The following is a 72,089-nucleotide window of genomic DNA, read 5'->3' on the forward strand; positions in this document are numbered from 1 at the left end:
TCAATAAACCATTGTTACTACTAATATACTGTCAAAATTAGGAATTAATTTCAACTGAAAGGAAAATGAGTAAGACATTATTTTCCAGAACCTAGTTACTATTTTGGAACACATTTATTTATAAAATCTCAATTTTCAAAAGCATTCTTGAAATTTCAATTCTATTCTGAACAGAAGAATTTTATTTTAAAGAAATTACCTCATTTAAAGTTATAAATGAATTAAGTAGTCCACTTGAATTAAAAATAATTATAATCTCTTAAGAAAAAGACACATAATGCTAACTTCATAAAATCTTAAATCAGAATCCAATAGTCTTTTATTATGTTATCTTAAATTTTTTTTTCATTTTTCTTCTGTGTTTTCTTTGTATATGGCTAGGTAATGAACTAAAAAGTGTGAAGTTAGGTACTTCTTCCGAATTCTCTAGTTGGAAAAAAATTTAAATGAAGTGTACCTAAGGAAATACACAATCTATTGATATCTAACTGAATAAACCTGCATGAAGTTTTACTGCTTTTCTAACATTTCTGTGAAATTCAACCTTTCCAGTCCCTTTTGCTTCTCTACCCACATTATTACTAATGGATCAGAGTTTCTTTTTTCATTTTCAAAACACATAAATATTAGTGCTAGTATTTTTTAAGTTATTGTGACCTGATAGTCTCTTTTTCCTTTGGTTTTCTCACATATATATATGAATTTTAATATTGAAAATTGATCCTGTTCATTATTATTGAAAGTAATTAATGTATTCAATTCATATTTCCCTGGAAAATAACAAAAATAACTATGAAAATAGTAAAAAGAGAATTTAGTAAAAATAAGTTTAGTCACTCAGCGAGTCCTCATTAGGAGTTGGCTAAATCCAAACGAACAAAATTCCTCAAAAGAATCCTTGTGGCATGATCTAGACCCTGCAGTAAGAATACCTACATAAGAATTTTTTTGTTTATTTACTTAACTATTTAAGTTTTGTGCATATTTTTGATCACATTCTTTTCCTCCCCCAATCATCCTAGATCCTCTCTATATCCCTATTCATTCAACTTAATATAAGAGAGTATTTTTTTATACAGTTTGAAATTTGAAACTGAGCTGGATATTACTGACACCCTTCCCTATATTTTATTCACCAAAATTATAAACAACTGTTCAAATTTTGGATGTGTAGAGAATGAAGACAATGTGATCAATCAAATATGTTTGGAGATGTCCCCTGTAATTTTTCTAATGACTTCTATTTAATGAGGTTCAATTGAGGAAATAAAATTAATAAATGTAGGGAAAGCTGAGAAAAAAATGTCCTTCCAAAGTTAGTGAATCTTGGAGAAAAATGATCATCCATGGCATCATGAAATATTACTAGCAATATTCAAATACACAAATAAAAGAAAATTACAATTAGTCAGTCATCCTAATGTGTCTCTCAAAAGAGCATCCTTTAAGCTTTCAACTTTACTATATCCTTCAATACAGTTTTCTCCCCAAAAGTATTATGTAAATTGCTCATAAATTACCTAGTTTATTTAACAGGTCATTGTTGTCATTTATATCATTTTAAAGACTTGGGAAGGCCGGGCGGTGGTGGTGCACGCCTTTAATCCCAGCACTCAGGAGGCAGAGGCAGGCGGGTCTCTGTGAGTTCGAGACCAGCATGGTCTACAAGAGCTAGTTCCAGGACAGGCTCTAAAGCTGCAGAGAAACCCTGTCTCGAAAAACCAAAAAAAAAAAAAAAAAAGACTTGGGAAGGTCACAATTTGAGGATATGCTCAAAATGAAACCCCTAGGATGAATTATAACCATGATACTGTACAAATACTATCATTGTTAATTTTTATTTTGAATTGTTCAAGGAATTCACCTCAGATTCTTTAGAAGGTGAGTAAGAAGTGAATTGAATGAAATGGGTAGAAGAAAATTAGATGTTAACCCTGGACTAAAGAGAAGACTCGGAAGTTTAGAGCACTTGCTTCTTCCAGAGCCCGTGAATTCAATTCCCAGCAATCAAATCGCAATTCACAACCATATATAATGGGATCTAATACCCTATCTGACATGCAGGCATACATGCAAACAGAACACTCAAGTACATGCATGCATAATTCAAACATACATGCACACATACATACATCTTTTAAAATTAAATAAATAATTTAACCCATTTAACATTTTGAATTTAAAGTGATGAAATAAATGTTTGGAAATAATCTTTATTCTCAAGTAAAATACATCATTAAAACATTTTAATGATCTAAGAATCTACAAATTTTTAAAATTTGTATCACACCCCTTTACTGAAAAATGTATACAAACCACAGATTTTTCATAATTTTTTTACATAGAAATATATTAAGCGGTCATAGAGCTGGATATTTGATCACCTACTTAAAACAAGTCATGTTGTGGTTTCTTAAGCCTAGTTTTCAGGCCTTTGAAGACTGGTACAGAAATGTTGATGGGGAAGAAGATTGGCATTTAGAGACATCTACTAAGACATTTATTTACAGTCCTTCCCATACTCCTTCACAGCTCTAACCCATAAAGGGAAAGTGAATAATTACATTCTTACCCATAAAATGATAAAAATCAAAATACATATAAGAAGAAAAGTAGATACATCTTTAAAAGAGAATAAAATACAATACATTGATGGATTTTTCATTTCCAAAATACTATTAATCTAATAATGTATATTTATTATTTTTAATCCTAAAAGTATATTTATTCATCAACAATGACACATTTCAGTATTATGGCATACAGTGGTAAGAGTGTTTTCCATAGTGTTTTCAAATGTCAGCATGTTACTCTTATAGTTTTAAAAACAATTAATCAATAAATAAATCAGAAATTTCAGTATTATGATTATTTTAAATATACTTCTAACACTCTTCACACTCTGTGATTTAAATAATTAAAATTTATGTGTGAAGACTAAAACACATTGTTTAGTAGGACTCACAAAGAGCTCCAGAATACGGCCAGTCAAACAATAAAAACCGTTATATAAAAATCAGCTTTTCCAGGGGAATAAGAGGCCTCATAAACTCACATGTGGACAGTGTCCAAGTAAGAATTTATTTCATATTTAAAATATGATATACCACAAGAGTTCATTCAAAAGAATTACATGAAGTATGCTGTATATATGGAGTCACTTATAATTATTTTATCTTTAGTGTCATTTTAAATAAAGTCCTAAGTACATGGCTGCAGGAATTTCAGCTAAAGATTACAATCAGATCTTGACTATTTGATGATATAAGCTACAGGTTTAATAAATGAAATATCATTTTAATAAAAATTAGACTCAGAGCCAGTAAAATAATGCTACTGAAATAAGTCAAATTTCAGAGTTTATTTAAATATATGTGTGTATTATAGATTCCCTTATATGTATTTCATTGAAAAATTTTTCAACACAGAGAATTTAGAACTTGTGCTTACACATATCTCATAAAGTAAATGATTGAGAAAACTCACCTTATGATGCAAAGATAAAAACCTTAGTAATACACAGGCTGCACAGTAGAGCATCAAGAAGAGAATGATGTCAACAAGTCAGTATTAACCGGGTAAACCCTTCCTTTTAGCTAAAATTTCAGTAAGCACAAAACATATTAAAATGGTTTTGATAATAAAACCCTGTCCTTTTGTAAATGTACCAAGTAATGTGGGAGTTGATGGGAAATGGTAGCACAGTCTCAGTGGAAGTATGTTCATTGATACAAAGAAATAAAAGGATGTGTGTATGTGAACAGAAAACATTGCTTCCAAAGCCATAGAAATAAAAAAATTAGTGAAAAAAAAGGTGACTTGGGTGTCATTGCAATATGCTACACATTGTCACAATCATTAAGGTGTATATAATTTTCAAATGTTTCACATATATCAACACTTTTAACTTAAAGTTGTTTATTGAAGAAAGTGCATATTTATAAAAAGATGAAATGGAGCAATAAGGGTTAACTGTTTTTCAGACTAGTAAGTGGTTCAGATTCAATACTAGGTATCCTTAACCTTTCCTGGATGGATATTAGCTGTAAGATCATCCCACTTTCTACAAATGGTAAAAACCTCTTTCTGATATCATTGATTGGACATATACCTTTGAACAAGGACATCGGGTTACATCGGGTTACATATCAAATCTAGAGGTCTTACTCGGTGAACCTCCATTCTGTTCTCACACTGATTGTACTAAGACAGCATCGCTACTAAAAGGTTTTAGAGTACTTTTCTATCTACATCCTCAACAGAGTATTTTTCATAATTTCCGTCCTCACTGAGATGACAGTTTATTGCATCACAGTTTGATACAAAACTGCTTTTCAAACTACCTTGAAGTGGAGTTGTTCTCTGATAAAGAAAAGTAATTAAAGAATCATTAGTACTGAATGGTTTTAAATAACTTGTTTTGTTTTTGTTTTTTGTTTTTCAAGACAAGGTTTTTCTGTAACTTTGGAGCCTTTCCTGAAACTAGCTCTTTTAGACCTGGCTGGCTTCGAACTCATGAAGATCTGCCTGCCTCCAGCTCCCGAGTGCTTGGGATTAAAGGCATGCACCACCACCACCCGGATCTTAAATTGCTCTTAAAAGTGGAAACAGCATACGAATTCAACAATAAGAAAGCCCCTAGTCTTGATGTTTACTAATTCTCAATTCTTAATTATTTATTCTGCTTTTGCCTTTATATTTGGTAGAAGAAAAAGAAGTAACTGCAGAATGAGAAACCATACGGAAACCACAGAGTTTATTCTTCTGGGGTTATCAGATGACCCTAAGATCCAGGTTGTGATCTTCATCTTTCTCTTCATCACCTACACACTTAGCATCACAGGGAACTTGACCATCATCACGCTCACCCTGGTGGATTCCCAGCTACAGACCCCCATGTATTTCTTCCTCAGGAATTTCTCTATATTGGAAGTGTCCTTCACAACTGTCACTATACCCAAGTTCTTGGGCACCATAATCTCAGGGGATAAAACCATTTCCTTCAACAACTGCATGGCCCAGTTATTTTTTTTCATACTTTTGGGAGTCACCGAATTTTACCTTCTGGCTGCCATGTCCTATGATCGTTACGTTGCCATCTGCAAGCCCCTGCATTACCTGACCATCATGAGTCAGAAAGTCTGCACAATGCTGGTCTTTGTCTGCTGGCTGGTCTCTTTCCTAATCATCTTCCCTTTACTCCTGTTTGTCATACAACTTGATTACTGTGGATCCAATATCATTGATCACTATACCTGTGATTATTTCCCTCTGCTACAAATTTCCTGTTCAGATACAAAATTCCTGGAGAAGATGGGGTTTTCCTGTGCTGTCTTTACCCTAATGTTCACTTTGACGTTAATATTTCTGTCCTACACATATATCATCAGAACCATTGTGAAGATTCCTTCTGCTAGTCAGAGGACCAAAGCCTTTTCCACATGCTCTTCCCACATGATTGTCATCTCCATCTCTTATGGAAGCTGCATTTTTATGTACATTAAGCCCTCGGCATCAGATAGAGCATCTTTGACCAAGGGAGTTGCCGTGTTAAATACCTCAGTAGCCCCCATGCTAAACCCCTTCATTTATAGCCTGAGGAATCAGCAAGTCAAGCAAGCCTTTATGAACATGGCAAAGAGGATGGTGTTTTTCACAAATACGTGAAATGATGTGGCCTGTGAGTGAGGGGCACATTGAAGGCCAATTCAAATAATAAAATAAAAGATGTCAGTGGCCTACTTATATCAATATGACCCTCAAAGAGAGGGAAGAGAGAGAGAAAGAGAAGAAAAGAAAGAAGGAACGAAAAATAAAAGAAAGAGAAAGAAGGGAGAGAGGGAGGGTGGGGATTTTTCTCTCTATGCTGTGATTAATAAAGAAACTACTTTGGACCTACAGCAAAGCAGAACTTAGCTTGGCGGGGAAAACTAAACTGAATTCTGGGAGAAAGAAGGCAGAGTCAGAGAGAAACCATAAAGCTACCAGAGACAGAACTTTACTCAGTAAGCCACAGCCACATAGAGATACATAGACTAATAGAAATGGGTTAGTTTAGGATATGAGTTGGCCAGAAATACACTTAAGCAATTTGCCAAACAATATTGCAAATAATATGGTTTCTGTACGATTATTTCGGGAGTCTGGTCAGCTGAGAAATGAACAAGTGGCGTTTCTTAAAACAGGAGGAAGAGGGAGGAAAGGATGGAGATGAATCTTGCTGCTGGTGGCTCAAGGACAGCACTGCCTGTGGTAAAGTAGGCCCTCATAAACCCCTTAGTAATCAAGAAAATGCACCATCGAAATACCCACAGGCTAATGTGATACAACAATTTCTCGGTTGAGATTCCTTCTTCCCAATATGTTGAGGTTTATATTGAGTTGATAAAAACTAACCAGTACAGGGTATTTATTAGGTTGCTTTGATTTGGTTTTTGGCTTTTGATACAGGGTCTCTCTACCTAACCCTGGTTGTCCTGGAACTTGCTATATAAACCAGGCTGGTCTCAAACTCACTACCTCTGCCTCCCAAGTACTGGGATTAAAGGCCTGAACCATAATACCTGGCTGCTTTTGAGACAAGTTCTCATTTAACTTAAATTTACCTGGAACTTGCTACATATCTGAGATTATGGGTATATGCCATGATGTCAAACAATGTATTTAAGGACTTCATTTTTTCCAACATATTTCCATTGATTATTTGGGCATTTCACATAACGCACCTGGATTACACAGGTCCATCTAGGTCTTTCTTGCCTGAAGTCTATGTTGATATCCCTGGCTTATGTCCATGGTCTATGCTACCACCAAGACCATGCTGTGGTCCATGGCTCATGCTGATGCTAGAGGCCATGTGGATCTCTCTGGTCTGTACTGTTGCCAGAAACCATGTGGAAGTCCATGATGTGTATTTAAGGATTTCAAAAGAAGTTTTATAAATATGGAAAATACCTTTTAAAATATTTTCATAAATTTTGACTGTAAGAATTCTGATAGTGCCCACATAGGAGCACCAGACTGAGATCCCAAGGTCCTGATGAGGAGCAAAAGGAGGGAGATTATGAGCAAGGAAGTCAGGACCGTGAAGAGTGCGTTTACCCATTGAGACGGTGGGACAGATCTAACGGGAGACCACCAAGTCCAGTTGGAATGGGACTGATGGAACAGGGGACCAAACCGGACTCTCTGAATGTGGCTGACGGCGGAGGAGGACTGAGAAACCAAGGACAACGGCAATGAACATGACCTCTATAGCATGGACGGGCTCACTGTGAGCCTTGTCAGTTTGGTTGCTCACCTTCCTGGACTTAGGGGGAGCTGGGAGGACGTTGGACTTAACATAGTGAAGGGAACCCTGATGGCTCTTTGTCTTGGAGAGGGGTGGAGTGGTGGGGGTATGGGTGGAAGGGAGGGGAGGGAAGGGGGAGGAGATGGAAATCTTTAATTAAAAAAAAAGAAAAAAAAGAATTCTGATAGTGCCTTTGTAAGTATTGAGGAAAAAATTCACTCATAATATTTTTATATTTTTAACTATTTTCTATAAAATAGCTAATAATCATCATGGACTATGGTGGCTATTATAGGCTGTAAGAAACATACAAATTAGTACATACAATGCTGAAAAATTTCTCTGATCTAGTGAAAATTATAGAATGAATCAGGAGGAAAGAAACAGCCTATATGGATGCCAGATTTTCACTGAGGATTCCTTTAGTTTTCCACAGCTTCAAAGGAACTTAAGAACCACATATTCCAGAACTAGCATCTGACTTATCAAGATCCCCGTTAGAAGACAAGAGGACAGAAAAATATCACAAGTGAAGCCAAAGATACAAATAAAAATCTCTTCCTAAGGCATTAATGAAATTTAGAAACTCATGAATGTATGATCATAACACTATGAAATTTTCAAAAAATAAAATGTTTTATAACATAAACACTTATCCACAGCTTGCAGGAATGCAAAACTATACAGACAATATGGAAATCAATGTGAGAGTTCCTCAGAAAGCTGGGAATTGTAGTGTGAAGCAGCGGGGCTGTGTCCCGCCACCCGGCCGCCGGCTAGCTTTACACCCGAAATAATTACACGGAAACTGTATTCTTTTAAACACTGCCTGGCCCATAGTTTCAGCCTCTTATTGGTTAATTCTCACATCTTCCTTTAACCCATATTTAGTAATCTGGGTAGCACCACGAGGTGTGGCTTACCAGGAGAGATCTTAACCTGCATCCATCTCGGAGAGGAGAAGCATGGAGACTCCCTATGGCGACTGCCTGGAGCATCTCCCCCACTCTACTTCCTTGTTCCCACAATTCTGTTCTGTCTACTCCACCTACCTAATTTTCTGTCTCTTAAAGGGCCAAGGCAGTTTTCTTTATTAATTAACCAATGAAAGAAACATAGACAGATAACTCTCCTCCATCAGGGAATCAATCTACCTAAGACCCAGGTATATTTATACTTACAGTTTTGAATATATACTTTAAGGTAACTTCATTCTATCACAAGGACACTTGCTCAACCATGTTCATTGCTGCTCTATTTACAATAGCCAGAAATTGAAAACAACCTAGATGTCCCTCTAAGAATATCTTAAGAATAGATAAATAATGTGGTACATTCATTCAATAGACTATACATTATACTTGGGTTTTCTTTATTTTTTAAAGATACCATGAAACCAGATCCAGAAAGATAAATATGGTATGTGCTCACTTATATGTGGATATTAGCCATTAAATAAATGATAATCAAACTATAATCTGTAGTCCCTGAAAGGCTAGGTAGAGAAGAAGGGACTAAGGAGGACACCCGAGAGGGGAAAATAGAACAGATTTTATGGATTGACTAAGATCAGGGGGACAGGAACAGCAGGATCAGATGGGAAGGGGAAAGGAGATGGGGTTGAGGGAGGGAACACAGAAAGAGACATCTATAATTGAAGAGCATTTCAGGGTAGGTGTGGAAACCTAGTGCAATGGACAGTTCCTAAAATACATCAAGGGGATCCTAATGAAGTCATCAAATAATAAGAGAGAAGGAACCCAGCTGGCCCTTTCTTGTCACCAAACCAAGTTTCAAGTACCAGGACTGGGTTCAGCCAAATGAGCTATGGCCAAAAGGGACTCATGAAGTTCCAAAAGAACCTAGGGTATTCCCAAAGCAATAGGTAGCTCTCCAAAAACTGATAGCAAGGCCTCATTCCTAAAGACAACACTGTCACAACTCATTGCATGCAAGGTTGAACTGATGCCCACACAAACCCTTCCTTCACTCCTACATTCTATGTGTTTGCTTCAGGAAGGTACTCCGAGACATGAGAAAAGTAAGTACCAACCCAGCCACAAAATCTTTGATCTACAATTTGTTGTGCCTACAGCATATATATGCTAGGGAATGGTGGGACAAATTGTGGGAGTAACCAACAAATGTCTGACTTGACTTAATGCCCCCTCCACTCCATGAGATGAAACCATACCTAATACTTCTTGGCTAACGAAAACCCAGAGACTACAGAGCCCAAAGACCCGGGGTAAAACCAAATGCTACTGGTGTAAAAAAAGGTAACAATAAAATGACACCTAATGATATGCTACTATACTCATAAATCAGTGTTGTATTCAGCCATTATCAGAGACGTTTCACCATACAACAGATGAAAACACAGAGACCCACAGCCAGACATTATGAAAGAGAGAGAGAGAGAGAGAGAGACTCTAGAATGTCTCTAAATGGAATGTCTCTACTAAATCTCCCCCCCTCAGAGTTAGGAAGTCCATGGAAGAGGAGACAGAAAAGTGCATGGATCAGAGGGATGGAGGACACCAGGAGAACAAGGCCCTACAAATCAACAGAGTAATGTCGTGAACTCACAGAAACTGGAACTGATAGCACAGGACCAATAGAGATCTGCACCACATCCTCTGCATACTTACTATATATAAATAAAGCTTTATTTATTATAGGCTTTTAGCTTGGTATCTTATGGAATTCCTGAATGTGTGAAGAGTGGGTCTCTGATTCTTGTGACTTCTCTTTGGGGTTCTATTCCTTCTGTTGATTGGCTTGTCCAAGTTCAATGTGATGATTCTTTGATTATCTTACTATATTTCTTGTTAAAAATAAAGTAAATTTTATTTTTTAAAAAAAATGCACCAAAGAAAATATTGAAGAAAGTCACAATGTAAACAGCAGAAGCCGGAAAGAAATAAAAAAAAAAAGGGAAGCTAAAAGGTGAAACTGAAAACCTCTTAAAATCAATTCAGACCTATGCTGCGTATAGACAATCACATCAAAGTGTCCAAAATTAATAATGAGAATGTCATTTTTCCTCTGCTAGACTTAAGGAAAGTTCTAGGACAGCCAGTTCTTTGTATTACTCTTTTTTATTAAAAGAGGTTTCTTTAATTATAGGAGGCTGCTGCAGCCAGCACTGCCTGGATAGCCAAGACTGGCAGGGGTGCTGGGAATGACACACGGAGCCTTCTTTTCATGTGGAAGAACAGCAACCTTTATTTTGCCCAGCAACCTTTTATACCTCTACTCCTTCTGTGGAGACCCACCAGCTAGAAAGAACACAAACATCCTTGTCAATTACAGACCACAAGGAAGTTCTGCTGTCAGTCAGGGAAGTGAGGGCACCTGGATCACAACAACTCCCCCCCCCCATTTTATTTTATAATACCTTGCCTGTCATGGGGAATAGCCCTCTAATATTCCCTGTCTTAGGTAGCATCCTGCCCCCAAAGTATTGCCTGTCCGTGGCTACCCAGACACATAACCCTAAACCAAGTATCCCCAGGACTGACAGTGCCAAATGAGCCAGACCAGCACTGCAACCACCTAACATGCACTAACTGAGTAGTAAAATTAACAAAAGCAGTATTCCAAACCACTCTCATATGACAGTTGAGTTCCATAACAGTAGCAGAAGCATGCAATACAGTGCCATGAGTAATACACATAACATGATTAACTGTTGAAAAGTCCAAAGACAATCCACTTGTTCCTGAACCAGAGCCACTTGTTGGTTCAAGGTCAATATTGGCAGCAGTAGCTGTGGTAGCACAGCTCTGCTCTAGCTGCCTTCTGGCTCCAGCCACACTCACTCTGGACCCAAATTGCTGCCTGGAGTGGAGCAGAACTCAGGGAAGCAGGCTCGCTGCTCTGGAACCACTTTAACAATCTTTTAGGGAGTTTGGGCGTCGTCAACCTGTCTGGCTACTTCCTGCTGAGCGGGGGTGCTGCATTCTTGGGAGTATTTTACATCAACATTTCAGGAGGTCTCTGTGATTCAAACGACATAAATTTGCAGTGAATCCACAGGTTCTCATCCTCTGTGGAAACAAAAGCAGAACCTCTTTTCCAAAGCATCAAATTCTTAGGCCCATATTTTAAAGTCAAAATACCTTTCTTAGCAGTTCCCAGAATCAAATGTCTTTCTCCAGTCCAGAACACAAAAGACAACACAATCAATACAATAACATAGATCTCTACACATTCTATCTTTTGAGGCCCTCAATTCACCCTCCTGCCTCCTCTTTATTGCTTCCCCACTGGCCAGTCTGCCAGAGGGAGCCCCTCAGAGCATCTCTGGGGATGAAAAAACACATACTCTTTTAATCTGACTTGGCTTACTCCCAGTCTGGAACATTTAAACCCCCTCCTGTAAAAAATCTTTGGCTGTCTTCCCTGTAACTTCCAAACCTTGTTGCTTTAAGAGTTTCAGTTACTTTTTGAGGCCTTTCAATTCATTCTCCCGCCTCTTTATACTTGCTGATCTTTTGGAAGATGTGCCTTAGAGTTATCTCTGGGAATAAAAAAAAAAACAAATTTACCTTCCCCAATACGCTCTTCTATTTAGCTGGCAGCTGGAGCGACCCTGTTCACTTATCCCCACTTTCCAGGTCTTGGTGGAACCTCTACTTGCTGCAGCCAGCACAGCCTGGATAGCTAAGACTGGCAGGGGGTTCTGGGTTCATGGAGGCTTCTTTTCAGGTGGAAGAACAGCAACCTTTATTTTGCCCAGCAACCTTTTATACTCTACTCCTTCTGTGGAGACCCACCGGCCAGAAAGAACACAAACATCCTTGTCAATTACAGACCACAAGGAAGTTCTGCTGTCAGTCAGGGGGAGAGAGGGCAGCTGGATCATAACAGAGGCAGAGTGTATTGGTCAGGATTCTTTAGAGAATAAAATAATGGCAGATACAGATTTGGACCAGACACTAGATATGTAATTTAAAATGAGGAAGATTCATTTTCATCAAGAGACACTGGCCATATAAGCTGCAGGGCTAAGAAAAATCAATGGCATGCCTCTAATTCATGCACACTCCCACAGACCTAATGTAAACCCAGTGTTCAAAGAATTAGTAAGAGTCTGCCTTTGTGAAAATTGTTAAAGTATAGGATGGGATAGATGTCTCCATATGAGATCTGTAGAGTCAAAATTTACTCATTTTTTCTATTAATACATGCCAGAAAAGGCTATGCTTACTCACAATGAGAAAGGTCATCTTTTAAAACCAGTGACCAGGTTACAATATCAGATATGAATTCCCTGTTTTGGAACATCTTAAAATTTAATCAGAAAGTGACTGGTTACATGATATCAATGCCACTTCTGTACTAGGGGCAAAATTTGCCTGTCGGTCATGTTGTTTAGATTTGGAATTCATAGCTGCATGAGACTGCTGCTTGATTCTGCCTTTTCTACCTCAGCAATTTGCACAGCAGCTTCCTCCAACAAGAAGTGTGCCTCCAGGGAGCAATCTTCTACTTTAGTTACATCTTGATTTCTGCATGCCCGAAAACCTTAGTTTAAGAAGTTTTCATCAATAGAGTCTTACCAATACCTATTAGTGGGAAGCTAAGAGCACTGGCAATATCTTGTTTTGTTTTACGGGTTTAAGGAGACTTTATTTTCATCATCCCTTTCGAGCTTTCTGATATGTACAGGAAATGTCTGCATTTTAAACACCTAAATCTAAACATTGAAGCTAAGAACCACCAATAAGAGAATACATGTGATGTTTGACTTTCTGAGTACAAGTAATCTCTTTTAGTATAGCATCTTCCAAATGCACTTATTTCTACACAAGTTTAAAAATTTTTATATATTTTTTTTTAAACAGCATTTCTCTGTAGCTTTGGAGCCTGTCTTGGAACTAGCTCTTGTAGACCAGGCTGGCTTCGCAGTCACAGAGATCTACCTGTCTCTGCCTCCTGAGGGCTGGGATTAAAGGTGTGTACCACCACCACCCAGCCAAAATTTTTATATTTCTTTATATATAAGATCCAATTGTGAATGTATATCAAATTTTCTTTGTCCACCCATCAGGTACTAAACATCTAGGATGATCCCATTTCCACCTTTTAAATAATTTAACAATTAATATGAATGTGCAATTACCTCTGGGGAATATACAAAGGAATGGCTTAGTTGGGTCATATAGTGTTTTTACTTTTAGCTTTCTAGAAATCCCACACACTTTGTTGAGAGTTTCTGCACCAGCGCTACCCAGATGCCAAGACTGGCTGGGGGTTCCGGGATTGAGACACAGAGGCTTCTTTTCAGGTGGAAGAACAGCAACCTTTATTCCCCCTCCCCCCCAGAGCTAAAGCCTTTTGTACCTTTATGCAGGTGGCCTGAGTCTAGCTGAGCAGCAAGAGGTCAAGATCAGGGCATCATGTACTGGGAATGCTTCTGCAGGAAACCACCAGCCAGAAAGAACACAAGCATCCTCGTCAATTACAGAGCACAAAGAAGTTCCACTGTTGGTCAGTGGGAATGAGGCAGCCAGATCACAACAGAGAGATTTTGTTTAATTTAATCTGCATAAAGGTTTCGGCAATGCCACACCCACCATCACCTCCCACATCCTTGCCATCAACTGTCATCATTTCTATTTTTGATAACAGTCCCTCTAGCTGAGTAAAAATGCAATATCAAAGTGACCTTAATTTGTTAGTCATGGATATTAAACACTTTTTAATTGCCATATGAAGTTCTTCTTTTTGGGAACACCCTTCTCGTTTACTTTTTGCTAGACAGAGCCTTTTCACTTCATAAGATCCAATAGGTAATCTTTTGGTCGTATTTGTAAGCAATCAGAGTCCTCTTCAGAGGACTACTATGCCAGGGTCTTGCACTGTTTTTCCTACATTTTCCACTTGCTATATCTGAGGTTTGGAGTTTGTGTCATTTACTCAAAGTGGTGATTTCATTTTCCTTTCCCATCTTTATCGATCTCTAAAGAAATTGTTACAGCAGCACAAAATACATTTCTATGTATAAAAATACAAAAAAAAATCATAAAATCTGGAGAGGTTGCAGCGGGAAGGAACCTAATATATTCTTAGCAGAGATGTAAATTAGGATGTTCACTATGGAAATCAGCATAAAAGCTCTTCAAAATAATTATAAATAGAATAAGTATATTTACTAGATATGCCACTCCTGAGAATACACCCAAGGGAGTCAGTAATGATACATTAGAGACATGTGATAAAACCATTCTATTTAGGGCTGAGTGCTCCAAAGTCTCTCACTGTCTACACATTGCATGCCTCTGTATTGTTACCACCTACTGCAAGAAGAAGCTTCTCTGATGAGAGTTGAGCAATTCACTGATGTATGGGTACAACAGTATGTCACTAGGGGTCATTTAGTTGCTGTGTTCAGTTAGCAGAATAATTGTAGTGGGGATTCCCCTGGGACCCATTGTTGTTCTTCTTATTCTTAAAGACGTAGTAACTGGATAGCTGTGCGTAGCTGCGCGGAGTCCTGAGGAACACGTGTGACCAGGGCGGCGGGTGAACAGGCGGTGCAGCGGCGGGTTAATGGCACAGACACAAAAATAGACATAAAGCTTTATTGAGAGAGAGAGAGAGAGAGAGAGAGAGAGAGAGAGAGAGAGAGAGGGAGCAAGAGAGAGAGAGGGAGAGAGAGAGAGAGAGAGGGAGAGGGAGAGGGAGAGAGAGAGAGGGCGCGTGTGCACACGCAAAAGGGGGCAGTGAGAAGAGAGAGAGGGAAGAGATTGAGGATGACTCCAAGAGACCAGAGGTCGCTGGGAGTGGGTGTGGAAAGGGGCGGGGACCAAAAGAATAACATTCCCGGGTATTTCTTACAATAAAAAGCAAAAATTAGACATCACAGTTTGAAGGAATTGGGGCGGCGAATTCTCAAGACTGCTTCCGGCTGATTGTGGGCGTCGTCTTTGGGGGGGGGGGGAACCCGAGAGAAGGCTGGGTGCCGGTCACATCCTGGCATAGCTGGTCTCTTTGCTTCTGACTGGTGTCTGTGGCATGGAAATGTCTGGTGTCTCTAAGGTATTGGCAGAACAAAGAACAAAGTTAAATGAAGGAAAAAAATTTTTTGGACCAGGGAATTGAGTGGGTATCTGACCTGTTTACGATGGATTCCTTAATTTGGCTCTCTGGAACTCACAAGAACTCCTTGAATTTGTGAAAACATAAGTTTTAAGAGATAAATTTGTTTTGAAATTTGTTTGGTGAGGTGACCTGGTAAAACCTCAACCTGGTAAAACCTCTCAGCTGTCAAACTGTCAGAGATCTTTGAGAAGGATAAGATTTTACTTGAGTTACCGATTAAAAATGAAAGAGAACTTACTTGGTTGGCACCCAGAGCTACTCTTTTTAGGTCCTCCATGGTCGCTGAAGGTTGTGCTTGACCTTTTTTATTTAGCGCAGTCCTGCCAGGTTCCAGAAGACTCTGTGGGCTAAGAAATCTGTAGGAAGACAGGCCTACCTTGACCTGAGCAGCTAGGCTGTCAATTCCAGTGATTCTGTCCACGTCTGGAGGTCTTTGGATGAAAGGCAGTTTTGCCTAATGGTCAGCGCTCGGCAGTTGAAGCAAACTGCAGGACGTTGTTTTATGCGCCGCATCTGTCTTCTTTGGAGGGAGCAGAGAGCTGCTGCTAGGAGCCAACCTGTCTCTTTTTGCTATTAAAAGTTTTTAATAATTAAATATTTAAATATCACATTTCCCAGATCTCTGAACAGTTGAGGGCTGGATTAAATATATAGCTGCAGTATACTGGCTCTTAACAGGTAAGATCCAGACTTGTAAAAAGGCAGAAAGAAACTGTTGGCAATGGAAGGTTAATGTCAGAATTGACAATGGTAGAGAACAGCTTAAGGCATTTTTGTAAGAGACTTAAAAGTACATACCAGTTTAAAATATGAGATTTAGGATTTTGTAATCTGAAATAAGATGTAATGAACAATTATTATACATAGAGTGACCAGGAATTGAGCAACGTGGATGACTCTGATGGGCCCTATCAGAGACATACCATTTGCACAAAGCACATGTAGCAGAGTTAACAGGAGAATTTTAGTGAAGACCTGGTGAAGAGGCAGGGTGAAATTGGGAGAGCTTGGTCACCTGACCTGGCTCTCAGCCAAGATGGCGACGAGTCACCTGATCCACCTGGCCCTCAGCCAAGATGGCGGCAGCCACGTGTTGCGGGGAAAAAGTTACAATTTTTGAGCTGTAAGGACTTTAAGTTTAGTGCTTGGCTCCCATAGCTAGACCGTGAACACGCCCGCAAAAAAAAAACCGTAGCACTTCAAACCTGAAGGACCGTTCCTGGCAGGTGAAATGCATGCAGATGGAACGAACATTTAGGCGCGTGACCCAGCGTCCTGGTGCCACGCGCGGAATGTTACGCTTGGCTGGCTGAACCCCAAGTGTACGAGGACCGTTCCTCCGACAGGAGAGGTGCAGCAAGACCAAGCCTCCGTCCTGGACGGGAGATCACACCGTAGTGATCACGTGGAGAGTCAGAAGCAGGGAAGGAAGAAAAGAAAAGAAAAGAGAGCCGGAGCCCCGGGCCCCGGGTGCGAGCGGAGTGAGAGGCTTTCTTGCCGTCTCAATCACGGTCAGAGCTGGGAACGCAAGCCGGATTGAAGGCCGGAGAAGGGGTTCAGAGAAGTCCCCCCCCGACCCTAGGAATAGCCCACGGGCCGCCGAGCGCTCAATGGAGACCAGTGGGTAGACCAGGGTCGTTTGACCAGCTGGAAGGGAACTAACTCACGGTTGAAGCCGGTGTTGGATGAAGAGCCGCGCACAGGCAGGTGTTGAGATGTGAAGCAGGTGGCTTAGTCCATAGGGCCTCCGGTCCTCAGGTCTCCGGTTCTTCAGCCGGTCCGGCACGGTCCGGGGGAACCAGGCTGGCGCCAAGCCCGGAGCCCCAGTCCCGAAATCCGGGGGACACAGCCGTCGGGTTCGGCACCAATGTTGTTCTTCTTATTCTTAAAGACTTAGTAGCTGGATAGCTGCGCGTAGCTGCGCGGAGTCCTGAGGAACACGTGTGACCAGGGCGGCGGGTGAACAGGCGGTGCAGCGGCGGGTTAATGGCACAGACACAAAAATAGACATAAAGCTTTATTGAGAGAGAGAGAGAGAGAGAGAGAGAGAGAGAGAGAGAGAGAGAGAGAGAGGGGGGGAGCAAGAGAGAGAGAGGGAGAGAGAGAGAGAGAGAGGGAGAGGGAGAGGGAGAGAGAGAGAGAGAGGGCGCGTGTGCACACGCAAAAGGGGGCAGTGAGAAGAGAGAGAGGGAAGAGATTGAGGATGACTCCAAGAGACCAGAGGTCGCTGGGAGTGGGTGTGGAAAGGGGCGGGGACCAAAAGAATAACACCCATGACCTATCACATCTCAGGTTGGCCTCATTGACAATGTCAAGTGTGTGTTCCATCTCATAGAGTCAGCCTGAAATGCAAAAGGGCTGGTTTGATATTCCCACAATATGTCTGACACTGCTTCACCAGTGTATCTTGCAGGGAGGCTGCTGCTTTATCACGGGGTTTGTATCTGGAACATAAATGAGATTACTTTTCTTCTCTAATAGTGTTCATAATCACTTTTCAGTGCTATGAACTCTTGTCAGTAACGACGCAGTTTCTATGTGAACACTAGTTCAATTCCTCCATGCTTGGTGAAGTAAGTAATATCTTCAGCAATAAGGACTTACTGTCAGGTTGTAAAGGGTAACCAATAGCCTTGGCAATAGCCTTAAATGTTTGATAGTTCTACAGAATCATTTTGGCCAATGACTCATCAAGTTTTAAGCCATTCCCAGTAAATACCACGGATCTTCCTTGGTGGAACAAGATGTCTAGATGGGCATTCCCTTCCCCTTTGTGTAGAGACGCCATTAAAATGTCTTTCATACATACACACACACACACACACACACACACACACACATACACACACATATAAAATGAAGTTTCCAGAGAAGTGGGTTTTCTTATTTTTTTAAGTATTTTATTTTTTAAAGAAAACAAACTATTTTTTTCATTATACATACCAATCCAAGTTCCCACGACCTAGCCTCTTCCCACTCCCTCCATATATCCTCCCACCCTAAGCCCCATCCAATCCTCAGAGAGGGTAAGGCACATTGCTTTGGGGAAGGTCCAAGGCCCTCCCTCCTATATATAGGCTGAGTAAGGTATCATCTAAAGAGAATAGGTTCCCTAAAAGCCAGTACATGCAGTAGGGATAAATTCTGGTATTTCAGTAGGTTTACCCCTCATGGACTTGACCCCTTTGCTCATAGTCTCGCTCCTTCCACATTTCAACTGGACTTTGGGAGTTCAGTCCAGTGCTCCAATGCAAGTCTCTGCCTCTGTTTCCATCCGTTGCTGGATAAAGGTTCTATGGGTGATATTTAAGATATTCATCGGTCTGACAATAGGGCAAGTCAGATCTGGACATCCCTCCTCTATTGTTTAGGGTCTTATCTGGGGTCATCCTTGTGGATTCCTAGGAATTTCTCTAGAGCCAGGTTTCTTGCTAACCCTATAATGGCTCCCTCAATCAAGATATCTCTTCCCTTGCTCTCATCTCTGTCCTTCCTCCTTCTCAACTATTCCATTCCCTCAAGTTCTCCTCATCCTCTCGCTTATTACCATCTCTTCACCTTCAACCTTCCCTTCTCCCCACCCACATACTCCCAGTTTTGTCAGGTAGTCTTGTCTGTTTCCAATTTCCAGGTGGATCTATGTTTTCTTAGGGTTTACCTTATTACTTAGCCTCTCTAGGATCAGGAACTATAGGCTCAATATCCTTTGTTTATAACTAGTATCAACTTATGAGTGAGTACATACCATATTCATTCTTTTGGGTCAAGATTACCTCACTCAGAATAATGTTTTCTTATTCCATCCATTTGCATGCAAACTTTAAGATGCCATTGTCTTTTACTGCTGAGTAGTACTCTAATGTGTAAATGTACCACATTTTAATTATTTCTTCTTTGGATGAGGGGCACCTAGATTATTTCCAGGTTCTGGCTATTACAAATAATGCTGCTATGAACATAGTTGAACAAATTCCTTTGTAGTATAATTGAGCATCTTTTGGGTATATGCTCAAGAGTGGTATTGCTTGATCATGAGGTAGGTTGTATCCTAATTTTGTGAGAAACTGCCACACTGATTTCCAAAGGGGTTGTGTTTGGTCCCTTGAGGACAGGCCTTTGTACCTCCACTTGATCTGTTTTGTACTCTTGTGGTTGGTTGTTTTGAAAACAGGAACAAAAACAGGAACAATCTGTTTTTCTCAGCAATGTTTTTAAGGCTGCTTACCCCTAAGCCATGTGAGTTGCAGTGATGAGCTTCCTGCTTTTGCTAGATTGGCCACCCCTGCTGAGGGCTGTATATACTGTGTGAGAAAGTGGAATAAAGGCTTGCCTGCAGAACCTGAAGTTGTACTGTGTGTTAATCCTGACATCCCTCACTCAGAGAACTACAGTTGCCATGCTGGCGTAGCAACTTGAGGTCTCACCAAGATCTGAGAAAGAAGGGGTAATGGACAGGGTCATCCTAGGCCAGTAAGGATGGATTCGGGTAAAATGGGATACACAAGCAATAAGAGAGACCTGATATATTAGATACCTAAATTGTTAGAGCATCAAGGAACCATGGTCAAACAGAGAACTATAGGGGATTTTCTTAAGACTATAGTCGCAGTAAACCCATGATTTTTGACAGGTGGAGGTTTGGACATCCCCGACTGGGAACAAGTGAAAAGAGATTTGCAGAAACAACTGCCAGAGGAGGGTGCCAATAGCTTCCCTATATCTACCTTTTTGCTATGGTGCCTGGTCTACCGTGCTCTGCTTACTAAAGTGAAAGTGAGACCAGAGATCGCCACAGCTAAAGATACACTTGAAGAAATACCAGAGGAGGAGACTCGCTGGTCCATAGGATCAGCAGATTCCCATACATTTATCATACTCTCGTCATTTTAATTAACTCCATTGATGTCTCTCACGTCTCCTGTTGTTTCACTTCTTTTTGTAGTAAAACCTTTCAATTTCCACTGTTCTCAAACATCAGTATTTAGGTACCCACCATTAGTATGGTTTAGTTTGGAAATCTGTTTAAAATACACAAATTTGTTTTAAAAATCAATTAAAATTATGAAGTATGCTTCACTGTTGAAGTGTATGTGCCAACATAGCTTAGTGGTCAAGATACTTGTTGCTCTTGCAGAAGACCTGAGTTCAATTCCCAGCACCCACATAGTAGCTCACAACCATCTGTTCCCACTCCAGTTCCAGAGAAACCAACACCTTCTTCTGACTTCCCTAAGCACATGGTACATATATATAATGCAGGTAGAACATTCATACATATAAAATAAAAGAAATTAATCTTTTAAAAATTTAAAAAAATATTCAAGATATACTAAATAATACTAACTATTCTATAAAGGACTTATAAAATTTTAGAATATATATATTCATAACTACATGAAAAATCAGCATTACTATCTATTCTTTATGAGTAACCAATGCTCAATGACCAGAGGTAGATAATATGATAACACAATTTTAAAAGCAAGAAAACAAGAGAGAGAGAGAAAGATGGCTTGGAGTTGGGAGACAGGAGATGGGAAGAGTCTGGGGAGTGGAAATTATGATCAGACTATATTGTATAAAATGTATTTTCAGTTAAAAAATGAAAACAAAAACAAGTAAAAGGTTGTGAGCGATATTCTTCCCCAAGGAAGAGCACACCAATTGTTTATCCAATACCAAATGGACATTTCTGAAAATATACAGACAAGTAGCATTATACATACATACTTAAGAGGTTGTACATATGTATTTAGGAATATATAAATGTATATTTCCATACGCATATGTATATAACAACAATTAATGAAGAAAGAGACCATAAATTTGAAAGGGAGCAAGCAGGGCTGGGTTTGGAAGGTGAAAGGTGCTAGGGGAAATGACATAGTTATATTATAATCTCAAAAAACAAATAAATTAAATTAAAATAAAGCAAAGCAATCAAAAACCCTTATTCATGTTCTATTTTGAAGTTTTGGATAGCATTTGCTAAATTCTTATACAATAATATTGGACCTTAAAAAACTCTGACATTGGCGTGACAGTATAATCATGGCCTCCTCAAGGAAAATATTGTTAATATTATGTTTAATATTAATAAATAAATATTAATAAATAAATAAACAATAAAATAGTGTTAATATTATGTTTGATACTTAAATTATAACATTAATTCATTAGCATTGAGCAATTGGATGAGCATAGAAAAATGGTATGAAGTATATACACTGTATTAATGTAATCAAAATTCATAAAGGTAGGCAGATTTCAAGCTACATGAGAAATCGGCATGACTTTCTTCTTTATTAGTGACTCCCTCTCACTGGACACTGCACCCCAATCTTCTTTCCCCAGTTTTGATACTGATGTTATAATGCTTGCTATTCCCTTGTGCTTTGTGTCCGTTCCTCTGCTGGCAATTTTGAATTGGTCCCTTGAGCCGATTGCAGAGTGAATGGATAAAACTCTAGTCCTCCATGTGACATAAACTATATTAACACACCAGGATTATGTTAAAACATCTCCTGGAACTGTCTCTATTTCCCCCCGGGGGAGGGGACAGTTGATGAAACAGCGGAGGACGATGCTTGCACTCTTCCGGCGGCTCTGAGAAGCCGTGGGAAACCACAGGTAAGCTGGGAACAAAGAGAAAACAGTGCAAGTCTCTCAGAATCAAACATCAATCCAGAGCTCAACTTTATCAAACTTACGATGTAATGCGGTTTGATTTGGAAATGTGGCATGATTGCTTATGTCAATTCCTATATTTTCTGTTGATTAAAAGCAAAATTCATATCTCCACAGTTTTTATTTTATACTTTATAGACTATTTAGTGTTATTTTGAAAAAATATTCTTTAATTGTAGGTAATCTACTGATAGTTGACATTTGCTAGTTGTATAAATTAATGAAAATTACCAAATCTGAACCCAAACACTTCATTTGAGAATAAAAAATAAAGTTTTAGAAATAAGTTAAAATAATTAAATGAGATAAAGTATACAAGCTTCTAATCACTGCAGTGAATAATGCTTTTAATAAACCATTACTATTACCGATCTATTGTCAATAAACCATTACTACCACTGATTTACTGTAAACAAACCATTACTACTACTGAAATACTGTCAATAATGCCATTAATTAATCATTACTACTACTAATATACTATCAAAATTAGGAATCATTTCAACTGAAAGGAAAATGAGTAAGACAGTCTTTTTCCAGAGCCTAGTTATTGCAAAATTTTTGGAACACAATTATTTATAAAATCTCAATTTTCAAAAGCATTCTTGTAATTTCAACTCTATTCTGAATGGAGGAATTTTATTTTAAAGAAATTACCTCATTTAAAGTTACAAATAAATTAAGTGGTCCACTTGAATTAGAAATAATAAATAATATCTTTTAAGAAAAAGCCACATGATGCTAACTTTATGAATAAATCAGAAACCAATAGTCTTTTATGATGTTATCTAAAATTAATTTATTTTATTTTTCTTCTGTGTTTTTGTTGTATATGGCTAGGTAATTAACTAAAACTGTGAGGTTAGGTACTTTTTCCAAATTCTCTTGTTGGAAAAATATTAAAATGAAGTATACCAAGGAAATACACAATCTATTGATATATAACTGAATAAACCTACATGAAGTATTATGGCTTTTCTAACATTTCTGTGAAATTCAACCTTTCCAGTCCCTTTTGCTTCTCTACGCACATTATTACTAATGAATCAGAGTTTCTTTTGTCATTTTCAAAAACACATAAATACTAGTGCTAATATTTTTGAAGTTATTGTGACCTGATAGTCTCTTTTACCTTTGGTTTTCTCACATGTATATAAATTTTAATACCGAAAATTGATCCCATCCATTATTATTGAAAGTAATTAATGTACTTAATTCATATTTCCCTGGAAAGTAACAAAAATAACTATGAAAATAGTAAAAAGACAATTTAGTAAAAATAAGTCTAGTCACACGGTGAGTTCTCCTTAGGAGTCGGCTAAATCCAAACGAACAAAATTCCTAAAAAGAATCCATGTGGTATGATCTAAACAGTGAGAATGCCGACACAAGAATATTTTTATTGCTTACTTACTTAGGTATTTTAATCTTTTGTGTATATTTTGATCGTATTCTTTTCTCTACCCCAATCATTCTAGATCCTTTCTTCATCCACATCTATTCTAATGAGTTCTATTTAATGAGGTTCATTTGAGGAAATAAAATCAATAAATGTAGGGAAAGCTGAGAAATACTGTTCTTTCAAAGTCAGTGTATCTTGGAGAAAAATGATCATTCAGGGTATCATGAAATATTACTAACAATATTCAAACACACAAATCAAAACTAAATTACAATTAGTAAATCTCCCGAATGTGTCTCTCAAAAGAGCATCCTTTAACCTTTCAACTCTACTATATCCTTCAAAAAAGTTTCCTCCCAAAGAGTATTATATATATATACTGCCCATACTCTACCTACTTTATTAAAAAGGTCATTGTTTTCTTTTATTTCATTTTAGAGACTTGGGAAGGTCACAATTTGAGGATAAGCCCAACAGAAACCCCTAAGATAATCATGATACTGAACATATATGATCATTGTTAATTTTTATTTTGAATTGTTCAAGGAATTCACCTCAGATTCCTTAGAAGGCAGGTAAGAAGTAAATTGAAAATGGGTGGAAGAAAATGAGATGTTAATAATCTAACCCTGGGCTAGAGGGATGACTCAGCAGTTTAGAGCACTTGCTGCTCTTCCAGAGCCCATGAATTCAATTCCCAGCAGTCTCATAGCACCTCACAACCATATATAATGGGATCTAATACCCTCTCTGACATGCAGGCATACATTCAAACAGAACACTCAAATGCAAGCATGCATACATTCAAAAATACACACACACACACACACACACACACACACACACACACATACACACATCTTTTAAAAATAAATAAATAATTTAGCCCATTTAACATTTTGAATTTAAAGAGAAGAATTAAATGTTTGGAAATAATCTTCATTATCAAGTAAAATACTTTTAGTTTTAAGAAAGGTTAATCAATAAATAAATCAGAAATTTCAGTATTATGATTATTTTAAATATACTTCTAACACTCTTCACACTCTGTGATTTAAAGAATAAAAATTTGTGTGTAAAGACTAAAACACACTGTTTAGTAGGACTCACAAAAAGCTCCAAAATACGGCCAATCAAACAATAAAAATCGTTATATAAAAATCAGCTTTTCCAGGGGGAATAACAGCCCTCATAGACTCACACGTGGACAGTGTCCAATTAAGGATTTATTTCATATTTAAAATATGATATACCACAAAAGTTCATTCAAAAGAATTACATGAAGTATGCTGTATATATGGAGTCACTTATAATTATTTTATCTTTAGTGTCATTTTAAATAGAGTCCTAAGTACATGGCTGCAGGAACTTCAGCTAAAGATTACAATCAGATCTTGACTATTTGATAATATAAGCTACAGGTTTAATAAATGAAATATCATTTTAATAAAAATTAGACTCAGATCCATAAAAATAAAGATACTGAAGTAAAGTAAGTCAAATTTCAGAGTTTATTTAAATATGTGTGTATTATAGATTCCCTTATATATATTTCATTGAAAAATTTTTCAGCACAGAGAATTTAGAACTTGTGCTTACACATATCTTATAAAGTAAATAATTGAGAAAACTCACCTTATGATGCAAAGATAAAAACCTTAGTAATAGCCGGGCAGTGGTGGCACATGCCTTTAATCCCAGCACTCGGGAGGCAGAGGCAGGAGGATCTCTGAGTTCGAGGCCAGCCTGGTCTTCAAGAGCTAGTTCCAGGACAGGCTCTAGAAACTACAGGGAAACCCTGTCTCAAAAAAAAAAAAAAAAAAAAAAAAAAAAAACAACAAAAAAAAACCTTAGTAATATACAGGCTGCACAGTAAAGCATAAAGAAGAGAATGATGTCAACAAGTCACTATTAACTGGATAAACCCTTCCTTTTAGCTAAAATTTCACTGAGCACAAAACATTAAAATAGCTTTGATAATAAAACCCTGTCCTTTTGTAAATGTACCAAGTAATGTGGGAGTTGATGGAAAATGGTAGCATCATCTAAGAGGAAGTATGTTTATTGGTACAAATGAATACAAGGACTTATATATGTGAACAGAAAATATTGCTTCTAAAGCCATAGAAATAAAAACATCAGTGAAAAATGGTGATTTTGGTGTCATTGCAATGTGCTACACATTGTCACAATCATTAAGGTGTATATATAATTTTCAAATATTTCACATATATCAGCACTTTTAACTTAAATTTATCTATTGAAGGAATTGAATATTTATAAGAAGATGAAATGGAGCAATAAGAGTTAACTGTTTTTTGGACTAGTAAGTGGTTCAGATTCAATACTAGGTATCCTTAACCTTTCCTGGATGAATATTAGCTGCAGGATTATCCCACTTTCTACAAATGGTAAAAACCTCTTTCTGATCATTGATTGGACATATACCTTTGAACAAAGACATCGGGTTACATATCAAATCTAGAGGTCTTACTCAGGGAACTTCCATTCTGTTCTCACACTGATTGTACTAAGACAGCATCGCTACTAAAAGGTTTTAGAGTACTTTATCTCCACATCCTCAACAGAGTATTTTTCATAATTTCCGTTCTCACTGAGATGACAGTTTATTGCATCACAGTTTGATACAAAACTGCTTTTCAAACTACTTTGAAGTGGAGTTGTTCTCTGATCAAAGAAAAGTAAAGGATCATTAGTACTGAATGGTTTTAAATAGCTCTTTTTTTGTTTTCTGTTTTTCAAGACAAGGTTTTTCTGTAGCTTTGGAGCCTTTCCTGAAACTAGCTCTTGTAGACCAGGCTGGCTTCGAACTCATAAAGATCTGTTTGCCTCCACTTCTCAAGTGCTGGGATTAAGTCATGTACCACCACCGCCTGGCTCTTAAATTGTTCTTAAAGTGGAAACAGCATACTAATTCTTTTTTATTTTTATTTTTATTTTTAAGTTAATTAAAAATTCCCGCCTCCTCCCTGCCTCCCATTTACCTCCCCTCCCCCCCCTCCACTCCCCCTCCCGCTCCTGTCCGAAGAGCACTAAGGGTTCCCTGCTCTGTGGGAAGTCCAAGTTCCTCCCCCATCAGTCCAAGTCTAGGAAGGTGAGCATCCAAACAGGCTAGCGCCCCCCCCCCCCCAAAGCCAGTATGTGTAGTAGGTTCCAAATCCAGAGCCATTGTTTTTGGCTTCTCAGCAGCCCTCATTGTACGCCATATTCAGGGAGTCCGGTTTTATTCCGTGCTTTTTCAGTCTCAGTCCAGCTGGCCTCGGTGAGCTCTGATTAGCTCAGCCCCACCATCTTGGTGAGTGGGAGCACCCCTCACATTCCTGACTTGCTTGCTCATGTTCTCCCTCCTTCTGCTCCTCATTTGGACCTTGGGAACTCATTCCGGTGCACCAATGTGTGGCTCTGTCTCTATTTCCATCCATCGCCAAATGAAGGTTCTATGGTGATATGCAAGATATTCATCAGTATGACTATAGGATCTGGCCATTTCTGGCTCCCTCTCCTCAGCTGCCCAAGGAACTAGCTGGGGGCATCTCCCTGGATACCTGGGAACGCCTCTAGAGTCAAGTCTCTTGCCAACCCTAAAATGGCTTCCTTAATTAAGATATATACTTCCCTGCTCCCATATCCACCCTTCCTGTATCCCAACCATCCCATTCACCCAAGCTCTCCCCATCCTCCACTTCACACTTTTCTCTCCCCATCTCCCCATCCCCCCATCCCACCCCACCCCCAAGTTCCCAGTTTTTGCCTGGCAATCTTGACTACTTCCAATATCCAGGAGGATAACTATCTGTTTTTCTTTGGGTTCACCTTCTTATTTATCTTCTCTAGGATCACGAATTATAGGCTCAATGTCCTTTATTTATGGCTAGAAACCAATTATGAGTGAGTACATCCCATGTTCATCTTTTTGGGTCTGGGTTACCTCATTCAGAATAGTGTTTTCTATTTCCATCCATTCGCATGCAAAATTCAAGATGTCATTGTTTTTTATCTCTGAGTAGTACTCCAATATGTTTATATTCCACAGTTTCTTCATCCATTCTTCCACTGAAGGGCATCTAGGTTGTTTCCAGGTTCTGGCTATTACAAATAATGCTGCTATGAACATAATTGAACAAATGCTTTTGTAATATGATAGGGCATCTCTTGGGTATATTCCCAAGAGTGGAATTGCTGGGTCCTGGGATAGGTTGATCCCGAATTTCCTGAGAACCTGCCACACTGCTTTCCAAAGTGGTTGCACAAGTTTGCATTCCCACCAACAATGGATGAGTGTACTCCTTACTCCACATCCTCTCCAGCAAAAGCTATCATTGGTGTTTTTGATTTTAGCCAATCTGACAGGTGTAAGATGGTATCTCAAAGCTGTTTTTATTTGCATTTCCCTGATCGCTAAGGAGGTTGAGCATGACCTTAAGTGTCTTTTGGCCATTTGAACTTCTTCTGTTGAGAATTCTCTGTTCAGTTCAGTGCCCCATTTTTTAATTGGGTTAATTAGCATTTTAAAGCCTAATCTCTTTATATATTCCTTATATATAATCCTTATATATTTTGGAGATCAGACATTTGTCTGTTGCGGGGTTGGTGAAGATCTTTTCCCAAGCATACTAATTCAACAATAAGACAGCCCCTTGTTTTGATGTTTACTAATTCACAATTCTTGTTTTTTTTTTTCTGGTTTTGCCTTTATATTTGGTAGAAGAAAAAGAAGTAACTGCAGAATGAGAAACCATACGGAAACCACAGAGTTTATTCTTCTGGGGTTATCAGATGACCCTAAGATCCAGGTTGTGATCTTCATCTTTCTCTTCATCACCTACACACTTAGCATCACAGGGAACTTGACCATCATCACGCTCACCCTGGTGGATTCCCAGCTACAGACCCCCATGTATTTCTTCCTCAGGAATTTCTCTATATTGGAAGTGTCCTTCACAACTGTCACTATACCCAAGTTCTTGGGCACCATAATCTCAGGGGATAAAACCATTTCCTTCAACAACTGCATAGCTCAATTATTTTTTTTCATACTTTTGGGAGTCACTGAATTTTACCTTCTGGCTGCCATGTCCTATGATCGTTACGTTGCCATCTGCAAGCCCCTGCATTACCTGACCATCATGAGTCAGAAAGTCTGCACAATGCTGGTCTTTGTCTGCTGGCTGGTCTCTTTCCTAATCATCTTTCCTGCACTCATGTTGGTGATACAACTTGATTACTGTGGATCCAATATCATTGATCACTATACCTGTGATTATTTCCCTCTGCTGCAACTTTCCTGTTCAGATACAAAATTCCTGGAGAAGATGGGCTTTTTCTGTGCTGTCTTTACCCTAATGTTCACTTTGACATTAATATTTCTGTCTTACACATATATCATCAGAACCATTGTGAAGATTCCTTCTGCTAGTCAGAGGACCAAGGCCTTTTCCACATGCTCTTCCCACATGATTGTCATCTCCATCTCTTATGGAAGCTGCATTTTTATGTACATTAAGCCCTCGGCATCAGATAGAGCATCTTTGACCAAGGGAGTTGCTGTGTTAAATACCTCAGTAGCCCCCATGCTAAACCCCTTCATTTATAGCCTGAGGAATGAGCAAGTCAAGCAAGCCTTTATGAACATGGCAAAGAGGATGGTGTTTTTCACAAGTACGTGAAATGATGTGGCCTGTGAGTGAGGGGCACATTGAAGGCCAATTCAAATAATAAAATAAAAGATGTCAGCGGCCTACTTTTATTAATATGACTCTCAGTCCTTATTTATTCTTTTTTCTAACAGTTTATTAAACTAATCATATAATTTTCACTCAATGTACTGAAATTGTTTTCCTCAGAATTTCTAACATTTTTCTATTCTAATATTGGATTATAGTTATTTTTAAAATTTTATTAATTTTACAGGTATTTTTACAGTGCCAGTTATTCTCATAAAAATATTGTTCCAGGCCGGGCAGTGGTGGCGCATGCATTGAATCCCAGCACTCGGGAGGCAGAGGCAGGATGATCTCTGTGAGTTCAAGACCAGCCTGGTCTAGAAGAGCTAGCTCCAGGACAGGCTCTAAAGCTGCAGAGAAACCCTATCTCAAAATATCAAAAAAATATTGTTCCAGAAATGGGAGAGATATTTATAATTATTTATATATATATTTTTTACTAAACATTTAAAATGACACTTTGTGGTTCCTAAAACTTTTGATTTTGAGATTTTAAAAGTATTGCATAATTTCTTCCTTTCATTTCCTTCCACCAAAGTCAACCAAATGCTACATTTTGCTCTCTTTCAAATTAATGTCCTCTTTTTATAATATATGCAGATACTCCTAAACACATAAGAACAACCTGCTTAGTGTGTACCATGTCACTTGTACTTACATTTTCAAGGATGACCATTTCGTTTTGGATAATCATTTGCTGAGTGCTTATACTTTTCATAGACATTCCATACTCACCTTGCCTTTGAGAAAGAGGCTTAAATACCATATCAATGAGTGAGATGTAAGATTTTCCTATGTATTAGCCAAGAGTGTTAACCAGTGCTCACTCTCATAAACCATACCCCAGTGATTGGTTTATTGATAAGACAGCGGGGACCATTACTATTTTAAACTTTAGGTATATGTGCTAAATAAATATTTCCATTTTCAAATTCCCTAGGCACTCAACATACAAATAAATTAGCAACATATGTATTAGCCTCATTTTCCCTAAGTGTAACTGATATATATATAAACAAATAGATAAAAACTGTAAATGATAGCACATAACACACATGCAAAAATAGTGCAGAAATGACTACTACATAAAGGAGACAAACTGCTTTCACAGATTCTATTAAGAGATAGAATATTAGTAAACAAATGTCTAAAACTTAATCTTATAAATGTATGCATGCCTTGGTCAAACTGCTAGAATTTGAGAGTAAATATATATTAGTATATATTTGTAATATGTATATATATATGTATATATATAATATATACATATTACACAAAGATACTAAGTATTAACGTATCTAATATAATTACATATATTCATATATGTAGGTATATGGGTATAAGGTCAGAAAGTTTGAGCTGTGGTATATATTTAACTTATAACATTCTTAAGCAATACCATTTAAAGCTGTGGCTTCTATAGACTTCTATAGATAAATATTCAGGAGCCAAGGTGGTTGAGAGTAGAGAGCTTCCAGACGACCTGCGTCTGGTTCCCAGGGCCCATGTCAGCTGACTCACACTCACCTGTAACCTGCTTCCAAAGGTATCTAGCTACGGCACCCTGAACTCATGCGCACATGCCCACAAAGAGACTCTCACACACACACACATGCACACATTTAAAAATAATAAAAACATATCTTTAAAAATCTTCAAAACTTACACATATTGTTCAAAACTGACATATATTCAAAACGTACATATATTGTTGCAATTTTAACTAACATAGCGTAACAGAACTCCAATATTATATATATATATATAAAATGCAACAATAAATTTATATATAATAGATCATAATAATCACTTGATTATTTATTGTTGCAAGTTTAACATAATTAACATTTTCATATACTGAATGGTTGGTTTCCTGATGGAGCTGTTATCAAGGACTGTCATCAGAGCAGTGATGTGGAATTCCCCTCTCTATGCTGTGAATTAACCACTGGTTAATAAAGAACTGTTCTGAGCCTACAGCAAAGCAGGACAGAACAGAGCTAGGTGGAGAAAACTAAACTGAATTCTGGGAGAAGGTGGAGACGAGAGACGCCATGTAGCCGCCAGAGGGGAAAGATGCGAGCTGCCAGCTGGAACCTTGTTGGTAGACTACTAGCCTTATGGTAATGGGTAATGGAATTGAGATGGATGAGTTAGCCAATAGGAAGCTAGAGCTGATGGGCCACATGGTGATTTAATTAATACGGTTTCTGTGTGATTATTTTGGGGCTGAGCAGCCAGTAACAAACAAGCTGCTCTCCTACTACAGAGCAGGCTGAAAATTTGGCAGCTGCCAGGAGGAGGGAAATGGATCAGATGAAAAGTTGTGCCTTTTGGAAATAAAGGGAACAGACAGGCTCAGCAATGAAAATCTCCAAGCTGTTAGGCTGGAAGTTCAAAAGGCTGGAATGAGCAGGGCTGGGGCAAGACGGCAGCAGACCAGAGCCCTGACAAAGACGAGACCTTCGCTTCAGTTCACTAAAAAGGATCGGAGCTGAATAAGCAGGTCTCAGGAAAACCACAACTTAAGGATGACCATCAGCAGGGCCTCCCCCACCCCCCACGCCCTGAAAGGCCCTTCTGCTGGCTCAACTGGTTCCAAATGTTTCTCTGCTAGCTCAGCACATGAACCAGGGACTTCTGCAAGCTAAAAATAACTTCGCCTTCCTGCCACAGGAAAGAACCTAACCATTAGACTTCCCACCAGTCAGCTCTCACCAATCAGCTCCCTGACTAATCTTTCCTCCACCAATCATCCCCAGATTAATCCCTCCTCTTTGGAATTCCCCTAACTCTGCTTAAAAGCAGCTTGTAAACTTCTCTGGGGGTCGCTCTTTTGACACCCCAATATTGGAATCAATAAAGAGCTCTTCTTATTGCATACACGGTTGTTGGTCTTCTTTGGGGGCTTTTCTTGGGTCTTAACAGAGGTGAGGGATCTTCAGGGAGAGTGAGAAAGCCCAGAGTAAAGGTCAGAGCAAGAAGGAATTGAGCAGGACCAGAAAAATGATAAATATAGGAAAAAGAAACATTTACACTTTCCATGTCAGAACTCAGAAAAGTGAGCAAACTAAGCCATGAGAACCTGAGAGCAGCTGTATCAAGAGAGGAGCTTGTTAGGTGTGTCTCATTAAAGGGACAGTGATACACGCCAACTTTTGATGTGGGAGACAAAGGTTATTGGTGTTTACTAACAGGGCAGGACTGTGGTAGGTGCTTATATTCTCCACAGCATTCACCCAGAAAGCCCAAGTTGGTACATTGGCTGGGAAACTATTATCTTCCCTTCAGTACTCAAGTACCATCCACTTTATTCACACTGCCCTGCACCTGACCTCCACAAGGGGAAAACCTTTCAAGATGAAACTACACATGTAAACACCCTCAACTGGCTTTGTTACATTGTAGTAAGTAGCAGTCTGAGGAACAGCATCTTCAGTGGGGATGCAGGAAGTCAACATCTTTCTTTCTTAACACTTGCCTGCATAGTTTCCAACATACATGGGTGGGGTCAGAGTCCTTTCAGACATGTTTTTCAGATGTTCCAATCTTGGCCAACTACCTAAATCATGAACGTCATGGGCAGGTACATAAAATTGTTCCTTCAAGTCTATTCAATATTTATAATTTTCCATTCATTCTTTATCAATTTTTATATATTCTCAATCTTACTGTTTAATAAACTCTATGATATTCCTTTAATATAGGAACATCATCTTATGCGAGGTATGGCAGCACACACCTGTAATGAAAAGCTCTATTCTTATCACCTCACCACGAGTTTGAAGCAACCCTAGTTTACATGAGCAACTCTAGGCTAGTCTGATTTACAGAATGAGACTACATAAGGAAAGGAGGAAGAGAGAGAAAGAAAGAAAAAGAAAGAAAGAAAGAAAGAAAGAAAGAAAGAAAGAAAGAAAGAAAGAAGAAAAGAAAGAAAGAAGAAAAGAAAGAAGAAAGGAAAGAAAGAAAGAAGGGAGAGAGGAAGGGAGGATGATGTGGGAATTCCCTCTCTATGCTGTGATTAATAAAGAAACTACTTTGGACCTATAACAAGGCAGAATTTAACTAGGTGGGAAAACTAAACTGAATGCTGGGAGAACGAAGGCAGAATCAGAAAGAAGCCATAAAGCCACTGGAGACAGACGCCAGACAGAACTTTACTCGGTAAGCCACAGCCTCATGGTGATACAAAGATTAATAGAAATGGGTTAGTTTAGGATATGAGTTAGCCAGAAATACACTTAAGCTATTGGCCAAACAGTATTGCAAATAATATGGTTTCTGTATGATTATTTCAGGAGTCTTGGCAGCTGATCTTGTGCCCAAGTTGAGACCCCCCAGAGAGACCACCGGAATCCAGTCAAGTCCAGAATGCAAAAGCAAGGTTTATTCTTTCCAGCTAGCTGGGAGTTCTCAATTACATGCCAATGCAGTGCAGTAGGAAAATCTCCTGTTCATCATTTGGGGTTGACATATATAGGCAAAAAAATGCAAGCCAGGTTTACTCAGGGTCAAGGGAGTTAGTTTTACTAGATACAGGGGTGGACTACTTCTGCACAGCCTCTTCCCCTGTAAGCAGCTACTTTTGCTTTTGTACATGCCCCCACCCTCCCCTGAACAGTATGTCTGCTTTAGTCTAGACCACAAAGCTAGGTGGTTTATACTTTTGCAGAAGTTCCTGTTTTCACCTAGCTCTTGGTGCTGCTAAGTTTCTTGAACCCAGTGTCTTAACCAGATCCTTAAAATTTTCCATGTCCTTACACTGGGAAATGAACAAGCAGCTTTTCTTACAACAGGAGGGAGAGGGAGGGAAGGATGAAGATGAAACTTGCTGCTGATGGCTCAAGGACAGCACTGCCTGTGGTAAAGTGGGCCCTCATACACCCCTTAGTAATCAAGAAAATGCACCATCAAAATACCCACAGGCTAATGTGATACAGTAATTTCTCAGTTGAGATTCCTTCCTCCCAATATTGAGTTGATAAAAACTAACCAGCACAGGGTATTTATTAGGTTGTTTTGATTTGGTTGTTGGCTTTTGGTACATGGTCTCTCTACCTAACCCTGGTTGTCTTGGAACTTGCTATATAAACCAGGATGGTCTCAAACAAACTGCCTCTGCTTCCAAAGTGCGGGATTAAAGGCCTGAACCATGATACCTGGCTGTTTTTGAGACAAGTTCTCATTTAGCTCAAATTTACCTGGAACTTGCTACATAGCTGAGATTATAGGTATATGCCATGATGTCAAACAATGTATTTAAGGATTTCATTTTTTCCAACATATTTTCATTGATTATTTGGGAATTTCACATTATTAGTTTATAAATAATACCAATCAAAATTTCCACTTCCTCCCCTCCTCCCACCCCCTTCCTGCTCTCCCACATACCCTCCCCCACTCCCTCCAGTCCTGAAAGAGGGCAAGGTACCTGCCCTGTGGAAAGTTCAGGGCCCTCCCACCTACATCCAGGCTTAGGAAGGTATGCTTTCAAATAGAATAGGATCCCCAAAAGCCAGTACATGCAGTAGAGACAAATCCCAGTGCCATTATGATTGGCTTCTCAGTCTACCACAATTGTCAGCCACATTCAGAGGGTCCAGTTTGATCCCATGCTCTTTCAGTCCCAGTCCAGCTGAATTTGATGAGCTCCCATTAGTTCAGGCACATTGTCTCGGTGGGTGGACCAACCCCTCGTGGTCCTGACTTCCTTGCTCATATTCTCTCTCCTTCCACTCTTCAATTGGACCTTGGGAGCTCAATCCAGTGCTACAATGTGGGTCTCTATCTCTATCTCCATCTCTCGCCAGGCAAAAGTTCTATGGTGAAATTCAAGATAGTGAACAGTCTGACTCTGGGACAAGGCCAGTTCAGGCACCCTCTCCTCCACTGCCCAAGGTCCTAGCTGGGATCATCCCCATGGACTCCTGGGAACCCCTCCAGGGCCAGCCTCTTGCCAACCCCAAAATGGCTCCCTCAATTAAGATATCTCCTTCCCTGCTCCCATAACCATCCTTCCTCCATCTCAACCATCCTACTCCCCCAGTCTCTCCCCAACCCTCACCTCTCCCCCTCTCTCTCGCCTTTCCCCGTCCCTACACCCCACTCCTACCCCCATGCTCCCAACTTTTGCCTGGAAATCTTGTCTGCTTCCAGTTTCCAGGAGGATCTATATACGTTTTTCTTTGGGTTTACCTTATTACTTAGCTTCTCTAAGATCATGAACTATAGGCTCAATGTCCTTTGTTATGGCTAGAATCCACTAATGAGTGAGTACATGCCATATTCATCTTTTTGGGTCTGGGTTACCTCACTCAGAATAGTGTTTTCTATTTCCATCCATATGCATGCAAAATTCAAGATGTCATTGTTTTTTACCACTGGGTAGCAATCTAATGTGTAGATGCACTACACTTTCTTTATCCATTCTTCCATTGAGGGGCATCTAGATTATTTCCAGGTTCTGGCTATTACAAATAATGCTGCTATGAACATAGTTGAATAAATGCTTTTGTAGTATGATTGGGCATATCTTAGGTATATTCCCAAGAGTGGTATTGCTAGATCCTGAGGTAGGTTGATTCCCAATTTCCTGAGAAACCGCCACACTGATTTCCAAAGTGGTTGTACAAGTTTGCATTCCCACCAGCAATGGATGAGTGTTCCCCTTACTCCACATCCTCTCCAGCATAAGCTATCATTGGTGCTTTGATTTTTGCCATTCTGACAGGTATAAGATGGTATCTCAAAGTTGTGTTGATTTGCATTTCCCTAATAGCTAAGGAAGTTGAACATGTACTTAAGTATATTTTGGCCATTTGAAATTCTTCTGTTGAGAATTCTCTGTTCAGTTCAGTGCCCCATTTTTAATTGGGTTATTTAGAGCTTTGATGTCTAGTTTCTTGAGTTATTTCGGAGCTCAGACCTTTGTCTGATGTGGGGTTGGTGAAAATCTTCTCCCATTCAGTAAGTTGCCTTTTAGTCTTCGTGACAGTGTACTTTGCTTTACAGAAGCCTCTCAGTTTCAGGAGGTACCATTTATTCAATGTTGCTCTTAATGCCTGTGCTGCTGGGGATATACATAGGAACTAGTCTCCTATGCCCATGTGTTGCAGTCTACTTCCCATTTTCTCTTCTATCAGGTAGAGTGTGTTCAGATTAATATTGAGGTCTTTAATCCATTTGGACTTGAGTTTTGTAATTTTGTAATAAATATGGATCTATTTTCATTCTTCTACAGGTTGACATCCAGTTATGCCAGGACCATTTGTTGAAGATGCTTTCTTTCTTCCATTGTATAATTTTAGCTTCTTTGTCGAAAATCAGGTGTTCATAAGTTGGTGGGTTAATATCTGGGTCTTGGATTAGATTCTATTGGTCTATGTCTCTGGTTTTATCCCAGTACCAAGCTGTTTTCATTACTGTAGCTCTGTAATAGAGTTTGAAGTCAGGGATAGTAATGCTTCTGGAAGTTCCTTTATTGTATAGGATTGTTTTGGCTATCCTAGGTTTTCTGCTTTTCCATGAAAAGTTGATTATTGTTCTCTCAAGGTCTGTGAAGAATTTTTTTGAGATTTTGATGGGGATTGCATTGAATTTATAGATTGCCTTTGGTAGAATTAATATTTTTCCTACGTTGATCCTACCCATCCAAGAGCATGGGAGAGCATCTAATGAAATGATCATATGTTTTTTATTCTTTCAGTTTATTTAGATGGTGGATTACATTGATAGATTTTCATATGTTGAACTAGCCCTGCGTCTTTGGGATGAAGCCTACTTGATCGTAATGGATAATTTTTTATGTATTCTTGGATTCAGTTTACCAGTATTTTATTGAGAATTTTTGCATCGATGTTCATGACCGAGATTGGTCTGTAATTCTCTTTCTTGCTTAAGTCTTTGTGTAGTTTTCATATCAGGGTAACTGTAGCTTCATAAAAATAGTTTGGCAATGACTCTTCTGTTTCTTCTGTTTGTACTATGTGAAACACATTAAGGACTAAAGGTATCAGCACTTCTTGGAAGTTCTGGTAAAATTCTGCATTAAAACCATCTGGCCCTGAGTTGTTTTTGGTTGGGAGGTTTTTGATGACATCTTCTATTTCCTCACGACTTATAGGCCTATTTAAATTGTTCACCTGGTCTTGATTTAATTTTGGTATATGGTATTTACCTAAAAAAGTCCATTTCTCTTACATTTTCCAACTTTGTGGCATATAGGCTTTTGTAGTAAGACCTATTGATTCTCTGAATTTCTTCAGTGTCTGTTGTTATGTCCCCCTTTTCATTTCTGATCTTATTAATTTGAGTGTTCTCTCTTTGCCTTTTGATTGGTTTAGATAGGAGTTTGTCAATCTTGTTGATTTTCTCCAAGAACCAGTTCTTTGTTTCATTGATTCTTTGGATTGTTTTCTGTGTTTCTATTCTGTTGACTTCAGCCCTCAGTTTGATTATTTCCAGTCTTCTACTCCTCCTGGGTGAGTCTGCTTTTTTTCTAAAGCTTTCAGCTGTGATATTAAGTCTCTAATGTGAGCTTTCTCCGTTTTTGTTTTTGTTTTTTTGTTTTTTGTTTGTTTGTTTGTTTAATGTGGGCATGAACTTTCCTCTTAGCATTGCTTTCATAGTGTCCCATAGGTTTGGGTATGTTGTCTATTTATTTTCATTGAATTCAAGGAAGACTTTAATTTATTTCTTTATTTCTTCCCTGACCCAGGGGTGGTTCAGTAGTTGACTGAGTCCTTTGATATTAAGAAATATAATGACCAATGTTTGTTAATTCCTGTTATTTTGTAGGAGTAGTGTTTGTGTGTTTCCCTTTTGGGTTTTCCTGGTGGGGGCTTATCTGTTGCCTATGTTTTTGTGGATGCAGTTGCCTTCCTTTGGTTGGGGTTTTCCTTCTAGTACTTTCTTTAGGGCTGGGTTTGTGAATACATATTGCTTAAATCTGTTTTTGTCATGGAATATCTTGTTTTCTCCATCAATAGTGATTGAAAGCTTTGTTGTGTATAGTAGTCTGTACTTGCAACCATGGTCTCTTAGTGTCTGCAGCACATCATCTACACAGGACCTTCTGGCTTTCATATTTTCCAATGAGAAGTTGGGTGTAATTCTAATAGGTCTACCTTAATATATTGCTTGACCTTTTCCTTTGCAGCTCTTAATATTCTTTCTTTGTTCTGTATGTTTTGCATTTTGATTATTAAATGGTGAGGGAACTTTTTTCATCCAGTCTATTTGGTGCTCTGTAAGCTTCTGGTATCTTCATAGGGATATCCTTCTTTAGGTTGGGAAAGTTTTCTTCTATGATTTTGTTGAATATATTTTCTGGGCCTTTGAGCTTGAGTTCTTTTCTTTCTTCTACCCCTATTAGTCTTAGGTTTCGTCTTTTCATGGTGCCCTATATTTCCTGGATGTTTTGTGTTAAGAATTTGTTGGTTTTAATGTTTTTTGGACCAATGAATCTATTTACTCTATAGTATCTTAAACTCCTTAGATTCTTTATTCTATCCCTTGTATTCTGTTGGTTATACTTGTCTCTGTAGTTCCTGTTTGTTTATCAAGATTTTCCATACCCAACATTCCCTCGGTTTGTGTTTTCTTTATTACCTCTATTTCAGTCTTCAATTCTTGAATTCTTTGCTTCAACTGTTGGACTGTTTTTTCTTGGTTTCTAGGTTTTCTTTGAGAGATTTATTAATTTCTTCCATTTTTTGTTTGTCTTTTCCTTCATTTCTTTAAGGGACTTTTTCATTTCTTCTTTAAATGTCCCTATCATTTTCACAAAGTCATGCTTAAAGTCATTTTCTTCTGTTTCTTCTGGGTTAGGATGATCAAGTCTTCCTGCTGTATCACCCCTGGGTTCTGATGTTACCATGTTGATTTTAGATTGTTGGAGAAATTTTTGCATAGGTGCCTACCCATCTCTCTCTTCCAATGAGGCCAGCAGTGTCTTTGTGTCTCGGTCCAGTCTTTGCTGTGGCTGTCTGAGTGTTTGGGAGTTTTTCTTGGTCTGCTCTATACTGTCAATGTCTGTGTCTGAGGAAGCCTCTGAGGTCTCTCTAAGCCTGCTCTCTTGAAATTCTTTCCTGGTTTGCTCCCTTGGTCCTCTCTCTTGGTCTCCTCAGTGTTGTAGCAAGCTCTTAGTTCCCTCATTACTGTAACAAGCTCTTAAGTCCCCTCAGTATTGGAACAAGCTGTGTTTCAGAGGATAGGTGAGTTTGGTGGGGGTTGGACCTAGTAGCTTGGAGGGTCAGGTGGATGGGTTTGGATTTTGGGGGAGCCTACATGCTGAAAGGTCTCCTGCTGGATGGCTAGAAAAGACAATGAGGTTGGGAGAGGGGCCAACTTTTGTCCCACTGTGGAGGTCCTAGAGAATGGGGTGTCCTGCTTCAGGGCTATTCACTCACCTCTTAAGTCCACTCAGTTTTGGAGCAAGCAGTGTTTTTCAGAGTTCCACTGAGGTTGCAGAAGGATAGATGAGGTTGGGAGCAGGGTGGGGCTAGTTGAGAAGTGGGTTTTCATGACTCTTCAATAATATGTGAAGTGCAATACAAGTGCTACAGTGGTGATGAGTTAAGGGAAAAATACTTGGCAACTTGTTCTTTTTTTGTTCATATTTTCCTAGCTTTTGCTTTTACATTAAGCATTGCTTACTTCCTTTCATAAATATACAGAACTCTGAAATGTGGAAAATAAGCAATGCTGACCACTTTTAAAGAAAAAATGTAAGTAACAGAGATAAAAGGTATTATCTGAATTTTTAAAAGGTCTTCACTGTTAGTTATCCCTGCCCAATTTGGATAGTCATGTTTATTATATCACTATCTAACTCTCGAAATGAGACTAAGTGACTGTTGACAAATGAAAGGATTGAGAAAATTTAGTATATACATATCATGCAGTACCTTCTTCAAAAAAGAACAAAATCAGATAATTTTAATAAAAATGAATGGCACTAGAGGTCATCTTGCATAATAAATAAAACAAGAATCCAATTGGATGGAATTTCTCTTGTGTGAAAAAGAAATAAAGATGTAATGTGAAAGTATAAAAGAGGGATATGACATAATCCTAAAAAAATATATAATATGATTCTGAATATTGAAAAAAACACAGTTAATTGTGAGGAATGGATGAAGCAGGAGCACTTGTCCATTCATGTGGAATTGATTGAATCCAGATAGAGAATTTATTCAGTTTTGTTTAAATTACTCTTTACTTTTGATTCAGCAATCACTATGAGGAATTCATCCTAATAAATATTAGCATAATTTTGAGCATTGAGACGTTTATGATCTTTGAAAGTACATAATAAAATATACATATGCAATTTTAGGTCTTAGTATTCTTAATAATACTTTTAGTATTATACTGTTATTATAATTAGAAACTTGGCTAACCTCTAAGAAAATGATAAAATAAGTTAGGGCATAGTTTTACAAAGAACTTTGCAACTGCAGTCCTGTTTAAAATGCCCCCATGAGTTGGCATGGTACTGTGAGGGACAGTATGCACTGTTAAGCAAACAAGCCAAGGGGAACCAGGGTTTTTGCAGGACATAGACTAACACATCTATCTTAGAGTTAATACATATACAACAGGTAGTATTTTCCCATCTTATGTTATCACTTTTCATATTCACTTGAAATAGTCTCTGTTTTCTCTGACTTTAAACCAAGAACAGTGCAGTTATATTTTCAAAAGACGGATGCATTAGGGAATGAAATGTTAATCACTAATAAGTTTTCTGGAATTGTCATTAAAAGAAGTAAAAGTCTATGCATGGATGTCTGTTTTTATAAGCAGCACTTCTGCATCCTACAATTTGCCAATCCCTTAGGAAATGATGGTGCTAGGTCTAGTTACCCTGAGAATTGTTTGTTCTTATTAAATGTTTTCCTATAGGAAACAGGAGTGTAAATTCTTCATTATTTCAGAGATGATGAATTTCTATATTATGGTCTATGTAACATTTAGCAAAGTATTAAATACTTTAAGTAAACGAACTGGATACTGTAGAAATACTGATTTCTGACTATGCATTAAATTAGTCAAAAATGATATCTCTAGGACAACATATAAACAAGCAAATCTGTCAAATATTTTGGATAGAATGAGGAAGCAAGAATGGTTCCTCCACACTCTTTGTTCTCCAGGATAATAACTGGCATACAAAAGGACGAACTTGGAAGAATTTGTGTGTTCAACTGAAGAAAGCTCTTGAACTACTAAATGGTCAGTGTTGTCATCACTTCTTATGTGGAAATATAGAGAGATAATTGTAAACGATTGCGAAATATGTCTTAAAACTAGGAAATGTTTCAGTTTTATACGGTATCCAAAAGATCCGACAAAACTAAATGCAATTTTATTTCTTGGTCTGTGGGTCTTATAATACATAATGTGATTTGTGTTGTTTTCCCTTATAGTATGTGTTATGAAGATGTAAGTTACATGTAATTGTTAAAGCGGAACAAATCAATAATTTCAAAAGAGGAAAATTTAGTGTAAGTATAATATAATTAAACATTTGCTTCAATGTTACCAATGGGAAGATTTGTATAACTGAGAATAATTTGTAATATGTTGTTTTATATCTGCATGCCCTAAAGAACTTTGATGATCATGGAACTATGCTTAACAATAGTTTATGGTATTATGAGAGATGAATAAACATGAGAATACTGAGTATTTCTATTCAAACAAAGTTTGTGGGATACATTAGGTTTTCTTTATTGCATGATGCTTCATCTGCCTAAAATATCCTCTCTCAAATCTTTAGTTCCTTAATGGACTATTTAAATATTCAAATGCTCATATATAGCCTTCTACATATTCATGCAAATAACAAAGGAAAGAATTGATTTTCACTTCTCCTTTGGTTCTTTTTTGCATTTATTTTTGTACTTTTTACTGTTTTCTATAGAAAAATTTATACCTCAAAGGATAGAAGCAATTTTATTAGTATTCACAATGCAGAAAATATGATCATATATATATATATATATATATATATATATATATATATATTACCTTGAAGGACTTAAATGATTTTATTATGGCTATTTTAAAATCTAATAAAAGTTTTTTCACTAGAGATGATGTCACTAATTCTTTATTTAATAAATGTTCTATAAGTTGACTTTTGATTAGAATTGAATAAAATCTTTCAGGAAAGCTTTCATAATATAAAATAATTTTAAAATCCTGACTTCTGAAATCAGCCTAAGTTGCCCCTTTACTTTGAATGCTAGCCACAATATGTTTGCTAATACTCCTATCATATTGTTCTGTGTTTTCTTAGTATGTCCTAAAATATTTACATGTTTTTGCTTCTGACTAGCTTACCAAGCATTTCATAGCACTAGACCCTACATTGAATCATACTACAGAAATGAGAAAAAATATGGTATGTCACTCTTTATAACAGCATTACCAAACTGTTCATAATTAAAGAAAGTCATACCTGGGATGTGTAACCAGAAATAATTCAGAAACCTTTAGTGAAAAGCAAATGAATTCAGCATTCCTTCTTAAATAGAAATACCTAAACAGCAGTATCATTGCCATAAAACAAAATCACTCAAGAATCAGTTATGATAATCTTTGATTGACTGAATCAAAAATACCAATGAACTGCTAATTACTGACATTGACTCAGTTTGTTCCTGTGGATGTGTATATTCATTGACAGTTATAGATTGTTGTTCATGTGTCACTTGATTCTACTAAACAATCTCTAAACTAATCAAAAAACCATCAGCTACTTAATCATGTTATATAGGACATGTACATTTTTCAAGCTTTAAGTGTATTCTAATTACTCGAAATAAGTATTTTATTTATTTTAAAATTCTCTATGCTTACATGACTATAAAATGATAAAATATATAAAGTTTTAATATTGAATTAAAATATTCTGTAATGTTAAGGTATTGGTCTTACACAATTGTTTGAAAATGAAAATGAGGCTTGTATTTTTACTTGAAACATTGGCTTTATATTTAGAGGTTAAACATTAGTTATTACTATTTCCATACAGATATTTTTGTTTGTTTGAAACTGTCATGAGACAGGAGATGGCAATCAGAAATCCTACAGAAAGGCAGAGTTTATGGTAGTAGGTTCAACTGAGGACTCAGTTAGAAATTTCTGTGATTTCATGTCCTCAGTTCATCTGTAGGAACTGAATCCTGACTATCACCATGCTCTCCCTGCTATAATCTCCTACTACAGCCTCATGTATTTCCTTCTTTAGGAGTTCTCTTTCTTAGAATGGCCTGTATGTATAGTCTTAACTTGGTAATTACTGTAGCTACTGGGAACACCACCATTTATAAACATTGTATCACGCAAGTGGAAACTTACTCAAGAGTTTTAACTGAGAAACTTTCAAACACCACACTTAAACAGTTTATTTAAATAAATTGCTGGAATGACAGGCACAGATGAACAGCAATAAGATTAAAGGACTGTGTTTCACATGACTGTCATGCCTCATGTAAAAGGGTCAAAAGACTCACTCAACTTTGACCTAAAGATTCTGAGTCTTATAAGCATATTTTTCTGACTAGCATTATATCATATCGATACAAACCATAGTCATTTGGGAAGAGAGAACCTCAAATGAGACAACATTCTCACCAGACTGACCTTTGGGAAAAATCTACATTGCGTTGTCATGATAGATGGTTGATGTGGAGGGGCATCCTAGAAGCAATCCGAGAAAACCATAAAGAGCAAGTCAGTCAGTAACAGTGCTCCTCCACAGCCTCTCCATCAGTTTCCGCCTCTAGGTGCCTTCCCCAAGTCCTTTTCCTGAGGTCCCCTACTAGTGAACTTATAAGTTATAAGGTGAAGAAAACCCTTTAAAACATTTCCTCCCCGTGTTATTTTGGTCACTGTGTTTTATGACAGCAACAGTAAGGTTAACTAAGACACATACCACTGAGATGCAAGCTATGTGCATGCAATGAACACTAAGCTCATTAAGGTGTTTTTGCATGGGTTATAAGGAAAATAGACCTTGTTATGATAACCAAGAAACAAGTATTTTTCTTAGATATGATGTGTGATATTAGCTATTTGGGGTGCTTTCCCTTTTTATTTTTCCCATTTTTATTTATTTCCTTTTTATTTTATTATGTTTTCTGTAGCCTTATTAGGAAAAAAAAAAGAAATGAAGAACCAATCTGTGGAGATAGTGTTCATTTTGTTGGGACTGACAGATGACCCGCCACTACAAATTCTGATTTTCCTGTTTCTGTTTATCAATTACATCTTGAGTCTGATGGGGAACTTAGTGATCATCCTCCTCACCCTGCTGGATCCTCACCTCAAGACTCCAATGTACTTCTTCCTCCGGAATTTCTCCTTCCTAGAAATGGCATTCACGTCTGCCTGTATTCCTCGGTTCTTAGTGAGCATTCTCACTGGTGACAAAACAATTTCCTACAATGCTTGTGCAGCTCAATTATTCTTCTTCTTTCTGTTACTAATCACAGAGTTCTACCTCCTGGCAGCCATGTCCTATGACCGCTATGTTGCCATCTGCAGACCACTGCATTACCCCATCATCATGAACAGCAAAGTGTGTCACCTGCTGGTCATCAGCTCCTGGGTGACTGGGTTCTTAGTCATTTTTCCCCCTTTGATGTTGGGACTCAAACTGGATTTCTGTGCTTCCAAAACCATAGACCACTTCCTATGTGACACTTCCCCTGTCCTCCAGCTGTCCTGCACAGACACACGCTTAATAGAGTGGATGGCTTTTGCCTTAGCTGTGATGACACTAGTCATCACCTTGATCTTAGTGATCCTCTCCTACACACTCATCATCAAAACCATCCTAAAGTTCCCTACAGCTCAGCAACGGAGAAAGGCCTTTTCCACCTGCTCCTCACACATGGTGGTTGTCTCCATCACTTATGGCAGCTGTATCTTCATGTACATGAAAACATCAGCCAAGGAGAGGGTGACTTTAAACAAAGGTGTGGCTGTGCTCAACACTTCTGTGGCCCCTTTGCTAAACCCATTCATTTACACCCTAAGGAACCAGCAGGTGAAGGATGCGTTCAAACAGGTCCTTCAAAGATTGTGCTCTTTTCAAAACAATGAGTTAATTTTTAAGCATAAATAGTATGCTACTGGAACATGAATGAAAAAAGTGGAGTATAATTTCCAAGTATGTCAGTTATGAACTATGCTTCAAGGTTCATGTTCTCCATTACTCTTTCTTTCCATGCCCTCTTGAAATCCATCCTCCTTCTTTACAAACATTCCCCTGATACCTCCTGCAACCATTTGAAGTTAAATCAAATGTCTACAGGTAATTTTCCAGCCATTATTGATAGTGTTATCTCTTCTGGAATTTTGTAACAAAGGAATCCCCCACTTTGTATTATATTTCTGTATTTTCTTGTTCCTCATAAAAAATTTGAGGGATCCCATGCTACAGCTGCTTCAGGATGTTGATTTGATATAGCAGCCTACCTGTTGGATTTTTCTGAAAACCACTATTAGAAAATGTACAGGAATCTCAGCAGTTAAGAGTATTTGTTGCTTTTGCAGAGGACCTGGGTTTGGCATGCTGGCTCACATAAAAAATTTCTTCTGTACTTTGTAGTCATGACATGCACATGGAGTACTGACATGCATCAGGCAAAACACTGACATACATAACATAAAATAAATATTTTTTCAAAACCACTATGGGGCCACTAGCAGTGAGACCAGGATTTATTCCTACTGCTTGTACTGGCTTTTTAGAACCCATTCTCTTTGCAGGGGTACTTTACTCAGCCTAGATATAGTGAGGAGGGCCTTGGTCCTGCCTCAAAGCAATGTGCTAAACTTTGTTGGCTTCTCATGTAAAGTTTTACCCTTTCTGAGGGAGTGGGAGGAAGTGCGGTAATAGGCACTGAGATTGGAATGTAAAATGAGAAAAGATAGTTTTTTTAAAAAAATAATTTTAAAAAGAGAGAGGAAGAAAATCTAAAAATTAAAATAAGTTTAAGAATAAAACTATATATAAAATTAAGTCATAATGATGACAAAATTGGATACATTGATACATTTTTACTACCAATTACTAACAATGCAGTGCCTGTTTTTAAATATGGGCCTACAAGGACTCAAGCCTACATGAAGAACTGTGGGCAACTGAAAAACTTGAGAACAGGAGAAATGATCTTCCCTGGAGTTGTCCAGTGTCAACTGGTTAGCCTTGAAAACAAACATACAAATAGCATCATATGGACTGAGCAGGCTATATTTTGGAATATGTATGCATATACTCATCACTATATGCATACAATAAAAATTAATATAAGAAGAGAACATGAATTTGTAAAGAGTGGAATATGGGAGAATCTGAAAGGATGAAAGGTAAGGAAGAAAGATTGTAATTTTATTACAAAAGAAAAAATAGAACTTCCGAAGTGAGTGTGTTGTAGGAATTTCAACCTAGAAATGGGAATTAAACCACATCTATTTGGTGAGAAGATACTTTTGACCTCAAGATTTTAGGAAAAACACATCCTTTTAATTAAAACCGGACTCTGAAGATACCTTAAAGTTAATGTAAATATAAAGAATAAATTACACAAAAGTGTTAAAATAAAACCTAATTACAAATTACAAATAATGATTGTGAAAGTTTTTTTAAATTTATAAATCAACATAATAGAGATTTCTTTATAAAGCTTTTACTGCAAATTGTTCAATATAGAGAAATTGGAATAGAAATTTAACATATCTTTTATTTATTTTCATTTGTTATTACAATCTTTTCTCATTTTACATACCTACCACAGTTACCACTCCTTCCCCTTCTCCCACTCCACTCATTCCCCCTCCCCCATCCACTCCTTAGAGAAGATAAGATTTCCCACGATGAGTTAACAAAATCTGATGTATCACTTTGAGGCAGGAACAAGTCCCTCCCCAATATATCTAGGCTGAGCAAATTTTACCTTCAAAAAATGGACTCTAAAAAGGCAGTTCAAGCAGTAGGGATAAATCCTGGTCCCACTGGCAGTGGCTCCACAGAATTCCCAAGCCACGCAATTGTCACCCACATTTAAAGGGCCTAGTTTGGTCTTATGCAGAGTCCCTGCTATCAGTTGAAGTCAGTGAGCTCCCACTAGCTCAGGTCAGCTGTTCCTGTGAGTATACCTATCACGGTCTTGACCCCTTTGCTCATATTATTTCTCCTCCTTCTCTTTGACTGATCTCTGTAAGCTCAGACCAGTGTATCTCCTTCCTGGCTCTACCTCTCTGTCCTTTCTCCATCTCAACCATCCTCTTCCCTCACTTTCTCCTCCTCTTTCCCCTCCTACTCTCCTCTTACCTTTCTGCTCTCCCTTCTGCCTCACACCACCTTCCAATTTTCTCAGAAGATCTTGTCTATTTCCCCTTCCCAGGGGGATCCATGTATGCCTCTCTCATGGTTCTCCTTGTAGCTTCTCTAGAGTCATGGACTATAGGCTGGTTATCCTTTGATTTACATCTAATATCCACTTATTAGTGAGTACATACTATGTCTTTCTGGGTGTGGGATACCTCACTCGGGATATTATTTTATACTTCCATCCACTTGAATGCAAGTTTCAAAATGACATTGTTGAGTAGTACTCCATTGTGGAAATGTAACATTATTTATTTATCCATTCTTCAATTGAGGGGCATCTAGGTTGTTTCCAGGTTCTGGCTATTATGTATAATGTTAATGTAAACATGGTCGAGTAAAATTTCCTTGTGGTATGAGTGTTCATCCTGTGGGTGTATACCAAAGCACTGAAGTAGGTTGATTCCCATTTTTTCTGAGAAACCGTCGTACTGCTTTCCAAAATAACTGTATGCATTTGCAATCCCTCTGGCAAGGGAGGAGCATTCCCCTTACTCCACATGCTCTCCAGCATAAGCTATCATTGGTGGTTTTGATCTTAGTAATTTTGACTGGTGTAAGATGGTACCTCCAAGTCATTTTGATTTATATTTCCCTGATGGCTAAGAATGACAAGCAATTCCTTAAGTGTCTTCTGGACATTTGAGATTCTTCTATGAGAATTCTGTTTAAACCTGTGCCTACTTTTTAACTGGATTATTTGATATTTGATGTCTAGCTTCTTGAGTTCTTTATATTTTTTGGAGATCAATCCTCTCTCCAAAGTGAGGTTGGTGAGAATCTCTTCCCATTCTGTAGCTTTTGTAGTCTTGTTGGTTGTGTCCTTTGCCGTACAGAAGCTTCTCACTTTCAGAAGGTCACAACCAATTGTTGCTCTCAGTGTCTGTGCTACTGGGATTATATTTAGGAAGTGGACTCCTGTGTCCATCCATGCATTCAAGGCTATTTTCCACTTTCACTTCAGGTTGGATCAGTGTGGCTGGATTTATTTTGAAGTCCCTGTTCCACTTGGACTTGAGTTTTGTTCATGGAGATAGATATGGATCTATTTGCATTTTACTACATATTGACATTCAGTTATATCAGCATAATTTGTTGAAGATGGTTTCTTTTCCTATTGTATAATTTTAGCTTCTTTGTCAGAAATCAGATGTTCATAGGTGTGTGGATTGATATCAGAGTCTTTCATTCGATTCCATTTGTTCTCCTGTCTATTTCTGTGCCAATACCATGCTGTTTTCATTACTGAACCTCTATGGTAGTGCTTGAAGTCAGGAATGATGATGGCTCCAGAAGTATATTTCATTTACAGGATTGTGCTATAGAAAATCCTTCAGCCAGTAGCCTTTAAGTTATCAAACCCACTTAGGGATGGGCTCTTATACTATAAATGCAGATGCAAAGTATGTGCATCTCTCACTCTCTTCTGGCTGCTGGATTCAGTCCCTGTTCCCCATGATGCTGAGTACTGTGATCTGTGAGTCTACCCCAAATAAAAAACCCTTTATTATACTCATTTCTGAGCTAGTGTGGGATTTCTTTCTAAAGTCTGCCTTCATCTGGCACCCACATGAATACAACCTTCACACCTACCGGGTGGACCATACTGAAATGCCTAAAAGGTCTGCAGCCCAAAATATCTTCCACCCTGTCTGCCTTCTAAGTGTTTTTTTTCTCAAAACATCACCACACAGAAACTTCCTAGGCTTGTGCACGCTTCCCCCCACAACACCAACTACCACTTTCCCTGCTGTGCGGTAGCTTCCCCAGCTTCTGGTTTGTGTTCCCTGCTTATGAGCTCTGGGCTTTTTGCTCCCTGTATGAAATTGATTTAATTGCTTTTAATTTGTAAAGTAAAGCATATTTGTCAGTATTTAAACAACCACCAAGGCAGGAAACCAAATCAGTGTGCAAGACTTGGTCATGCCACAACCTTTAGGGTCTCTTTGACATGTGGCTACAACTGTGACACCTGCTGGACAATAAAGATTATTACACCTTCAAAAATTTAGTGAAATCTCATAACAAAGGTAACTATTAGAATAAGAAATAATAACATTGAAGGTTATATAATGGCAGGCAGTATTACCATCCAGGAATTTAAAAATCTTTTTACTTATACTATGATTGTATGCTGCAAGGCTTTTATGTTTTTCTGATATATCCTTTTATTGGTTATTGGGAGTAAGTTTTCTTTTGCATATTATATTCTTAAGAAAATAGTTTGATAACAGAGTCAAGAATGAGGTACTTTTAGAAATGATATGGTGTTTACAGACTAATAATAAACAGATAGCTGACAGGATTAATGCCATCAAAAATCAAAGGTTACCTGATAAAAAAGTAATACTATTGAAAAGGATAACATTAATTTTACAGACAAAATTGAATCCATGTCAAAGGGTACTGAGAAATTATTTGAAAGAATTCATAGTGTTGAATCTGACAATCAAAATCTGTTAAAAAGTTATGACAGGTTAGCAGACAAAGTATCTCTCCATGCAAGCAATATTCATGGTATCCAAATAATATCCAAGGATGAGATGTTATCGTTAAAGGAAAAACTTCAGACCATGGAATCACATGTCCAAAATGAGAACCAGAGGCTAGGTGCCTTAATGAAATCAATAGAAATATATACATGCCAGGAAATTCAGGCTTTACAAAAAGACAGTAGTAAAAAGATTTGAAACAATGAGAAAATTATTGGAGCTGATGAGCAGGGAAAGAAGGTACAAGGACAGGATTTAACATTGCCAGTACATGTCAGAGATGATTTACCCAGGGTTTTAACTTCCTACCCTATAATCAACTCTGAAAAAGTATCAAGTTCTACATGCCCGAAAGGATCCAAAAAATGTAGATGAATACCTATAGAAATGAATGAACTAAAAGAAATTAAGCAAGCAGCAGTATCTTATGGCTTGCATTCAGCATTTGTTATGGAGATTGTAAATACATGGACTTGTAACAATAAGGCTACCCAACACTATTGTATTCAGTTATTTTCAGCAATCCTGGATGATGGGCCACAACTACTATGAAAATGTTATTTGCAAGAAGAGGCAAAAAATTTTAGAACAACAGGGAAAAGCAAAAGGACTTGAGACTTCCCAAGATCAAATTCTTGACAAGGGCACTTAGACTGGCCCACAGGCTCAAGTATTTTACAATGAACAAATGTTGTCCTTATGCCACAAAGCAGACTTAAATGCTTAGGACAGGTTAAGAACTAGGAAAATGAATTGAATCATATACTAGGATTAAACAGGGCCAGAAAGAACCCATTAGCAACTTTATACAAAGATTAACTAAGGCTGTACAAATAGGATTAACAGACCCAGAAGCTAGACAAATACTTATTGAAGCTCTGGCTTTTCTCATGAAGAAAATTTCAAAAATCCAGTGCCTACTGAAAAAGAAAACATGCTGTTCTGGATGATGGAATAAATGTGAAGGATGAAGCAAAAATTTCAATAGAAAATAGGAAACGTATATTCTGGCAGACTTCTATAAATGATCAAAGACCAAAGTTAAGAGTGTGAATAAATGGCACTGTCATTGTGGGTTTGATAGACATGGGTGCAGACATGAGTATCATTACTCCAGAATCTTGGCATCCAAATTGACCTCTTCAAGAAGCAGATGTTAAATTCCTAGGAATTAGAACCTTATCTCAAGTGAAACAACACATGAGATGGGTAGAATGAATATAGTGCTAGAAGGACACAGGAAGTCTGAGGCCATAAGTAGCTAATTTTCCAGTGAATTTGTAGGGTTGTGACCCGCTGCAGCAAAGGAATATCCAGGTTAACATTCCTGCAGTCCCAGAAACTCGTATTTATTGGAAGGATGTTATAAGATACTATACACAAAGGCCAGCAGTCATTCAGGCTGTACAAGAACACAAAGCAACTAGCAAACCTTTAGAGGTACCAATAGTCTTACCTTTAAAATGGTTAACTGAGAAAAAATATGAGCTAAACAATGGCCTTTAACAGAAGACAAACTGTAGGCTTTAGAACAGCTGATACAGGAGCAAGTAGATGCTCACCATATTGAAAAAAATCAACCAGCTTTTGAAATTTTCTTGTATTTGTTGTTAAAAAGAAATCTGGTAAATGGAGAATGGTGACAGATCTAAGAGCTGTCAACAAGATAATTCAACCTATGAGTCCTCTACAATCTGGCATTCCTTTGCCTTCTCTATTACCAAATGGATGGCCTCTTATAGTTATTGATTTAAATAATTGTTTCTTCACTATACCTTTACAGGAAAAGGATAGAGAAAATTTTGCCTTCATGGTGCCTACTTATAATAATTCTCAGCATATGAGGAGATACCAATTGACTCTCCTCCCACAGGGCCTGCTCAATAGCCCCACCCTGTGCCAATACTGTGTAAGTCAGCCATTGAAAATAATATGTAAGCACTTTCCTAAATCTCTAATTCACCATTACATGAATGACATTTTGCTATCTAACTCAAATGTAGATACCTTAAAAAGAATGTTTGAAGAAGTACAGTAAGTTTTGTCAAAATGGGGGTTAAAACTGCTCCAGAAAAAATACAGAGAGGAGATTCTATCAATTACCTAGGTTATAAAATTTGTTTACAGAAAATTAGAACACCAAAAGCATAAATTAGGAGAAACTGATTGTAAACTCTTAATGACTTTCAAAGATAGTAGATATTTCCAGTCTATGATCCATTGTTGGGAAAACACCTGATCTAATAGTTCATTTAAACAAAACCTTAGATGGTGACAAAGACTTTAATAGTCCCCAGGAATTATCAGCTGAAGATGAAAAGAAATTGATTGTCATTGAAGAAAAATTCCAGAAGGCACATGTAGGTAGGGTAAATCCAAATCTTAATTGCATTCTAGTCATATTGCCTTTCAGAATTTGCCATACAGGAATTTTAATGCAAAGGGAAAATATTATCTTTGAATAGATCTTTTTACTACATAAACCAAGTTTTAAAAATTAAACTTATGTGGAAAAGGTCCCTGAATTAATTATAAAATGAAAATTGAGACTTTGTCAACTAGCAGGAATAGATCCAGAAAAGATTATAGCTATTTTGTCATATTATATGTATGAATGTTTCTACTTCTGCTTAAGACATTTTGTATATTGATACAATTTAGGATATATTTATCATATTGCAATATACATTTCTACCTCTGATCAAGATACTTATACATTGTTTACATTTTGAGGTCACTGTCCTCGTTTGTTTCACAGTTGTTTAAAGATTGTTTAATATTCTAATATGAAGTCTTTGCCTTTAAGCTATATAGGTATTAAGAATTGTAGGTCAATAGTCATCCATGTTTGTCATACTTATAGTTAGACCAATCAGGTTCTTTAGATACATTGAGATTGTATCTAAACTTAGATACATAGATAGGTAACTTTCAACCACTTCAAAGAACTGTAGAATATGGCATTTAAATAAATTAGGGTTCTGTTGACATGAGACACTATTGCTCCTGGCAGCACTGATCTATTCCTAACAGAATGTTGAGCACCAAAGACACTCCACTTGGATCTTGTTTTTTTTTTCTTAGTAAAACTGGCCTTTGGGCAAGGAACTGCACATGCATCAACCACTGACAATATGCATGATGTCCAGACAGGACAAGCAAGATACAAGAAAAGACTGTCAAATCTTGCCAAGACAGGGGAAGACAGTTTTGAAAACTTTGCTTCCCAAAAATGGTCTGTCAGTTACTGTAGGCCTTAACCCAAACTGGTTGCTCCAATGTTGCAAATAAGACTTTGGGTGATTGCCCAGGTAGTCAGTTGTCTCTTTTATTTGTTGCAAATGTTGGAAGTTGCTTGATTGCACTTCCTGCTTCCTCAAGTAATATTATTTATCTTCTCAGGCCTTTAATGGGGTTGAAGACTATACTGGTACTTACTTTCCTCTCATGACTTAGCAAAGTTATTTATAATATAAGACTCCTTAGGATAGGATAGTTATTGAAACATTTATCACATGTTTCTTGCTTGATATTGTTTATGCTGGTTGTAATTCTAATTTTTATGCTTGATATTTGTTCTTATTGTATATAACTTTGTATTTTTATTTAAACAAAAGGGAGGTGCTGCAAGGAATCCTTCAGCCAGTAGCCTTTAAGATAACAGCCCTCGGGCTGGAGAAATGGCTCAGTGGTTAAGAGCATTGCCTGCTCTTCCAAAAGTCCCGAGTTCAATTCCCAGCAACCACATGGTGGCTCACAACCATCTGTAATGAGGTCTGGTGCCCTCTTCTGGCCTGCAGACATACACACAGACAGAATATTGTATAAATAAATAAATAAATAAATAAATAAATAAATAAATAAATAAATAGATAACAGCCCTCTTGAGCATATTCTCTTATATTATGAATGTGATGTAAAGTGTGCACACATTTCTCTCTCTTCTAGCAGTTGGATTTGGTTCCTGTTTCCCTGTTAATGCTAAGGACTGTGATCCATGAGTCTACCCCCAAATAAATAACCATTTATTATACTCAATACTGAGCTAGTGTGGGATTTCTGTTTAACGTCTGTCTTCAGGATTGTTTGGGCTATTATGGGTTTTTTTTTCCATATGAAGTTGAGTATTGTTCTTTTTGACATCTCTGAAGAATTGTGTTGGGATTTTGATGGAGATTGCCTTGAATCTGTAGATTACTTTTAGTACAATGCCATTTTTACTGTGATGATCGTTCCTATCCAAGAGATGGGAGAAATTTCCATTTTCTGGTATCTTCTTCAAATTCTCTCTTCAAAGACTTCAAGTTCTTTTTGTATAGGTCCCATAAACTTGTAACAATATCATAATCAAAAATAAATACATTTAGTCCAATTTCTTTTTTTTTTTTTTTTTTTTGGTTTTTCGAGACAGGGTTTCCCTGTAGTTTCTAGAGCCTGTCCTGGAGCTAGCTCTTGTAGACCAGGCTGGCCTCGAACTCAGAGATCCGCCTGCCTCTGCCTCCCGAGTGCTGGGATTAAAGGCGTGCGCCACCACCGCCCGGCCCATTTAGTCCAATTTCAAAAGTCCCCATAGTCTATCACAGTCTCAACAATGTTTAAAAGTCTAAAGTTCAAAGTCTCTTCTGAGATTCATGCAATTTCTTAACCATAATCCCCTATAAAATCAAAATCTAAAAAAAACAAGATCACATGCTTCTAACACAGGATATATATTACTGTTTCAAAACCCAGGTTAGGGAGCACAGTGGGGAAATACTAGACCAAAACAAAGATGAAAATCAGCTGAACAAAGGCCAAACTCTGCATCTCTATGTCTGATGTCTAAAGCACTTTTCAGATATCCAACTCCCCCAGCTTTGTTGATTGTAACACACGTCTTCTCTTAGGCTGATTCTACTCCCTATTAGCTGCTCTTTTCAGCAGGCATCCCATAATTCTGACATATCCAACACTTTTGGGTCTCCAAGGCAATCCAGGCTTCACCTTTACAACTTCATGCAATCAACTCGCTAGGCTTCATTCAGGGACACCCCTGACACACGCCTGGTTTCAGAGGCTTTCTTTAGTCATGGAGGCAAATTACGTAGCCCCCCTTTGTCTATCCTTAACTCTGTAACCATGTGGTCAAACTATCACAATCTGAAATTTTTGGGACTGCAACATGGCCCCTCATTCAATTACATCTTCACCAGCTTTCTATTTTCAGTGGATTCCTTTACCCACCTAAGCTTGGCTGTCTGGAAGCCAGATGGACTCAAACTCAGAGATATACAAGCCTCTGCCTTCCAAGTGATGGGATTAAAGATGTGCCCCACCACATCCAGCCCTAAACTTTTCTTTAATTCCTTTTTCACAATTTAGAAATTTAACTGGGTGGGATCTTGCCTGAGGTCACCACTCCCGTTATCCTATTTATTAATCTGTTTATCTCCTTGAACACAAGACTTAGCTCCATTCCACTTTCTTGTGCTCCTTTTCTCATCAAATTGTATAGTGTTTATTTTTCTTTGCTCAACTTGCACCTTTGCATTATAAATATTTATTAGCATTAGCAGTAATAAACACACAACAGAATCAACACTATGCTGTTTTGAGTTTTCTTAAACAATTCAATTAATCTAAAACTCTTCACTTTATTCTCAGGAAAACTTTTCAGACAAAAGCAAAAGCAGTCACATTCTTCATCAAAATACCACAAAATAATTTCTAGGTAAATAGTTAACATACAAAAAATTCTTCTTTTCTGAAACCTCTTGAGCCAGGCCCCTACTGTTCTCAAATCACACTCAACACCACTGTCTTCCATGTTCCTACTACTATAGCCCAATAATTAGTATTTAAAGCATCCAACTGCTTTTCTAAATGCACAGTCCCAAGGTTCAATAATCCTTCAAACAAAAGTATGCTCAGGCCTACCACAGAAATACCCCGGTATCTGGTACCAACTTCTATCTTACTTAGGGTTTCTATTGCTATGAACAAATTCCATGACGGTGTAACTCTTATAAAGGCAAACAATTCATTGAGTGGCTTAAAATTTCAGAGGTTTACTCCATTATCATTATAGTAGGCCGTGGATGCATGCAGGAAGACATGGTTCTGGAAAAGGAGCTGAGAGTGGGGAAGGACCTACATCTTGACCCACTGGCTGCAAGAAGTGAACTTAAACAATGGGCATGGCTCAAGCCTACCTCAGACCTTAAGTCCCATCCCCACAGAAACACACTGCCTCCAACAAGGCCACACCTACTCCAACAAAGTCACACTCCTAACACTGTCACTCCTTATGAGCTTAAGGGGGGCAATTACATTCAAACCACCACAAGCACCATATGTTAGATTTCTAAGGAAGTTATTAAAAGACAGGAAGCAGAGAGAGACAGGAATCTGGCCTTTCTGCAGACAGTACACACAGCAAAAGGCAGATTCTCACCCACTCCGAGTTGAGTAGTCTGCCAGAGGAATAAGACAAATGGGACCCTTTATAGAGAAGGAGTGAAGGGTAGAAATTGTTGCAGCACCTAGCCCATGATTTTTCCTGCAGTCATTCCATTATGTAAGGATGTGGTGATATGGGCTATTCCATCAGACATTCCTTTTTTGATCTCGTAAGAAGACCGCTTGAAGGTCCAGGGTCTCTGTCATGCTTTTCTACTTACAAACAATTTTGAAGTTTATATTTTCTGTTTTTAATTAAACTGAATAGCACATTTTCTCTAGTTGTATGTGTTCTTCGTTTTGTATTTATACAAAAATATAAAATAAAAAATATTTAAATACCAATATGTGACCTACGGGGATTTTCCAAACAGTATCTTTTCTTCTATAAAGTGTACTTATCTTAGACTCAATGTTCTCTATACCATACTTAATGCAATAATTAAAAATACATGGTAAATCAGAATGGTTCTTTTATGATCATAAATAGACTAATGCTGAGAAAACTTATGTGTTTTGATCAAGTATATTGGACAATAGAAAATACGATAACTTGATTTTAACAACAAACAATAAAACTGTCATCTCTGCTTTACTTGTGTAACATTTTTTATAATATAATACACAATCAATTTTAGTGATTTTTTAAAGTAATAACATCTTACTTGTTCATCTCTATATAAATATGGTATTATTAAGGAAGATAATAAGGTCATGTTATATTTTGATATATATTATAAGATCACTCATTAAAAGCAAGAAATTTTTAATGGTGTTGCTTTTGAAAAATTAAGCATGGAGAAAAGGTGCTCTGTTATCTTCTGTATGCCTCCCTGCCAGTGTTTATTACCATGGTGTCAATTTGTAGAGGATTCAGAATCTGGAAAACATAACACATTATTAGACGTTCACAATGAGAATCAATAGGGGACAGACGGACTGAGAGAATCAGAGGGCAGCTGCACTATGACTCACAGCATACACGTGCTCTGTGCCAAATCAAGCCAGACCAATATCAGCAGACAGTGTAGAGGTGAGCAGGTAGTCTCGCCCCTAGCAGAGGAACTCATGGCAATTAATAGTTTTGGAGAGAAGAAGCTCTCTCTAATAGGATTACCCTTGGGAATTTGTCCATGTTCCACTAGAAGACCACACATCCAAGAATATATGGGTTGCACAAATTAGGTCTCATGAGAAAAAAAGGTGAGGGGCACACTTTGGTGGACAGGGAATGGAGGGTCAGTTTGGAAGAATTGGAGGACAAGGTGAATATGACCAAAACATACTGTATGAAATTCTCAAAAAATAGTAAATATTAATATTATCTATTCATTATTCTACAGTTGTTTCGAAAAATAATCATAATAGCAAGGAAAAAGCTTCTTCACATGTTTTATTTTCTATTTTCTGTCACTAGACACTGTCCCTAAAGGCTCCTTATCCAATTTTAGTACAATGCCTGTCGTAGTTTATATTCCTTTGTGCTTTATGTACATTCCACTTCCAGCAATTATGATTCTCTGAATTAGTCCCTTGAGCTGGTTACATAGACAATAGATAAAACATTTAGTAATGGATGCTATCTTATCATTTTAATAATTTTCAAATACATAATAATTTTCTACTTTATGTTTGTTGATCCTTTCTCTTTGTAGTCAGTGTGATATATTCCCTTTTGATAAAATGGGAGAATTAAGACAGAACTTTTACAATATAATATAGAATTTAGTTCAGAAAAGGGATAAAGAAGTATTTGTAAAATTCTGATTTTACTGAACTACAGCAATAGCATTCACTGATGTCTTCAATATTACAGCCATTACCAGTGTCTGAAAATGTGGAAACCAGAGGCAAGGTAAACATAAAGACAGGGTAGGTATTCTCAGTTTCCAACTTTGATTTGTTACTTAACTGCTCAAGCCTTAAAATGTTTCGTTTTGTAACAATTTATTCATTTTCTGCTGATTTAAAACAAGGAAATACATGTGTCTTACTTTAATCAGTCTGTATAGTACTGTGTTTCAGGGAATGTTTATGCTAGAGGTAGTCAGAGATTGGGTAAAATGTGCTGACTGTGAAAATTAATATGTGTTGAACAAATTTTCTGAATCTCCTTACTCTATTAAATTAAGTAAGATTCAACATGGAGGTCTTTATTCACTACTTAAATAGTGCTTGTAATAATTCACAAATACTTTGACAATCTAAATGTGTCCATTATCCAGAGGTTGATTAATATGACTTGTTCACATTGATCTAGACAATGCCATCTAAACTCATCAATAATATAAAGGAACTCAGTGCCATTCTTTGTACTGGACACCCACTGCACTCTGAAGTGTTCTAAATAAGCCTGTTTTAAAGGCAAATAATTAAAATGTTATAATTCTACTAAATTTTAATGGCTTCTTCTGAGAAGCCATTGCTTCACTGCGGTTAACAATCAAATAGGAACCCTATGTTGTGAATTAGCCCCCAAAACTCTAAAGGAAGCTGAATTTTTTTTATAATTAGACACTGAAACAGATATGATCTACATCTTGACTTAAGTAGTTATTCGTTTCATACAGTGTGTGAACCTGAACTCTAAATAAATCTCTAAGTTTATGAACTTGAAAGAAAGCTTGTGACGTGATCACTAAAGTATACTTTTCTGGAGATGTGTTTTACAGTATAATTGAAAAATAGGAAACTGAGTAAGCACAAAAAAGTAGAAAAGTACAGTATTATTACTAAAGGAAACATTATCCACGCGACAATATAACAATATTTAACATAAAGCATATGTTTAAGAAATAAAATGGATTCTTCAAAGTCTGTTCATCAGTTTCCCAAAGAAATTGACAACTGAGCATGGCACTTCCTTCAATACAGAGTCTGTTTCCATGAGCATCAGCCTTGGCTAAGGAGGATTGATTCCTGCAAGTGCTTACTTGGTGTCTGGGATTGAAAGGTGACAAGATATGAGGCTTTCCCCAGAATAAACGTCCTAAAAGTGCTTTACGGCCATCATACATAACAAATTTTAGTGATAAGTTTTTTTTTTATTTCCATGGCAAAAATGTATCTCAAATATTGTAGATATAGTATAGTAGTAATTTTCATTAAATGCAGGAAAGGAAATGAGAGATAAATTACCTAAGCCAAGCCCTCTCAAGAGAAAATTAAGGATCTGAATGCATATAGAAAAGCTCAAAGGAAGAGTTAAATGCTTTAAGATATTCTTCATACCCTGTACAAGAGCATCCTTGAAGGCTTCAGGAATCATGATCACGTTTATTAATATTGAAGTTAGATTATTTGAAAGGACTATAACCTACAATCCTCATTAGATTTATTATATGTTAATGTATGTACAATCCATTTATTTTTCATAAATATTTTTACATAAAAGTATATTTTTGCTACTTCGGGTTCTGGACAGTGGGTCTCCTGCTGCCAGATTCTTTACTATTTTTTTCTGGGTTTTAAAGAAATGATCTTTAGAAATGATCTTTTCTATCATGCCTCTCATAAGCCCTCTGGTGCCCACTCATGCCTTTCCAAACAGATCTTCCCATGCCACTTCATAGCTTTACTCAATAACAAAAGGGTAATGAACTGTGGCTTTTTCATTTAGAAAATGTTAAAATTAACAAGAAATCTAAGAAAATAGATACATGATAAACCTGAAACAGGGTTAAAATAGTTTGACATCTCTTCAGTAAGAACTTATTCTCTATCTGTTAATAAGATTATTGTGACTTTAAAATGTCATAGAAAACTCATTAATCAATAAGGAACTGATGAAGTAAATGATGCTGCAAACCAAGAGAAAAGCAAATTTAAGAAATGACTTGCAGAGCTGGGAAGAGAACTTAGAAATAGTGTTTTATTATTTATACACGTGTATATATAATTACACATATATAATTATAACCAGTATTATTACATGTTCTTTCATTTACATTTGCTAAACTGAGGGAGTTTGAAATGAGTATGTAGCGTATCTGATGAAGAACATAATCGTGGAAATACATCATGTAAAACAGAAAGGCTCCTAAGTCATTTCTATGCTATCATCCAACACAGAATAGAAAGCTATGGCGAATGGCAGCAGGTGAAAAAGAACATATATGGTGAAAATTAACTGAGCTACAGTTTCATTTAACTAAATAAATTATACTGAACACTAAACTGTTTACATTTATTGGCAGAATGATGTTGTGCCAGCTTTCAAGAATGCTGAGTGTCAGAAGACTTGACAGGCGACAGTGGTACAGTTTAAATGTGGTGAGCTCGGGGGAGTTTGGCATAATCTTGCAGAACTTATGCAACAGGTATTATTTATGCCATGGAAAAATTTTAAAAGTGATTTGGAGTCCATATAAAGTTTACTGGGCAATGCCTGATGTGAGCGTGTGTGCCTGTGTCCTACTACAGTTGGTTGTCACTTTCAGAAACATTGTTGCTAAGGAACATCCCGATTGGTCCTGGGTGGCAATGGAACTACCTAAAATACAGTTAACAAGCCACAGTGAAGATGAGAGAAATGTGTGGTTGAGGCAGAGGCTCTGGTGGCAGGGGTGGTTGTGGGGATGGCATTTAAGCACAAAGGGGAAGTCAACCCCATATAGACAAGGTAAAAGAATCATATGCCTTAATTTAAATAGTGCCATAGACTTGATAGCGTCCACTTCTCTTTGTTGTTGTTGTTAAGTAACTCACTTAGTAATGGATATGATTGCGATTATCCGGAATAGTCATTGATTCAAACCACCATCCTAGTCCCGATGTTTCACCTCTCAGCTGATAAGAACTCTTTTCTCGCTGCACCTAGCCAGATGACTTCTATTATATTTAAAGCATTTTCCTAAAGTTTCGCATTTATTAAATTATTTACTAATCTTGAATTAACCTAGGAGTCAACTTTTTTGCTGAAAATGTATTATATTTATAGATTAGACACTGACCATGGGATAGTAAGTAATTACCACAACAAGGAAATGGATTGCATCCAAAACTAGAGAGATTTCTTCTTTCTGTGTCTATGGCATTAACCACAAAACTTATTTTTAACTAAAACTTTAAGCTTAGTTTTTAACTAGAAGTAAACAAAGCTATTAAGGGACAGGATTGATTACAGGTAATAGTAAGAACATTTATTTTAAATACAAAAAAATAAAGTATGCAGGTAAAAGCTTTCAGAATATCAATAGGCCAGCTGAAACATTGAGAACTTATAGGACTCACATGCACCATGCCTGAGAGTGAAGCCTTGCTGTTTGTTTCCTTTTGTATTTCATTGAAATTTATCAACCTCATGTTCAAGATAGTGTAAGAAAAATGGCCTTGTCCCATCTAACATCTGAAAAGGTTGATGTAGGAATTTGAAAAGTGATGTTTTAAACATTGATGTCTGACTAAGGAAAAAATAATCACTCTTAAAAATAAAATGTCTTTCTTTGGGTTCACCTTCTTATATAGCTTCTCTAGGATTTTTTATGAATTATAGGCTCGATGTCCTTTATTTATGGCTAGAAACCAATTATGAGTGAGTACATCCCATGTTCATCTTTTTGGGCCTGGGTTACCTCACTCAGGATGGTGTTTTTTTTTTTTTTTTTTTTTTTTGGTTTTTCGAGACAGGGTTTCTCTGCAGCTTTAGAACCTGTCCTGGAGCTAGCTCTTATAGACCAGGCTGGTCTTGAACTCACAGAGATCCGCCTGCCTCTGCCTCCCGAGTGCTGAGATTAAAGGCATGCGCCACCACCGCCCGGCAGGATGATGTTTTCTATTTCCATCCATTTGCATGCAAAATTCAAGATGTCATTGTTTTTTACCGCCGAGTAGTACTCTAATATGTATATATTCCACACTTTCTTCATCCATTCTTCCACTGAAGGGCATCTAGGTTGTTTCCAGGTTCTGGCTATTACAAATAATGCTGCTATAAACATAGTTGAACAAATGCTTTTGTAATATGATTGGGCATCTCTTGGGTAAATTCCCAAGAGTGGGATTGCTGGGTCCTGGGGTAGGTTGATCCCAAATTTCCTGAGAAACCTCCATACTGCTTTCCAAAGAGGTTGCACAAGTTTGCATTCCCACCAGCAATGGATGAGTGTACCCCTTACTCCACATCCTCTCCAGCAAAGGCTATCATTGGTGTTTTTGGGTATGGGTGGAAGGGAGGGGAGGGAAGGAGGAGGAGGAGGGGAGGAGATGGAAATTTTTAATAAAAAAATGAGAGGAAAAAAATAATAAAATGTCTTTTGTATTTTTTAAATTCTTAATACAATTAAACATTTATGTGAAGGGAAATTTGCAAAGATATTGGAACAATGACACAAAGGCCATGATATTTTGGGGGCATCTCTAAAGATAAGTGTTATCTAGTCTCAGGGGTCTACCAACACACCCCTGTCTTGCCATTTTAGCCTGTGTAACACCTATCAATTTGGTTTTCTTGGTTTTATTTTGTTTATCATTAATTTTTTATTTATTTTACATATTAGTAGAATTACATGATGTTTTTGCATAAATACACCAGCATTCATCATATCCAAATATACTTCCTCTATATTTCTTCCCAGCCAAACCCCATACCCATTAAATTTTCTAGTAACAATTTGTTCTTTGTGGTGAGCATTTTAAACTTTACAAATATGCTTGAAATAGAGAGTTTTTGTCTTTATGTGTTTGTCTTATTTTGCACAGCATACTTTTATCCCATTCCAGATACTTTAATGTCAATTATAGCATTTCATTCATATTTGATTGAGAAAATAATTTTTCTAATACATTATTTGTTGATGTGCCACAAAATTGATTTCATGTCTATGGCATTAGAACAGTGCCACAGTAAACATGGATGTTGTTAGCATTTCTTTTGTATTTGAATATATTTTGCCTTGTATATATACCCAGGGGTGAGACCATACGATCAGATAGTATTTCCATAGTAAACATTGGAGGGCTGCTCTATTCTCCTCCATAGTAGTGGTACTAATTTACATGCCCAGCAACACTTTCTGTTATTTTTCTCTCTCCACGGACTTTCAGAATATTTTCCCACAATAGACGCTATACTTGTGTTGATAATATTATCTCATGTTATTTTTACCAATTAATTTCCTTTTAAAATCTAATTCCAATAAAATGTATTTTTCTGCAAAATGGAAGGAATTAATAGACCATTGCTACTACAGTGTGGCTTCCAAAGCTTCTGAATGTAAAGAAAGTGTATTTTTACAAAATTCTAGATCTACACAGTGGGATTTGTTAGTGTGTAGTTCAAGTTGGTTATCTGCTTTTTTTTCTTAATAGGTCTAACTAAAAATTTTTAACCGTGAGTGTAGAATGAGAAACCATACGGAAACCACAGAGTTTATTCTTCTGGGGTTATCAGATGACCCTAAGATCCAGGTTGTGATCTTCATCTTTCTCTTCATCACCTACACACTCAGCATCACAGGGAACTTGACCATCATCACGCTCACACTGGTGGATTCCCAGCTACAGACCCCCATGTATTTCTTCCTCAGGAATTTCTCTATACTGGAAGTGTCCTTCACAACTGTCACTATACCCAAGTTCTTGGGCACCATAATCTCAGGGGATAAAACCATTTCCTTCAACAACTGCATAGCTCAGTTGTTTTTTGTCATTCTCTTTGGAGTCACTGAATTTTACCTTCTGGCTGCCATGTCCTATGATCGTTACGTTGCCATCTGCAAGCCCCTGCATTACCTGACCATCATGAGTCAGAAAGTCTGCACAATGCTGGTCTTTGTCTGCTGGCTGGTCTCTTTCCTAATCATCTTTCCTGCACTCATGTTGGTGATACAACTTGATTACTGTGGGTCCAATATCATTGATCATTATACCTGTGATTACTTCCCTCTGCTGCAACTTTCCTGTTCAGATACAAAATTCCTGGAGAAGATGGGCTTTTTCTGTGCTGTCTTTACCCTAATGTTCACTTTAGTCCTAATATGTCTGTCCTACACGTATATCATCAGAGCCATTGTGAAGATTCCTTCTGCTAGTCAGAGGACCAAGGCCTTTTCCACATGCTCTTCCCACATGATTGTCATCTCCATCTCTTATGGAAGCTGCATTTTTATGTACATTAAGCCATCGGCATCAGATAGAGCATCTTTGACCAAGGGAGTTGCTGTGTTAAATACCTCAGTAGCCCCCATGCTAAACCCCTTCATTTATAGCCTGAGGAATCAGCAAGTCAAGCAAGCCTTTATGAACATAGCAAAGAAGATGGTGTTTTTCACAAGTACATGAAATGATGTGGCACATTGAAGGCCAATTCATAAATGCCAATGGCCCGGTCATATCCCTGTGACACTACCAACTTCCTTGTTTATTTTTTCATTTTTGTTAACAGTTTTCTAGCTTATCTGGTATGGGACAATTGTCTATATTCTGTCAATTATGTTTTAAATAAACACTTATTGGCCAGTAGCCAGGCAGGAAGTATAGGCAGGAAACCCAGACAACAAATGGCCCCCACATGAACAACTGCATCCACATAAAGCCTCATAGAGCTTGGGAAGTAAGTCTACAAAAAAAATAGAGTTAAGCATGACTTATTGATAGCAGCATTTTCTCAGATGGGCTCTGCTTGCTAGAGGCAAGCACTCTCATTTAAGAAAAGCTTCCTGGCTCAGCTTTAGCTGTTAAACCTTGCAGCTCTTTAAAGAGGTCCTTCCAAAAAACACTTAAATGGTGTTGATGAAAATGTGACCACATGCTTTTTTGTTTTCAGCTGTAACAGGAAAAAAAGCTGTGCCGTTTTAAAATGCTGGCTTTCTGGGCCATCCTGCCAGGGCAAAGTCAGACACTTTCAGGCAGGAGTCCGACTACGAAACATTTGAATGTGGTTTGTGAGCAGCCTGTTGTAGCTTGGTTGCTGGCAGGGATGTGGAAATGCCATAGAGTTGTGGCAATAAACATGGCTCTGGCCTGTACCTCCGCCATGAGCCTAGAATCTCAGAAAGCTAAGGAATGGGCTGGATCTAGCTATCAAAGCCACAGCTTTAATCCTCTCCATATTGTTTAGCAATTTAAAGACTCAGATGATCAGAGAAAGAGATTTATACAGCAAAGAGAGATTCAAAGATGAAGAAAACCTCTGAGGGGTTTAAACTGTGTTAAAAATATATGCAAACTTGGGAGAGTAAAGAAAGAGGTTAAAGTCCTCAAAATAAAAAAGAAAGAGGGTAGTTGGGTTTGGTGGTACATACCTTTAATCCTAACACTTGAGAGACAGAGGCATACAGACCTCTGGGAGTTCAAAGTGTGGTGGCATACACCTTTAATCCAAACACTTGGACACAAAGACAGATGGACTTCTATGAGTTCAAGGTTTGGTAGCACATGCCTTTAATCCCAACACGTGGGAGACAAAGGAGCCAGACCTCTCTGAATTCAAGGTGTGGTGGTACACACATTTAATCCAAGCACTTGGGAGGCAGAAGCAAGTGGATCTTTGTGAGTTCAAGGACATCCTGGTCTACAGAGGGAGTTCCAGGATAAAGATACACAGAAACCCTGTCTCAAAAAGCCAAAAAGTAAAAATAAAAGAAATAGAGGTTAAAATAAAGCCACATAAAGATGAAAAATTCATAGAGAATCTTGATACTGCATGTTTTTATGCTCTCTTTGAATTGTTTGAATGCTGAGGAAGGAGCAACAGCTACTAAAAGATATTTGTTTATAAATTCTGTTAAATTAATTCAAGACAGGTATTTTGAAAATACCTTGACTTCAAAATTGAAGTCAAAAGGTATGTTACTTTGGACAAGAGATTTTACTTTTGTTTCCACAGGAAATGAGAGGCTGTTGATTCATTCTGAGTTAAGAAAAATAAGGTTTAATCAAGGAAGACCACCTGAGAAATCTCTGGTAGAAAAAGATGGCTCAGACATCTGAGTTCTACATCCATAACAGATTCAATACTGCTGCCTGAGATGATCAAGATTCATAGGATACTCCAGTCAGGACTTGATCATAATTCTAAATTTTCTTTAGGTCCCCATAAGATTATCAGTGCCCCCACCAGCAGGAAGTAGCCTAGAAAACTACTCTCACATTCCAAAAAAAAAAAAAAATGACTATGGATGTTCTTGTTTTTTGTTTTTTTGTTTTTTTTTAAAGATGGGGAAGTGGTGCAGAACAATTGTCTATATATCTGTCAATTATGTTTTAAATAAATGCTGATTGCCAGTAACCAGGCAGGAAGTATAGGCGGAACAACTAGACAGGAAGTAGAGGCAGGTCAATGAGAACAGGAGAATTCTGGGAAGAAGGAAGCTCATTGATCCCCAGTCCTGTCCCAACAGAAGAAGGAAGATGTGATTGTCCTGTTGAAAAAGGTACCAAGTCATGTAGCTAATATAGATGAGAATAATGGGTTAGTGTAAGTAATGAGTTAATAGGAAGCCTGAGCTAATGGGACAATCAGTTTATCATTAATATAGACCTCTGTGTGATTTCTTTGAGGCTAAATATCTGTGGGACCTGGCAGAAAGAATCCAGGCAGGACAGAAACCTCAGACAACACCTATCTTGCTGTTGTATATCTTTTCCAACTATTATCTTCTTATATCTTTCTGATACAAGATTCTTCTCATACTTTATAATTCATCATTCATTCATTTATGCCTCAGTAATGCATAAGCATGTATGGGCTGCCTGTTTATGATGCTTCTCCAGTTGTTCCTATCCTGAGCAGTCCTAGATCCTTGCTTTATTGCCATACACAAGGTTCCACAACCTTCCTTCATGCCATCTATCCAGCACCTTTTGGGCTCATAATTAAAATAGTTATTGTGGTGGCTCAGGGGAAAGCTCAACAAATAAAGGCAACTGTCACCAGGCCTGTCAGCCTGAGTTTAAGCCCACACCCACGTAGTGGAAGGAGAATAGATGTCTACAAATTGTTCTTTCATCGCCACATAAATCATGACACATTTATGACCACACACAATACACACACAGGCACACAAAATAAATACCATAAAATGTTCACTGATACACTGTCTACGTGATGTCAAGATATCTGAGTGCAAGATTTGGTACTTACTATCCAGATCCTTTACCTTACCATTGAGGTTGTTTCCATGTTCTGGATATTATGAATAAAGCCTCTATGACCATAGTTGAGTAGGTGTCCTTGGGGTACAGGTCTGTATCCTTTGGGTGTATGCCCGATTGGTATCACTGGCTCTTGAGGTAGACTGACTCTCAATTTTCTGAGAAACCACCATACTGATTTCCAAAGTGGCAGTACAAGTTTGCACTCCCAACCACAGTGAAAGAATGTTCTTTTATTCAACATCCTCTCCAATATAAGCTGTCATTAGCATTTTTGATCTTTGCCATTCTGACAGGGGTAAGATGTCCAAGAAGATCAAAGACCTCAACATAAATCCAGTTACACTGAAGATGATAGGAAGGGAAGTGGCAAACAGTCTTGAGTGCATTGGTATGGGAGACTACTTCCTGATATAACACTAGTAGGACAGACACTGAAATCAACAATTAAGAAATGGAACCTCCTGAAACTGAAAAGCTTCTGTAAGGCAAAGTACATTGTCAATAAGACAAAACAGCAACCTATAGAATAGGGAAAAAGATCTTCACCAACCCCACATCTGACGTAGGACTGAGATCCAAAATTTATAAAGAACTCAAGAAACTAGCCTTCTAAACACCAAATAAGCCCATTTAAAAGTGGGGTACAGATTCAAAAAGAGAATTCTCAACAGAAGAACCTCAAATGGCTAAAAATACACTTAAATAAGTATTCAACATCCTTATGCAAATCAAAACAACTTGGAGATACCATCTGACACCAACTGCATTTTTGCTAGTTGTAACTTTCTGTAAGGGTCACTATGTGCTGTAAAGAGAAGTTTCCTTGATGAGGAGTGAGAACTACCCTTATCTGAGGGTATAAGGTCAGCTTCAAAAAATATATTTATGGATTATGCTGGTTTCATAAAGTGATGGTTATAGGATGCCCTCCAATATTTATGACTTCACTAGTCCTGGCTAATAGTTTATGTTTCCAGTACCATCCATGATTCTGCTATTGTTGATCATGCCTTAAGTCCAACCAGGAAAATGTTGACTAGTGCCAAGAAATATGTATCCCCTACTGGATCCTTGGAGTTATCATGCCATGCTTGTCATTGTGATATTCATAGGCATCACAAAAGGACAGGACTATTGACTGCTTTCCTCCTTTGGAAACTTTCATGGTGCTTTGTGGTACATGAAAGCTAGTCTTCAGGAAGGAAGCATTCAGTTCACATCCAGCTCAGGGCCTCTGGACTCTGCATTCAAAATGCATGGTGTCTTCAGCAATAGGGACTTCACTTCCTCCACTAGAGCCACCCAGGCACAAAAGCAATGGCCTGTAATGATTAGGGGATCTCTAGGATCATCCTGACCAACAACTAAAAAAAAAGTCTTCTCATGTGTTAGGGGTTCTGTTAGATAATCTGTGGCTCATCCCAGATGAGAAAATTCCATTTAAATTTTAAATGTGTATGTATACACAGACTTACATGTATTGCAAATATTGTTAAAGAGTTCGTATGTTTTTCAACCTTACTGTTATCCTGCTTTGTCAGTCTCTTCTCCCTCTCCCTTCCCCAATTAGATTCTCTGTTTTGCCATTTCCCCTTTCATATCATACATATCCTGTTATTACCTCATCTATTACTCCATTCCAGAGATCTCATGTTATCTTCCTGTTTCTTTAAACACTCATCTGATGCACTAACATAGAAAATTTTGGAATTCCATAATTCGGTTGTTAACACTTAGGACACAAGAACAATCCTATGATGAGACTTTTGTATATTGTTTTGTTTAAAGTTTTCAAAATCCTATTTAATAACTGAAAGATTTTTTAGAAATGTCAAATACATTTTGCTACTTTGGAGCAAAATTTGATTTCTAGATATCAAACAAAAGAATTATACTCTTATCTGAATGAGACCATCTTTCTAATTAAATGAATTAGGATATTACTTTTTTAATTTATAAAATATTTAAGTATTTCCCATTTTGATTAGTGTGTAAGACCAAGGACTTATAGTTTGTAGGAGGGAAAAAAATATCTATCCAAAATTAGTTTGTACATACTTTAGACAAATAGCTGTCACGTGTATGCAAAAAGACAGAAGGCAAAACAGCACTATAACCAGTAAGAGAAATTAGTAATGACCAAATTCCATGTTCTTAAACAAAAATTAAATTAACAAATTGCATATAAGACTCCTTGAGTATCCCACATAACAGTTACACAAGAATGGAGTTAGCCTAGATAATGTGACAAGAATAACATTCAGTAATATGTACTAAAAATAGCAGAACAAGAGAATTACAGAATATATAATATGACATAATTATACAGTCACTGGCTTTGTGAAATTTGTAATGTGGATTAAATAAAATATACCTTCATACATAAAAGTATTTGGAAGAACATTCTGTTTTTATGCTGGTAAATTTGAAGCCTTGAGGATAATGAAAACCTGGTAGGAAACATATTGATAGGCTTCCTATATACTAACATATACTAGATTCTCATATATTAATTATAAAATTCTAAATAAAATACAACTGAAGTAAAATTCTAATTTTAAAGATATTATTGTCATTTTTGTCACTTTTTTTCTGTGCTGGAGAGACATACTAATGAATAAAATAAGTGTACTGCGTTTAAAGAAGAGTCATTGTAGGATTGGATTTAGTTAATCCCAGAGGCATCTACAATAAATTACCTTCACTGTATATACTGAATCTATCTGCTCGTTGGGAAAATTTAGTTTGGTGAAAGGGAAGCTAGGTTGGTTATTGCCAGCTGATTGGTACAGTTTTTCCACTGTCTCCTTATATTGTTTGGCTTTCCAGAAAGACGTGCTGTGACGTCACAGCATCTTATGAACTACCTCCACTTGCATCCTGCCCTTCATCAATCCGTACTGGCCAGAGAAGGTAAAATTCTGCCCTCTTTGTGCAGGACAAGCTAACCTAACCAAGGCGCTTTGAAATGTTTTGCCTTCCGGTTTCCCTGCTAAACTTGCTTGAAGAATTTTTAACGGTTACTGAAGCAGGTTTTGGAACTTGAGTCAGATAGGTTTTTTCTCTGTTTCCGTGAGACAATAAAAAGTATTAAAGAAAAATATGCTTTGTATGAGACTGTCAGAAATCTCACAAGCAATCCAGCCTGTGATTTTTCTATGTGAGATATTTTGGGTAATAGAGACAAGGATAAGCTGGATGATGAACATTTATTTGAAGAATACTACGAACATATTCATTTTGATTTTAAGTAAATAAAGACAAATTTAGGATTACATGATTGATGATATCATCAGACATTCCAAGCATATGCTCCATATTTTGGAATAAATACATATTTTTTCTGACATCTGAAGGCTTTTTTATTTTAAAAAAAGTGCAAGATGTTTAGAAAACTACTTTATTAGTACTACATTACTACATTTTATATTTTCAGGATATATATAAATCACTTTTCAAACCACAAGAATAATCTCTGTCTTTTAATCTGTAGTTTTATGACATATATATATATATATATATATATATATATATATATATGCCTAAATAGAAACAATGCTGAGAGCCAGAAGCATAAAATAGTAAGACTTAAAAAATACCAATCATTAACTTTAATATCTACCATCTGATGTGTTGCCCCATAAGGAAAATTATAGGTTGAATATGTTTAAAAATGAAATTCATAGATTATCAGACACAAGATCATTGCAAAGTATAAGGATAAAAAGAAAGGATTGAAGTCAGGATTGTACAGTGTAGAGTTTTGTGGTTTGGATAGGTAAATCTTATAGAAATTTTATGTATTCTGATCAGTCCTTGGAAAGAAAGGCAATAGTATACTTTGAGATTTGGGGAAAGGAACCTTAAAATTTTATGTACTCAAAAATTTAAAGGAAAAGCTTAAAGTGATCATAGTAAAAAAATATTTAGACCTAGTTCCAGGACAGGCTCCAAAGCCACAGAGAAACCCTGTCTCGAAAAACCAAAAATAAATAAATAAATAAATAAATAAATAAATAAAAACATAAATACTCTCATAGGTGCATTACCTATCTCTGTCTATATTGTAATTAATCTGTCTAACTTGTGTTTTCTTTCCTATAGGTTAAGAACCTGATAAGAACCGATGCTGCACTTGATCTTAGCCAGCACATTTTTATAAGCAAACCTCATCAAGCGCTGTATTTCCATGGTGCCTAAGATGGGGTTATGTGATTTTTTTCTACCAATAAATTATAGATATTTGAAAATGGCATAAGATTTTAAATTAACATTTTTAAAGCATGATTAAACAAAATATAGGAAATTTTAAAATAATGTATTAATATAAAAATTATACAGTTGAGATACATTGCAAAAAATTTGTGATTTGAAGGTAAGGCATATACAATTTCTGACTAAACATTGATATTTC

General features: G+C 37.4%; 4 protein-coding genes across 4 annotated transcripts; all 4 read left to right on the forward strand.

Annotated features, from left to right (window-relative positions):
- The first annotated feature begins 4,728 nt into the window (after positions 1-4,728).
- On the forward strand, positions 4,729-5,667 carry LOC119803415 (olfactory receptor 6C1-like). The gene has a single exon (XM_038314715.1). It carries the CDS (start codon positions 4,729-4,731, stop codon positions 5,665-5,667), a length of 939 nt encoding a protein of 312 aa, XP_038170643.1.
- Positions 5,668-28,240: 22,573 nt separating this feature from the next.
- LOC119803394 (olfactory receptor 6C1) lies at positions 28,241-29,179 on the forward strand. The gene has a single exon (XM_038314681.1). It carries the CDS (start codon positions 28,241-28,243, stop codon positions 29,177-29,179), a length of 939 nt encoding a protein of 312 aa, XP_038170609.1.
- Positions 29,180-44,408: 15,229 nt separating this feature from the next.
- On the forward strand, positions 44,409-45,380 carry LOC119803354 (olfactory receptor 6C6-like). Its single transcript, XM_038314613.1, has one exon. It carries the CDS (start codon positions 44,421-44,423, stop codon positions 45,378-45,380), a length of 960 nt encoding a protein of 319 aa, XP_038170541.1. The 5' UTR covers positions 44,409-44,420.
- An 18,539-nt stretch (positions 45,381-63,919) lies between these two features.
- On the forward strand, positions 63,920-64,858 carry LOC119803400 (olfactory receptor 6C1-like). Its single transcript, XM_038314691.1, has one exon. It carries the CDS (start codon positions 63,920-63,922, stop codon positions 64,856-64,858), a length of 939 nt encoding a protein of 312 aa, XP_038170619.1.
- Positions 64,859-72,089: the final 7,231 nt, after the last annotated feature.

This window comes from Arvicola amphibius, chromosome 17, assembly GCF_903992535.2.
Source record: "Arvicola amphibius chromosome 17, mArvAmp1.2, whole genome shotgun sequence".
NCBI lineage: Eukaryota > Metazoa > Chordata > Mammalia > Rodentia > Cricetidae > Arvicola > Arvicola amphibius.

Bases quoted from the DNA above. Each gene is read 5' to 3' on its own strand.
- LOC119803415 (XM_038314715.1), top strand. From the start codon at position 4,729: ATGAGAAACCATACGGAAACCACAGAGTTTATTCTTCTGGGGTTATCA.
- LOC119803400 (XM_038314691.1), top strand. From the start codon at position 63,920: ATGAGAAACCATACGGAAACCACAGAGTTTATTCTTCTGGGGTTATCA.
- LOC119803394 (XM_038314681.1), top strand. From the start codon at position 28,241: ATGAGAAACCATACGGAAACCACAGAGTTTATTCTTCTGGGGTTATCA.
- LOC119803354 (XM_038314613.1), top strand. From the start codon at position 44,421: ATGAAGAACCAATCTGTGGAGATAGTGTTCATTTTGTTGGGACTGACA.